The 72,089-nt window shown below is 36.3% G+C and overlaps 2 protein-coding genes across 14 annotated transcripts in view; one reads left to right on the forward strand and one right to left on the reverse strand.

Annotated features, from left to right (window-relative positions):
* Nucleotides 1-21,073: 21,073 nt before the first annotated feature.
* ARL5B (ARF like GTPase 5B) lies at nt 21,074-45,280 on the reverse strand. The gene is made up of 8 exons (XM_081053378.1): nt 44,999-45,280; nt 30,312-30,372; nt 28,495-28,642; nt 26,690-26,773; nt 25,264-25,415; nt 24,271-24,304; nt 23,841-23,895; nt 21,074-22,618 (listed from the first exon to the last, which is right to left on the reverse strand). The coding sequence occupies exons 1-7, from the start codon at nt 45,045-45,047 to the stop codon at nt 23,857-23,859; spliced, it is 567 nt and encodes a 188-aa protein (XP_080909504.1). The 5' UTR covers nt 45,048-45,280; the 3' UTR covers nt 21,074-22,618; nt 23,841-23,856.
* A 6,105-nt stretch (nt 45,281-51,385) lies between these two features.
* Nucleotides 51,386-72,089, forward strand: part of NSUN6 (NOP2/Sun RNA methyltransferase 6) — a 61,196-nt gene continuing 40,492 nt past the window's right edge. For 2 of the 13 annotated variants that reach the window (XM_081053500.1, XM_081053509.1), the window contains exons 1-4: nt 51,405-51,929; nt 54,231-54,386; nt 58,103-58,182; nt 71,231-71,340. In XM_081053500.1, coding sequence (XP_080909626.1) covers nt 51,846-51,929; nt 54,231-54,386; nt 58,103-58,182; nt 71,231-71,340 — 430 coding nt within the window. In that variant the 5' untranslated portion in view covers nt 51,405-51,845. Of the gene's footprint in view, nt 51,930-54,230; nt 54,387-58,102; nt 58,183-71,230; nt 71,341-72,089 lie in introns of all 13 variants that reach the window. The other 11 variants (XM_081053507.1, XM_081053508.1, XM_081053511.1 and 8 more) reach the window with 11 other exon arrangements.

The raw sequence follows: 72,089 nt of genomic DNA on the forward strand, positions 1-72,089 counted from the left end.
CCTTAAACTCTATCCAGGACAATATCAAGTATACCAACATTTGCATTATAGGGGTATCAGAAGGAGAAGAGAGAGAGCAAGGAATTGAAAACCTATTTGAAGAAATAATGACAGAAAACTTCCCTAACCTGGTGAAGGAAATGGACGTACAAGACCAGGAAGCACAGAGAGTCATAAATAAGAAAAACCAAAGAGGCCCACATAAAGACACATCATAATTAAAATGCCAAAAGGTTAAATACAAAGAGAGAATCTTAAAAGCAGCAAGAGAAAAGCAGTTAGTTACCTACAAGGGAGCCCCTATAAGACTGCCAGCTGATTTCTCAACAGGAACTTTGCAGGCAAGAAGGAAATGGCAGGAAATATTCCAAGTGATGAAAAGCAACTTCATGCAAACAAGACTGCTCTACCCAGCAAGGCTGTCATTTAGAATTGAAGGACAGATAAGGAGTTTCCCAGATAAGAAAAAGCTGAAGGAGTTCATCACCACCAAACCAGTATTACAAGGAATCTTAGAGGGACTTCTTTAAGATGGGAGGGGGGTGAAAGGAGAAGAAATTAAGAACAAATTGGGCGTTACACAGTAGTCATGGGGATGTAGGTTATATGGCATAAGGAATATAGTCAACAATACTGTAATAACTAGGTATGGTACCAGATAGGTACTAGATCTATCAGGGTGATAGATGGGAATGGGGTTGGGGGCAGGGTGAAAAAGGTGAAGTTATTAAGAAATACAAATTGGTAGTTAATACGGTATGGAGAATATAATCAACAATGTGGTAAAGATAATGTAAAATGCCAGATGGGCACTGGACGTATCAGGGGGATCACGTCATAGACTGTGTAAATGCCTGACCAATGTGCTAGACATCTGAAGCTAAAGTAGAATAATATTGAATGTCAACTATAACTAAATATATAGGTATATATAGTCATGCGATGTGGAGTACAACATAGGGAAGATAGTCGATGATATTGTAACAACTATATAAGATGGCAGAAGGGTAGTAGCTTGAGGGATGGGTTATCACTTTATGAGGGGTTTAAATGTCTAACTATTACATTGTTTTGTACACCTGAAACTAAAAAAGAAAAAAAAAATCACAGTTGATAGTAAATAACAGCAGAAGACCCAGTACTTCCTGTCCAGGGGGTGTTACACCAGGTCTAATGTAAGGCAAAAGGAAAGTCTTGTAGGGTTGACCAACTGTCTTAATTAAAAGCAACTCTTTAATCATTGGTAAAGATAAAGAGGGAACAGAACAAAAGAAAAAAATGACTGATTTTGCCCCGCCCGTTTTGTTCTTAACTTTGATGACATCTCATTAAATAAAATAAATTCCAAAGTCCTTAGCATGTCTTGCTAGTTCTCTAGGAATCACTGATTCCTCGATTGCATTGCCAGGCAAGATTCCCTAGGTTCCAATTTCACAAAATTACTCAAATTCTCCAGACTCATTTTTTGCTTTCAAGCCTCAGTGCCTTTGCTCATGTTATTCCCACATTTTAAAATGTCATCCCTTCAAGATCTAATGCATCAGACAGTGTGGCTGGAAAGCTTTCCCAGATCATATTCCATTCTTCAATTGAAATGTATCTTTTTTTGTGCCTCCTGTATTACCAATGCATTTTATACATACATAAGAGCACTTATCACGTTCTGCCTAAAGTGGCAATTAGCTGAGACTGTCCTATCTGCTTTGTAGGGCTGTAATCTGAGAGCAATGAGCACATCTTATTCACCTGTATGCTCCAGAACGCCTATTGCAATGCCTACCACGTAAAAGAATCCTAGAAATTTAAGCTCAGAGTTGGAAGGAAACTTAAAGATCAAATAATAATTGTCATCAAGTGTCAAGAAATATTTGATGCAAGAATGATGGAGGAAATATTGATGGGAAAAGAACATTAGATAGGGCAATAATAATAATAAATAGTAAGAATTTATGTGCCACACAATTCCAAGCCCGTTGTCTTGTTTAATTTTCACAACACTTCAACAAGGTAGGTATTGGTGTTATTCTAACTCTAACGGAGAAGCAAACTGAGACAGAGAGGGTAGCTTGCCCGAAGTTGAGCAGTTAAGGAATGGTGAAACTCGAATTCAAACCCAGGCAGTTTGGCTCTAATGTCCATACTTGTCAGTAAAATACGGTTCTGCAAAGGAACACTTCACACATACCACAAGGAGTAAGAATCTTCAGGAATTGGTGAACGCAATGTACTTTCCATCTTTGCTAACCTTTTGTGCCCGCACTAAGTACACTGGGTGTAATTATCTTGAAGTTAAAATCCTTGTCCCAAATGGTCAATGTTCACATAATGATATAAAACATCCATATAACATGACATTTTCAGAAAGCGCCTTTCTGTGATTTTAACGCACACGAAATTTAAATCTCCATGAAAGCAACACATTTGGTAACCAGCCCAAGCATTGAAGTCACAATAGAGAAAACCCAGTGAATTTAATCAAAAGCATGTACCCAGCTCTCAGGGCCACTTTGGGAATGCTTACTAGAAAAAAACACATGTAGCTTTCATTTTCTATCATCTGGCCCTCACGTGGCCCTTGTTTTTTCTGCTTCATAATAATTCAAGTCACATTGCCTGTAAGAACAATTTTTTAAAGACTACTTTTTTTTTATAACTTCCATGCTAGGCAAATATTTTAAATTTTCCCATTCCAATGAATGCTCCATAAAATATCTTTAGACTATTGAATCTGATAGCTTATTATTTTTCATTTTTAACCAAAATGGAATAACACTGAATATTGATGTCAAGTACATTCTCTGTGATCATAATAGGGACAAGCTGTTCAGTCTGTTTGACTTTAGAGAATGTATGGGTCACTTCAGCTTTCAGAAACCTCCTTAAAATCAGCCCAGCATAAGAAATATTTGAGGGCTTGCCCGGTGGCACAGGCGGTTGGAGTGCATCCTCTCAACCACAAGGTTGCTGGTTCGACTCCCACAAGGGATGGTGGGCTACGCCCCCTGCAACTAACAACGGCAACGGGACCTGGAGCTGAGCTGCGCCCTCCACAACTACAATTGAAAAGGATAACATCTTGACTTGGAAAAAATCCTGGAAGTACACACTGTTCCCCAATAAAAGTCCTGTTCCCCTTCCTCCAATAAAAAAATTCTGAAAAAGAAAAAAGAAATATTTGACAAGGAAACAAAACATGTCCTCCATTCGTATGCACTTTACCCTGACTCCCTGCCTACCCTTCACTGTGTTGGGCCCTAGTCTGGAGCTCCTTTCACATTATAATCTAAGAAAATGTTCCTACCTGTGTTCCCCCTTCTATTTCTTGCTTATCATCTCTTCATCAAGCGGACTTACAGTGCCTCCATTTCCTGGGAAAAACAGATTTCTCCTTTCAATCATATTACGAATACCATGACTGATTTAGAGCTTAAAGAGCTACCCTTCCTGCATTTTAACAGGAGGAGGGAAAAAAAGAAATACTCTGACAGGATTAGACCCAAATACTTAAGGCTCTGGAATTTCAGGCATCAGCTAGCAGATAGCAGAAAATATCTGGGGACATCCAAGCATCTCATTCTTAATAATATATCTTACAGATGAGCACCTAGCCCGCTTAGATAGGCCAGCGCTACTACCTATTTTTCATGACCCTTCAGGGTTCTTCCTGTTTCTGTTGGGGAACTGGAAATGTGGTGTAGCCTAAAGAGGCCAGAGTGGAGAACCTCAAGTCCAGTGTCATTGCTTATCAGTAGCTCCAGCCTCAGTTTCCCCATTCTTGGGCAATGTATGGGTGGTTATTTCATTCATTCAACCCATGTTTATAAAACTCCAACTGTAAAACGAGAATAATAATACCATCTCATAGGGCTGCGGTGAGTTTTCAGAGTTTGCACATGTAAAAACATTCAGCACGAGACCTGTGGCACTCAGTAAATGCTAAAGTATTGTTAAATATCTATAAAGTCATGTGGAATTCGATCGCTAAAGAAATTGCCCCACAACTTACTTCTTGTTTACACAGGCTTGCTTTTACTCTTCTCGGGTTTTCATTAGTCTCTCCCACTAAGATGACAGGGCTCCAGATGTTGTTTCTCCTTTCTCAAATTACATAACACCTTTGACGTCTCACTTTCAATCAGGACTAATAGGCTCTAATTGCAGACATTATCGATGCGAATGCAGCTACTTCTTGATAAATGATAAATGAGCTGCCGGCACAGGGTGCCCTGCCACAAAATATAGATGAGCACAGGGAAAGCACTGTCACTCCCCAAATTACTTTTGGCACCCAGGACTCAGCTGATGGCAACTGGCAGTCTCCTTGTTTGAGGACACATGGCTTTTCCAGCCACTGATGGTCATCAAACAGTACACTCTAATGTTATTCTATGGTTTGCTTTTGCAAAGAGATCCTTTCTAAAATAGTCTGATAGATTCATTTCCAAGACACTGGCAAACATAATCACACAGTGTAGACAGAATAATAGAACATTTTGGTAGCTCTCACATTTTCTGGGATGAAATTAGGAGAAAACAAAAGACTGTATTTTGAGTAAAGCTTGAGAATGAAAGTTTCCAGGGTCAGAGGGCAGACACACACATAACTTCCTAGTGAGATTGTTTTTTTTTTTTTGCACAAGAATTTTGAGTGACTCCTTTGATTAACATTTACACTAAAACTTAAACATCATCATTATCACAGAATTTATTCTACAGCTGTTTAAAAATTAAGCATTTAACCTCTCAACTTCCCCATCATGTTAGTATGTCACAGAGGATTCTAAATAAATAGAATGGCCAGGAATGTACTTGGTTTGAACCAAGTACAACAAGCTCAACCATCACTGAACTTGGCGGGGGAGGGCGGGAAGAGAAAGTAATGCATTTGATCAAGTTCACTTTAGAGAATGTGGACAGCATTGAGGAGAGCAGTCAGAATCAGAAAAGGAAAAGCTCTTGCATTTTCCCTGCTGAATTTGGAAATTTCTAGTCAGGGAAGCCAACTTTTCTGCAAAGCCTCTCCGATCATGAGAAGGTGATTTCCACCTGCCTCCAGGCATACTACTCTTATTTCAATTCCTCCAACTCATTCAGTTTTTTCTCACTTCAGAACCTTCCCATTTGCCATTCTCTCAATCTAGAACGTTCTCCACACCCTCCCCCACCAAGCTAACTCCTGCTATCCTTCAATTTCAACTGAAATGTCACTCCCTCATAGTAATCATCTCAGACACAGTGTTCCCCAAACCCTGGTTTCCTTCCTTCACAATCTTAAACTATCACTAGTGCCCCGTCTTGCCCACCTCCTTTGTAAGGCTCTTCACACTTGTCATGATTTTGTAGCATGGCTCTTTCCCATGGCTTAATATAGTCCATATGACTGAGACCAGGTGTAATGCGGGAACTCAGCTCCCATGCCCCGCACAAGAATGCAGAATATGGTGAGGCCGAAAAGGAACACCAATGGAACCATAGATAGGGGAGTCCTACCTCTATATTCTCACTGGCGGCTGAGTTGGAGATACAGGAAGCAGGATACACACGATCCTCAATCATCCGGCCGCTTCTCTGCCAACCACAATTGCTAGCCATAATCCGCGCTTGCTACGGTAGCCACAGCAGTTATATCAGTGGCTAATGGCTCACCGGTTACAGCTGACGGCCAACTAGCCACAGCTGACGGCCATCTACTACCCGAGCCAGCACCTTTCCACGTGAGGCTGACAGCCTGGAAACTGCTCTCTAGGACTCTGTCCCTACACCAGGTCTTCTTTTTCTTTGTGTCCATAACACTTAACATGGGGCCCTTTAACATTTTAGGCACTCGATAAATATTTGTTGAAGTAGTTGATTAACATATGAATTAACAATTTCAGGCATTTTGATGTACTTTTACAGAATGAACTTACATTGGCACCAGAAGAGAGTTGCTTTTGGAAACATGACATCATAGAGCTTTCATAGTCTCTCCCATGGAGTATTCCATGTCCAGACACCCAAGTGAATAAATGTGGCCTAAAAGATAAAAATGACATCAAAAGGCCCACTTTTTGTACTGGGCTGTTTCTGCACCCATTGTCAAAACTAAGAAGTAAGTTGTTCTTCATTTAGAGAATAGTTTACTAAAGCAGATACACTGTCCATTTGTCCCTTTCTAAATAGCTGACGGAATACAAGAATCTATACCTTAAAAGAAAAACAGATGAGACTACAAAATAACAGTAAAAATACAGAAGTTTCACATACAAGGAAACTTGTCATCAAGGTTAAATGGAAAATTAGCAGAATATACAAGGGTCACTAATTTTCATAGTACAGATTGCATCTATCTAGGTCCCCTCTAGACTGTGTAACGAGACCACTGTGTAAGAAAGTCTTCTCCTTACTGGGTGGTGGGAGTGGGCGGGGGGAGTGAAAATACAGAAAGAACTTGCCCTAAAAATCGGACTAGTGATATTGTCTCCCTCTATATAGACCAGTCAGAATATTTAGAAACTTTTGTTCCAATGAACATCCTGTCTTTTGCATTGTGGGTGTTACTGGATGTGACAGGCTACACTACGATGACAAATAAAACCCCAGATCTTAGTGGCTTAATACAAGTTCTTTTCTCCCTCTTGTCCCATGCCTCTTCCATCTTGGGGTCTCACCTTCTACTGACTTAAAGTTTAGCCAGAATTTTAGGGGAAGAAATCAACCCAGAAGTAAAACAGTTTACTTCTACTTACATTCCATTGACAGAATTAGTCATCTGGTGAACCTAAGTGTGAGAGAAGGTGAGAAATGAAGAGGAACACGTGGATATGGGAATTAACTGTTACTACCACAGTCTAGTTTGGTCCTATCAAGCAGTTTTGAGTTTTGACACATCCTCTTGATGATTTAGCTAAAAGGACTGTTTCCTTTATGATAATTGGGTTTAGGCCAGACATTTAAAAAATATACACTCAGAAACACAAAGCTTTGCTTTCATATTCTTTGTTACTGTACTCCACACTATTTTTAAGGGATTGTGTCACTTATTTATTTCTACATAACCAAGTACCTCAAAACTTAGTAGCTTGAGACAGCAAACATTATCTCCCAGTTTCTGTGGATGAGGAATTTGGATGTGGCTTAGCTATGTTCCTTTGGCTTAAGGTTTTCATGAGGTTTCAATGACACCATTGGCTGGGGTAAGGACACATGTGAAGGTTTGATTAGAGAAGGACGTGCTTCTCTGTGCACTCCCGTGGTTACTGGTAGGATTCAGATCCTCACAGGTGGTCACACTGAAGGCATATTTTCCTCCCTGTCTGTGGGCTGGAAGCCTCTGTCAGTTCCTAGCTTTAAGGGTGTCTCCATAGGGCAGCTTACAACATAATACTGGTTTCCCTCCAAGCAAGTGAGCAAGAGAGTTCAGCCAAAGATGGAAAACACCGTCTTTTGTAACCTCACCTCAGAAGTGGCAGTCATATGTGTCATATACTATTCATTAGAAGTAAATCACTAGGTCCCATCCACGTTCAAGGGGAGGAGATTACATGTGAGGCAGGGATCACATGGGGCCATCTTGGAGCCTGCTGGCCCCTGATGTTCTTCCAGCATTCTGATTTTTGGTTACCCTATTTCAACTCTTTTATTTTGTTTCTTATTTTCTTTTCAAGTTTAGGCCAATTGGGTCACTTTGATGCTGTGATTCAAGTAACTTTTAGAATCTTGGGTTTAACATTCTTGTCAGGCCATAAATTTGAACATGGCCTGTACCTAATGGAAATAGTGAAGACTCAATCTACGAACAGTGTAGTACAGTTGTACAGTCATCTAAAACATAAGTACAGCTGTTCTTCTAAAACATAAGTACAGCTATCTAGTACTGTGTTATGTTATGTGCACTTTTCCAATTAATATATTAACTAATTGATATCTAGTTAATATGTTATATTAACTAATCTTGCTGATTTTTTAAAAATTCCTTCTGATTCTGCTCTGTCAATTAAAGTATCCTTGGATAATTGAAATAGCCTATTAGCAAAATTTAATGGAAGCATGACAGTTCATCAACAATGACATTTCAATAATATGTCCACTCATAGAAAATATTGTTACCTGTATGAGAAGGTAGATTATATGGAGTAACAAATAACCTCAAATTTTAAGTGGCATAAAACTACCAAGTTTCATTTCCTGCGCCTACCAGGTCCTTTAGAGCTGGGATACAGGGAATGGGAGGGGGAGGGCATTTGCTCACTGTTATTGCTATGAGACTCAGGCTGATTGGGGAACACCACCCCGGATGTCGATCATCATGCCAGAGAAAGCAGAGAGTTCTGGAAAGGTTTGACCCAGAAGTGACAGGCATCATTTCCACTTTCAATTCAGGGGCCAGAATTACGGACATGGCTTCCCAACCACAAGGAGTCAGGAAGTCCAGTGTTTTTCATGTGCCCAGAATGGGGCAGAACCAGAAATATTTGCAAACAATGTTAAGGACAGCCCTCACGCTAAACCTCATCAAATATCACTATGAGAAAGTATTTTGTCTTCATTTCCAATTTGAAAATCAAATAATCCTGTTGCTATATTCAAATTTGGGTTTATGTAATAATAACAGTTCATATTGTTTCTTAACACCCTATATGTTCTTGGAACTGCCATCCAAACTGCTTGGACCTTCCGGTCCCAGGTGTAGGTTTGATGAAGTCTAGACATATTTGCTTCTGCCACCAGTAATTTCAAATTGAGTATCATCAGTGTAGTCTGGTACATGGGGCCAGGGTGTTTCTTTTATGTTTCTTAATATCTAAATTAAGAAATCACTGGTTTTTATATGTTCTCTGAATTCTAAAATCTCATATGATGTATAGATTTTGAGTTATATCAACCAACACAAGAGCTAACTAGCTTAGAATTTATTTTAAAGTGCATAAAGTTGCAATCCCTGAGAATTTTGATAATAATATACAGTTGTGCGTAAAGTATAAAAATATACTTCTCTTTTTGGAAGGGGATCAATTGTGTGGTGTTGGATAGTAACTAGATATTTGGTGGTAAAGAATTTTATATAACTTTTATTACAGTATATTTTTATAATTGTTTCATTTTATTACTAGTTACTGTTACTCTCTTACTGTGCTATTTATAAATTAAACTTTATCATAGGTATGTATGTATAGGAGAAAAACATAGTGTATATACAGCTGGGTACCATCTGTGGTTTCAGGCATCCTCTGGGGGACTTGGAATGTATCCCCCACCGATAAGGGAGAACTATTATAATAGTCAGTCTTGGGAAAAATTATCAGAGACTGAGAAAGCTCAAATTATTATTTTTCTCTGCTACCTAAAACAAAAGGTATAGAACTCAGACCTCAATATAAGCAAACCTGAAATCCGGAAGTTAGTGTTTATTACTTTACTTCCATATTCATGGGTAAAGAGTTTCGGGAAACAAGAGACCCAAGGTTTTTGTAGGGGAAAGATAATCCCTTTTTGTAAAAAAGATCAAGCTTTAACTCTTGAGTATATCTCCTTAGATATTTCAGATCAAAGCTGAGAATATGATCTTTATTCAAGTCCATTCAAATTCATAAGGATTTCTTGGATGCCTGTTATATGGAAAATGTATGGGCTGGTACCGTGTTTCCCTGAAAATAAGACCTAGCCAGACCATCAGCTCTAATGCATCTTTTGGAGAAAAAATTAGTATAAGACCTGGTATTATATTATATTATGTTATATTATATTATATTATATTATACCTGGTGTTAGTTTTATTATATATTATATTACAGTATATTACAGTATATTATATTATACCTGGTGTTAGTTTTATTATATATTATCTTACAGTATAGTTTTATTACATATTATATTACAGTATAGTTTTATTATATATTATATTAAGTATATTATATTATATCATATAATAAGTCCTGGTCTTATATTAAAATAAGACTGAGTCTTATATTAATTTTTGCTCCAAAAGACACATTAGAGCTGATGGTCCGGCTAGGTCTTATTTTCCGGTAAACACGGTAGGAGTAGGTTATTAGAAGATGGAAGAAAGCTAATAGATCCACAATGGCAACAGTATTTAGAGATGACATATCACAATATCATAAACTCTTATAAATTATGATTGCCTAAGTAACCTGATATAAACCCCATCTTTCAAATGTGAGCAATCCGAAATTCCTAATAACCAAGCCAGATCTATTCTAACGTTTATTTTTAAAATTTCTTTGGGGGAAAAATATGTCAGTAAGCAATTTGTAACATAAAGTCAAATGTAACAGCATTTTTAACCTACATAAGAGAAGAATTTTCAAGGACTCCAGCAACATTTATTAAGTAGCAACCATAAATGTCAATTAACAACAAGTCTTATCTCTCTATTAAAGCTGGTCCAGCAGGATCTACATTTTGGTAAGATAATTAGCAATTTATTCAAACTAACAAGTGGAGAGCATCAGACATTTTGAATTTTTAAAAAAATTCATAGTTTAGATTTTTCTTCTAATGCACCTTGTCTCTCCTTTCTGTGACTTTGGATTGGTGAGGTGTTATCGGTACAAAAGAAATTTTTAAATATATATTGAGTCTTTCAGTTACCAATTCACCAAGAACTTCTGCAATAGGAAACCTTCAATTAAATAGCCAAGTCGAGTGCAAAATGAAATCCTGTTCTGCCATCTAGAGGACACACACTAACTGCCTAGAAAATAGTCTAACTCTTAATGGCTCTTGAAGCTTAAAATAAACAGAAATATTCTGTTAAAAGGGTGTGTGTGGGGGGAGATTGTGAGAGAGATTCTTTATTTTTTTCTATGACACTATCAGATTTCACCATACAGAGAGAAGAAAATAACTTACTTTTAAAAGCACTTTTATTGTATCTATATGAGATGGATGTTAGCTGACCCTATCGTAATCATTTCACAATGTATGTAAATCAAACCGTCGTGCTGTACACCTTAAACTTCCACAGTGGTGTATGTCAATTAAAATTGGAGGGAAACTCTACTTTATTAACTAGTAGGAAAGTAGTAAATCTATTGAATCTAGCGCATGAAATTAGCATAATAATTAAACTCTGATCTTATGTAGGTCACGGAAATTGTTTAATCTCTTGACTCATCTGTGCATACTGAGCAAGTGGCCTGTGGAGATATTAGTAAGCTGGGATCTATCAAAGAAAGCACGTTATGTTCAAAGAACAGAGTTAATTATGCTTTCAGTTTATCACTTTTGATGCTGTAAACATTAAATGACATGGATTGTTTTTCCTTTTCAAAAAGCTTACATGTGAGAGAACCAAAACTTACATAAAAGTTCCTATTTGAAAGATTAAAAATGATAATCAATTAAAAGCACTTTTTAAAAAACTGTGGATTTTACATATATATACAAAGTTGGAGTTTTGCCCCCTCGACAAATTTGCTTGGCCCCATCCAGCTTCCATGGCCTTGGTCCCTTGCAAGGCTGAGCCCTGCCGTGACGACACCCCTAAGAACGCTGCCCTGACCTGCCATGGGGTGATCATAGTTATTTTGGGAACTCAGGGTTGACCTCACCGGACTCAATCTGTCAATCTTTCAAATATGTCCGATGATATTCTAACTTGACATTCCCCTAATGACTAACCTCAGAATTCCTCAGCTTTCCTTGTGTTCGTCTTCCAATGCTCTGCCCACATTTCAACTCCTCTGGAGTTACGTGTTAAATGGCAAATGACAGGAAAAGGAGGGGGAAGAAGAGGAGGAGGAGGAGGAGGAGAAAAAAAGAACAAGAAGAAACAAGAATAAGAAGAATAAGGAACACAAAAAGAAATAAATTCTTCAGCTTATTCTGTGACTTGGGTTTACTGACTCAGTTCTTCCTAGCACATAGCAAGAAGAAGAGGGCAGGAGAGAGAAAGAGAAAGAAAGGAAGAGAGAGAAGCAGAAGGAAGAAGGGAACGAAGAGAAAAGACAAGAATGAGAAAGAAGCAAAGAAAACAAAAAGAAATCCTAGAGCCTCTCTCATTTGCTGACTAGATGTTTTACTGTTAATGTTTCAGCCTAAACTATCCTTTTTGTGATTGTTTTCACTGAAATTTTCAGTTCCACACTTTAAGATTTTCTAAATGACCTGAGCTAATATATGCCTCCTGTTAAGCTGCATTATATATTGCAATGTGGCGTTATGCATGTACAAAGTAGTACTTGCTTTTCAAAGTATATTAAAACATAATATATATAATATATATATATATATGTATATATATATATATATATATAAAGAAATCAGGAATCACGTGGCCATCCCTATAATCAAACAACTTTATAACTGAAAGGGACAGTCAAAACAGTCTACTTACACGTCCTCATCTTCAGTAGAAGAAACCGAGGCTCAAGGTCACACTTCAGTTACTGGTGTTTCAACTACAATCCACATTGCCTACTCTTAAGCACAATTTGTTCTTCACTTCATTTATCCATTTATTCAATAAGCATCTAACGAGTGCCTACTGTCATGCGGGGCGTCTGGCGGGGTCTCTGCTCCCACTCCCCACATAAGAACGCAGGACACGGTGAGGCCAAACAGGAACACCCACGGAGCCATAAGTAGGGGAGTCAAACCAATATATTCTCGCCGGCGGCATCCGCCTCTCTGCAATCCACTCTTGCTAGCCCCCATCTTTCTGCTAGCGTAGCCACAGCCGTTATATTAGTGGCCAATGGCTTACGGGTTACAGCTGACGGCCAACTAGCCACAGCTGCTGGCCATCTGATCACAGTTGATGGCCATTTACTACCCGAGCCAGCACCTTTCTATGTGAGGCCAAGAGCCTGGAAACTGCTTTTTGGGGCTTTGTCCCCACACCTACTATGGGCTAAGCATTGTGATATGCAATAAGGGGGGAAATGCCACATGAAAAAGGCACAGTCCCTGCTCTCTAAGAGGTAGAATTCTGCTGGGGATGAAACATTAATCAGAGTCACATAAAATTATGAAAGTCCAGGGGCCTAAGAAAGAATTTAATGGGAGTAGGGCTTGGTCTGATCTAGGAGATCAGGTACAACTTCTCTAAAGAAGTTATTTTCAAACAGAGATCCAAAGCAGAAGTAAGTGTTACCTAAGCAAAGCAGAAGGAAAGAACATTCCTGGGAGTGTAAACAGCACTTGCAAAGGCCTTGAGAAGGGACGAAGCATGAGGCTCTTGTGGAACTAAAAGATCAGTGAGACAGGGTATGAGGTAGATTTGCATAGGCTTCCTGGGGTCTACTCTTTGGGAGACTAGGAGACCACGTGATAGACAGTGCGCAAGCCTTGAAGAGTTTCTAGATGATGAGTTAATCAGATTTACATTTTTGAGGGATTGCTCTGATCCAGCGACGGAAAGGAGGCAAGAATGCACTGTGCACAAGACCAATTAACAGGCCATATGACAATAGCTTGTACTACAGCAGTGCCCTGGCAATAGAGAAGTCTCATTGGATGGTGGCCCATGTTAACAATGTCTCCTGGAGTCGCGCAGCACACTGCCTGCCCTGTCATACTTGGCTGTCCTGGAGGGAACATACTGGAAGCCTAGAGGAGGAAAATCACATGGTGTTATAGACTGAATGTTTGTGCCCTCACAAAACTCATATGTGATGATATTAGAAGGTGAGGTCTTTGGGATATAATTAGGTCATGAATGGAGAGCCCTCGTGAATGGGATTAGTGCCCTTATGAAAGGGACCCCTGAGAGCTCCATCACCCCTTCTGCCATAAGAAGACACTATTTGTGATGTAGGAAGCGGGCATCACCAGACGCCAAATCTACCAGGGCCTTGATGATGGACATCCAGCCTCCAGAACTGTGAAAAGCGAATGTTTGTTGTTTGGACCAGCCAGTCTATGGCCTCCTGTTATACCAACTTAAAGGGGTTCTGTGTTGGGGTCAAAATGGTGGATACATGGCATTATGCATTTGCCAAAACCCATAGAACAGTGCAACACAAAGACTGAACCTTAATGTAAACTACGGACTTCGGTTAACTACAATGTACCAGTATTGGTTACTCAATGGTAACACATGTACCACATTAATGCAAGAAGTATAGGGGAAATTGTGGGGCAGGGGGTGGGGAAAGGGAGTAGTCAGGAACTCTCTATACTTTCTGCTCAGTTTTTTAAACCTAAATCTGATTTTAAAAATAAAGTTGATTAACTTAAAATGTTCTTGGGAAGCATCAGGGTAGCTCTCTAATTGGCAATAAATAAATAAGAAAGCAAACATTATTTTCTGTAGAAGTAGATGAAAAGAGAACAGGTCTTTTTTTTATGATTTATAAAAAATTCATGAAAAAACTATGGTACAGATATCCCACAAGAAATTTTCCTTGCAGGTTTGTGGTTTTAGTAAATAGTCCAATATCTGATTGTACAAGCCTTTGTACAACTAAAGGTTATTTTGATACCAACACAGAACCCCCCCTTTTTATAATTAATTAATTAATTAATTAATTTTTATTAGATTCAGGTGCACAAGACAAAGTAATACTTAGACGTTTATCATTTATATCCCACACAGTGTGGACCCCTCTCCCCCATCCACTATCCCTCTGACATCGCACAGAGCCATTACATTTCCACTGTCTCTATTCCTAATGCTGTACTCCGCTTCTTGTAAGTATATACATACATATATATACATATATATATATATATATAAAATTATAGTTGGCATTTATTATTGCAGAACCCCCCTCTTATATCCAATTGATCAACAAGTCCCTATCTGTCTTGGTCCTTTCAGGCCGGTATAACAGAATGGCATAGACTTCGGTGGAATAGAGATTTTTACGCCAGTAAAACTATTCTGTCTGATCCTAAAATGGTGGATACATGTCATAATACAGTACTTTTCTCCAAACTCATAGAATGCATAACACCGAGAGTGAGCCCTACTGTAAAGTATTGGCATTGAGTGACAATGAGTCAATATAAGTTCATCGATTGTAGCGAATGTACCCCTCTGGAACTATCAATAGATAATGGGGAAGGCTGAGCTTAGGTGGGGCGGAGAGGTCATGGGAAATCTCTGTACTTTCCACTCAATGCTATGAATTTAAAACTACTCTTTAAAAAATCTATTGGAAAAAAACAAACAAAAAGGAAGACAGTACCCCTGGCAATCGTCTGGTTTTCCCCTCCATCATACCTGCTTGCTAAGAATACTAAGGCTTGTTTAACCCACTCTCAAGGTATTCCCTCCCGGTCACTCCACTTATTGGGTAGGGTTTGTCTCACTCACTCTCACCACTAGCCTGGAGCTAGTCACCTCCAAGCCTAGCCATTGTCATTTTCCAGCCTCTCAGATTGGGGTTTGCCAGCCTATTTCCTATCCTGACCTCAGTAAGCTTGAATTGTGGTGGCTACTGTTCATGCTTTCTACAGGAATTCCTGCTAAGGAACATTTCCTTTCCTTTTCCAGAGTTCTTCCCTATCCCTGATAAGATGCATTCCACCTCCCCGCCACCAGCTGCCTGCCTACAGTGAGTGTGGTCCTTCTGCCAACCTTTCCTGCAGTTCTAATGAGTCTGACTTTTTTGAGGAAAGGGCCATCAGTCACTACCCGAGTTGGATTTGTAAACCAGTTATTCTCAAACTTCAGCATGTCTCAGAACCCCCGGGAGGGCTTGGTGAAACATAGGTGCTAGGTCCTCACTTCGTTTCTGTTTCAGTAGGTCTGCGATGGAGCCTGAGAATGGCATCAAGTTCCTAGGCCATGCCGATACCGTATGTTGAGATCCACTGTTGTAAGGGTTAGTCTCTATGAACAAAGCAAGAGATGATCTTATACATAGTTTTGGGTGGGATTCAGAAATTGGGAGAATTTCAGATTCCTTCTTGAATGTCTCCAAAGTGGAAGACATGTAGTCACTGACTGTATTATTGATTGGCTGACTTTCCAAAGCATCTAGCCATCACTAACTGGCAAAGGGGCATATGCACTGATGTGAGGCTGTCATTGATTAATTTGGGATTGTTTTCAGTTTTGTGCTTATCTGTGGGGATCATAACAAAATGGCAGTCTTCTTGAATCTGGAGCAAATAACTTTTTATTCTCACCTACACGGGCACATACTCAGACTGTTTCCCTCCAAAAGCAGGGGTATCGAGTTTCTGCCCTAAGCAAACGAATCAAAACTTTCTTAGTGGAAGATATCATGTAGGGAGTCTCCTGGAAATGCAGGGGCATTGAAGTTATAGCTCATTGGCATTAACATCCACTGCTACTGAGGATTTCACCATTCAGTACAATTTATCAGTGCTGAATTGTTTAGATTCTCTTTGTTTTCCCTTATTAGCTCAGATTTGAGCAATCGCTACTCACAGGATCCAGGACATCAAGGGGATGGATGGGAGATGGAAGCCTTTCTTCGTTAGATTTCTCCCAATCACAATCCTGTGCGACCCGTCAGTGGGGAGTCCTGTGGGTTCTTTGGGGACCAGCTGCAGCTCTAACCCCACCCTGGGAAACCTTTGGAGGTGAAAGATGTCTTATGTAGGCTGCCCTATTCATGGCTTGCTTAATAAAGCCAATTAGATCTTCAAATTTACTCAGCTAAATTTTAACAACTTCAAACATGTACAGTTTAATGTGTTAATGTGTTATGTGCATAAAGCTGTTAAAACACAGGCAGGAGGAAACCTTATTGAATTTGGGTGTTTATCAGAAGATATCAGTATGTTCAGCTGCTGTAGTCCTGTAGTGTAGAACTCAATTTGAGATGATGAAAATTCCTAACACTCTATACGAAATTTGTAAGTTTGCACACGTGTGATTTTTCAGGGTAATCTTCCATTTTACTCTCAGGGGGATGACAGGGTGTCCTACAATAGGACTCAGTCTGACGCCGTCTACTTAGAGACAGCATCAGGTCCCACAAGGTAAAGGCTCAGTCCACATAACTGCACCTCCTCCCCACTTACGATACCAATTGAAAATCTTCATTTGTGCTTTTCTGACTGGCGACACATCGGAGGTTTCCACAACCCCCTTCTTGGGTTTGATTACTTGGCTAGAGTGGCTCACAGAACTCAGAGAAACATTTATGAGTTTATTTGAAAGAATATTAGAAAGGATACAAAAGAACAGCCAGATGAAGAGGTACACAGGGCGAAGTCCAAAAGAGTCTCCAGGGAACTGGAGTGACCACCCTACCAGCTTATGGGTGTTTACCAACACGGCATCCAATCTCGTTCAAGAGTTTTCATGGAGCTTAATCAGCAACACCCCACCCCCTACTTTCCCCTTCCCAGGGGTTGGTGGGTAGGCAAAAAGTCCCAATTCTCTAATAACTTGGTCTTTCCGGTGACCAGGGGACAAAGACCAAACATAGTCCCCCTTATACTCACTTGGACTGCTTTCCTACTGCGCAGGGATTCCCCTTTCCTGGTAAATGTACCTTCTGCTAGGCCCATTTGTTTGGACCAGAGAGAGTAACTGACCCAATAACAGGCAAATAAACAATTTCCCTGCGGAATATGGAACTGTAACTAAGAACTTAATGATAATCTGACTTCTCCCTGTACAAAGACAAAACTGTAAGAGCTATTCGATTTGGGCATTATCTTCCATGTAGACTAGAAAACAGAAAAATCCAGTGCAAAGACTGAGAAAGAGAAGATGTGTAGGAGAGTGATAACTTCCTTGTTCCCCTCAGACTTCCTGGATGGCGGCCCCGCCTACTCCAGAAATCCAGCGAATCCTGACCTTGGGTTCCATGTGCACCCACCACCTCATCCTTACAATAAAATTCGCTCTCTTTGTTAAATGGGATGGGTTTCTATCACTTGCAACTGTTAAAACAGACTTTATCTTGAAAAAGAAACACTGGGTTCATATTATATTGTAAAAGTAATTATTTATTATGACAAAAATAAAACTGTTGACTGAAAACAAATGAATGTTACACTGTATTGCACCATGATTGCAAATGAGTCAAAACCTGTCTAAAAGATGAACATTCCAGAGCAAACAGCAACCTTTTACTCGGCTTTGGAGACATGCAAGCAACCCATTATAACATATTTGCAGAAATAAAAAGTCCTAAGTAGCAGCAACCTAAACATAACATATAAAAGAAGCATTTTATGACAGTAATGAACCTATTAAGTATTTAAAACATGTTAAACAACCCCACCATCAGAAAAACATGCTTTGAACCATTTTCAAGAAGTGATGATGTGAATATATTAAGTAATTTGTTTGATTTAAAAAAAAATGCTTACACATTGGACCAATAGCACACATTTCCGTTGCTTGGTTGGGGTTAAAAAGCATAGTGTGTGGCATTTTTTTTTTTTTTCTGTACAACCAGGGGGACCACACAGAGATCCCATGAATAATTCTGGCCTTCTTGCTGATTAGTTAAGATATTGTTACAGCTTTTGCAGAAAGCCTGAAGGTTCAAGAACAACAACAGTTTGTACTTAAATCTTAAGAAATGAACATAAATATAAATACAGACACTTTAGTTTTACATTCTGAAGCAACAAGTATGTTATAAGAGTCTGCTGTTTCCTCTTTAATGCTCTCAAGCACCAATTTACATTAAGATGGCAATGTGTGATTATATATTCATTATATTATGATTAGAATAAATGCAAGAGCAAGGCTGTAACTGCTTTTAGTTTTTGTTTTATTAAACCACGCTCTGTGCAATAGATGAATAGGGTAAAATTTATAACTATTACATAATTGGAAAAAAATTATAACCACCATTTTATTTCCCACTCTTTTTTTTTAATTTATTGGGGTGACAATTGTTAGCTAAATAACATAGATTTCTGGTGTACAATTCTGTATTACATCATCTATAATTATTTCCCACTCTTAATGAAATAACAGCTAAGCTTTATAACCAAAAGTAAAAGTTTTTATAACTACGCTGAACAGTTTACTCCAAGAGAACAAAATAGGGGTTGTGGAGTCCCTGAATTTCCTGAGGTAAAATGTAAGATGAAAATGATTATAGTCTCTTGTGAATAGGGCCGAAATATGCAAGCAAATTATACAGAACCAAGATCAACTGACAGTCATTTGATATTTTACCAAGACTGATGGAAATATATTCATAGTATAATATAATCAATCTAATTTTAGGGCTTTCCTTCTCCTTATTTGATATTAATTAAACTAATTAAAAACTGAACAAGCACGTATCTGTTGCTCTAATGAAGACAATGAGTGGATCTACTACACTGGGTTAGACCCACTGGTGGTAAAGAAGAGTAAAACAAAACAAAATCTCCAAGGAATCCTACCTTTTTAGTTATGAATTTTACGTCTTTCCAATTTTAGTTTGGGTGAACAGGGTATTATGGGAGTGTGCACCATCCCACAAACTTGAGCAAAGCACCTTATGGATTGAAAAATGAGATACATTTTAAATTAAAATTTTACAAGTTTGTGCAAGAGAACATTTCCATTCCTTTAGAACTTTGTTTTCTATTTCAAAAGACATATATGGCATTTATTATTTCTCCATTTCTAGGTGAAAATGTATATTACTGGCTGTAAAAAAACAAAAACATGCCTCCCAAATTCTAGAAACTTGATCAGTCTTCAGTCCTTTGGCCACATTAAAAATAATATAGGCCCATCCAGGTCTACAGTAAAAGATTGTGTTTTCTATACTTTTAAGTAACCTAAATGGGGGAAATTCACTGTTTTTATTTACATTTTCTATTAATATTCTTTTGAAAATTTTTCTACCCCATGTTTATCTTTATTATCAAGTGTTTTGACTTGTTTCTCTCTACTTCTCCAAATTAGTATTTCTCAAACATTTTACCAAACCGTATACATTTAAAGCTGATTTTAGGTCTGTTGACAACAATATTTAAGTAATTCAAAATTAAGAAGTTGAAAATACATTTTTTTTATTGGCCACCTGGAACTCTTAAAAACTACTTATTGGGAATCTGATTTTTAGATGTTAGTCTTTACAGTAAAGCTAATTAAATAAGGATGAGCCATTACTGAAAAACCTAACCTTGAATATAAACTATACTCAGATTTATACAGACATTTGTAAAATATTGACATTCTGGCTGTATTATCCTTTCAATGCTGCAAAGTCAAACAGAACTGCAGTCTGGGATGACATCTAATAAAGCCAATAAATTCTGAACTAACCAACCACTTCGAATTAGTAAAAACTAGGAAAATAAGCATGATAATTCTTTAGAGGAGGGTATTTCCAACAGAGGCTGTTTTATAAGCAGCTTAATATCATTTTCTTAGCAACATGGCTTATCTTCTCTTTTCCATTGTCATTAGATATTAGCTCAATTTAAGTTAAGTTACTAATCGATACTTTTCTTGATTATATTCATATACTAAATGAAATGATAATGAGGTGGGAATCAAATATTAGATAAAAATGAATTTAATTTCCCATCACATGTATTTTTTTTGTTTTTCAATTGAAATATAAAGTATGAAGATTAAGGATTTCAAAACCAAATGCCATCTTGGAGTTCCAGCTTGCTTAAATTCCTCAGTATGTGAAAAAAACAGGAAGGCCACGAACAGTAAGTGTCTAAGGTCAACTAGACACATAATTGTCAAATTAAGTTTCAAATCCATTTCTTTAGATAGCCAGCACAATATTCTACTAGATACAAGTTCCCATGCTGTATCTTGAAATGACTTTACCCTGACAAAATATCAAAGATCATTTAGAATTGAACAGAGTATGAAATGTTTTGGATCCAAAGCCATAGATGAAAAGTTAGACTCATGAAGTTGGTCTTCAAAGATAAATGTCAATGGAATTTATCCATCTATAGGCATAATAATAGTATACATTTTTTTCAACTGATAAGGTTTCACATTATTTAGAATTAAGTGAGTGGTAGTCAGAAACAATTCTGTTTCTAATTTATCCTAAGATACAACATTGAAAAGATTTTTTTAATTAAAGCTTTTATTATTATTTTTTTTAATTTTCTTTGCTTTTTGACTCTCCCCAACTCTTCAGAGAATATTCTTTACATTGCTGCCTATATCATTCACTGTTTCCATAGGAAAATAATTATTTTTTTCTTTGTGTTATAATGAAAGTTAATTTATGCTTCATCAAAATGACTACGGCTATAGGGGCGGTATACATTTACAATTATTTTTAACAATGAAACTTGAATTTATTATCTTTCCTCTAATGGATATAGAATAAAAATATAATACCTTTAAGCATAATACAGAACGTAAAAACAAAAATTATGCAATCATTAATTTTTCAATAGAATATATACATGTATATATTATTTCAGATTTTAAGAAATTATATTACACTTACAATATAAAATGTGCAGTATATTCTCATATAAAAGGGGCTGTTAATTCTAAAAGAGTTATCAAATGGGCTTCAGTAAGAATGATGGGTTTAAGTATGAAGAACACGTGTTCGAAATTAAGAAAAATGCTGTATTTGAACTTACAAGGGTAGCAATTACATTTTAGTTATAACATACTGAGAAAATAAAATTTAGTTTCTGTATTCTAAAATTAAAAATAAAATGAAGAATAATCTCCTGAAAGTAATGTGGGTGGGTGCTTTGCTTTCCACTACTTACTAGAAACTTTGCTAAGCAATTAAGGGGTTGAAGAGTAGAGTAAAACTCAGATTATATCACTGTTAAATTAATTAGCTGTTAATTGACTTCCGAAAAACAGCTATAGTACAAAACAGAGAACTCATCTCAAAATATGAATAAAGGCACTAATCACAAATTTACACTTTTTAATCAGATAGTATCTTATAGTTGGTTGATTTACAACAAATGTCAGAATCGATGCTTTAGCATTAGATCCATGCTTGGGTCAAAACATTCTCTTGGAGTAAAGGATAACCAGTTTTCATATTACCATAACAGGAAATATCTAATGAGAACTTATAAAATACTTTTTAAAGTCTCACATGAATTTCCTAACTGAACTTTTCCCAATTGTTGGCACAAAATCTAATTGAATGCCAATTTCAAACAGAGAGCTGACATAAATTCATTTCTAATCCAAAACAAAACGTTTTTGGAAAAGAATTCAGAAAATAAAATAAATTGTATTTTAACAATTAAATAGCAAACTTGAATCTATACTAGTAGTTTGAGAAAATATAATCAACTATTAAAAACACTTTCAATATAATGCTGATGTGGTAATATAAAAAATAACCATATAATTTGATAGAAGAAAATTGAGCCAGTCAATCTTATTAGATACAAGACAAATTTCAAAGTAAGAATGCATACAGGAGTATTAATATGTTTTTTCTCAGGACAGAGTTGAGAATTCTTATCCTCAGTATTTGTGGCTAACTTACATAACTAAGGTAAAAATTCTGGCAAAGTGTGCTTTGGATAAATGGTATTTCCATAATTACTCCTACTTTCCCCCACAGCATACACACCAAGGGTACCCATAATGATTTTCTCTCATGTTCTTGACTATGGGTTATATTAAAAATAAAATTTATCCTCTATCTCCTATAGAATCACTAAGAAAAAGGTTCAAAACAAAGTTAACAAACAACTAGTTCCCCAAATCCAAAAAAGCTTTCTTCTGGCCATGTTTCAGTTCTAGAGTGTGCAACCACTACACAGAAATCAGAAAAAAATGTTACTACATTCAACTAAATTAATTAGACTAAATAGAATAAATCAAATATACCTGAAAACAATGCAAAATTTTAACCAATTTACAATAAAAAATATTAAAATTAAAATACCATTTTTGAACAGGTATTTTGATATTCTTGTGAACACTGAATCCTATTTTTGACCCAAATGAAAAAAAACAAACTGCAAAGATGAAGTATTATTCTGTAAGTATGCATCTTATCCCTTTCGTTATAGCAAAATCATACATTTTAAATAAAGAGGATTAAAATTACAATACCTGTCCTCCCTCTTAAGATATGCACTATTTAGATTACTGTTCATCAGACAACGCCTTGAAAACTTTATAATGTTATCCAATAAACTTTTGATAGATGACATTTTCTTCCCAATTTTTAATTTATAAATTGTTAGTATTAACTTTGAGTCTCATAGTAATATTCTAAAACCTAGTTCAGTTGTTAAGCTCAGCTGTTTCCTATTCTCCAGTAAAAGATGTTAGAACACGAGGCATAGCTATAAAGATGGCAATTGTTTCAAGTCTATTACATACAACCTCAAACAGACTTAAGGAAAGCCTTGTTTTTTAAGTAACACTGCTGATGGTAGACATACTATTAAACGCAATTTCAAATTTTAAGAAATAAAATGAAATGTTCATACTTTTACTTTAGCTATTGCCCAACACAGATGGGATGTCCCTTGAAAATGGAACAGTTGAACTTTATGCTGATAATAAGGTTGTTTATAATTGATAGTAAAATATATTCCAAGTGTCTGGTTTTAGTATTAGTGCTGGTATGCTTTAATAACTTCCAATAGTTATGTATGCATTGAATAATATGACATACTTAAATTCCTTAAAATATATTTATATTTACCATCAAAGTTGGACTTTCAAATAAATATTTTACTTTGATTAGTTTTTAACCAAAACTAATCCCGTGTTATATGCAGAGAAGTGAACTTAATTCTTTTAGATAAATAGTCTACTTAATTTCCATGCTAATAGTCACTTATTCCACGACTTGCAATAATGTAGGGGAAGTTAACTCATTTAAAGGCAGTTCTTACGATGTTTAATCTTCTTTATATATATATCCTCTAGGCAGATTTCTTTCTCTGTAAGTTCTGTCCAAGAGATAAGTGGTTTATAGAGGGAGCAAATTGTTAGTGCTCGTTAAGTTTGCAAGCAGTACCTGATAATTTCCACTTTTACTTTGTCAAACCAGTAATTTTCACGTGGGAGTAGGGCTGGCCAAGAAATGAAAGAAATTGGTCACTAAAGTTATTACAGTATTTCAGAAAACATGAAACATATGACAAACATTTCTTACAAGGCAGTCATTGAATAACTAGATAAGCATCCAGAAAAATTCTGTTGCTAAAAACATAGTTACATGTTAGTGTTCATCCAACTGAAGATTAGTGCATTAAAAAAAAGTTAAGAAAAAAATCTTTCATGTTCCAGTTCAGCTGCACTTGATTCAAGTGTTGCTCATAGAGGTTTGTGTTGTTATAAATTAAACATGCTGCTGCCTTAGCAGCCAAAAGTACTGGAAAAAAATGTTCATGTCACAGAATAAATAGAGCAGTCTCTTTCGAGCAAAAAAGTTATCTCACACCAACCCGGGAGGTCATCCACTCTAGACCTTGGCATAACCTGAAACAAGAGAAATATTTTCAAAATGAAAAACTTGATTCTTAAAAATTGAAAGCATCGTATTATTTTTAAGTCTTACCCAAAGGTTGGTACTACAATTATTTATACACTTAAGTGACAATATTCAGGTAACACTAAAATAAATGAAAGATTCACTTAAACGAATGATTTCAGTTGAGTAACATAGGAAATTGCTTCAGTCTCATCTTGGTACAGCTTTGGCAGTTTTGCTAGCAAGATTGCAAATACTCCTCACCTCCTCTCACCCCTTTAGATGAACTAAAACAGAAACCACTGCAGAAAGACAACAGGAACTTCACCTTACCTCCTAAATTCTAAAGAATGGAATGCTTATGGTCCAGTCTTAAAAATATAGGTCAACATGTCCTCATGTGTCCATTATATTACAAGCTATTTCTAGTATGAGAAAAACTAAGGTCAAGATGATTTCAGCATAAGGAAGTTCCTGGAAATAAACTGGGTAATAATCAATACATAGCACACCGGGTTCTCCTCAGCCTGTTTATCCAAACCCAAGTTCTTAGAAAGTAAGAATATATTATAATGGCATTTGTTTCAAATGTTTATTGCCTAGAAGTAAGCATTCCAAAAGGACTCCTGGTGATAAAGGAGATGAATTCTAATGAAAAGCTGGGAACTCAGGCTTAAGCAAGCCTTTGCAGAAAGTGTGAAATTTCTAGGAAAAGAACAACTGAAAATAGCGATTGTGAAAACTTAATTCAAAAGTGTATTACCTTTTTTGGGTAAAATATTCTGTTTATATTAAGTTACCAAAAAATTCCAATAACTTTGTTAAATTGTAATTTAACAGTAATAGATTAAAGCTTCTTCAATCTTGTAACCCTAAATACCATCTTTAATTAAAAACCAAAGAGGAGCAGGAGCAAAGAAGACACGGAATTTGAAAGAACTCACACCTCATACTGATTAGCACTCACCCTTCTCCAGTGAGAGCACAGCAGGACTGAATGTGCCATGGATGGTCCTTAATGGAACTCAGGGTGAGGTATTTGGAGATTTCAGCTGCTGTCATACACCCTTTCATATCCTGTTTATTTGCAAAGATAAGGACCGCAGCCTTCCGTAAATCCTGCAATTAATATGAAATATTTCATATATGTGAAATGTCACAATTCAAATTAAATTAATGAAGCAGAAGGGTGAAATGTATCCTCCTGGACAGTTATAATGAAACCCCCTACTTTAAAATGATTAGGCGCTAATGTTAAACATTTTACAGCAACAAAAATATTATCTCAAATAACCATGATTTAATAATTCACTCTAACAAAGATTAATTAACATAAGCTAGATAATAAACAGTTATTTTGCTACTGTTGGGGCAAAGGGATCAGTAAAATAAACCTGAACCTTAAATAATACTTAAAACAATATGAGCAATATTCTAATAGTCAAATATGTAATATGTTACCAAATACTAGTTTCTCCAAAATTTAAAGGAGAGTACTGAGAGTGATGTAATGGGTAATACTTATTATTTACTAGTCTTTGTGTAGCTTAAGCTCATTCGTTAATGTTCACTGCAGTATTATTTATATTATCAAAATAAATTGTTTATATTGGAAATAACCTAAATGTTCATTAATAGAAGAACAGAGATCAACTGTGATAGATTCAAAACAGTGGAATACTATATGGTTGTTAAAGCTAATGAACTAAAGCTGTATGTACTTACATAAATAAATCACAGCGTGGTGCAAAAATAACCCCAACAAACCAAGTTACAGAAAGATATAGTATATAACTATTATGTAAACTTTTATGAACATGAGATGTAATATTCTGTACAACTGACAGGTACATAAAAATGCAGTGAAAGTATAAAAAATATTCATAAGACTGACATTCATTACTTTTAGGATAGTGGAATTCCTGGATTTCTTGAGAGAGAAAAGGAAGGAAATCAGATTGGAGAGATCTCATAAGATATTTAATATGAATGGTGGGTGCATGAATGTGTTTTATTACCCAAGTTTTTTGTATATCTGAAATGTTTAGAATTAAGTGATCTCAACTTATTCACTAAAGAATTTTCAATTATAAACTCTTGGGGAAAAAGCACTTAAGTTTTCTCCTTTCCTGCCTCAATCCATCAGACCCCATAAGCATAAACAAATAGTTTTAACTTAAAAAAAATCTTTTCAATAATAGTTGTCTACAAATTAACATGTTGTATTATTTTAAGTTTGAAAAAGTAATAAAAATTTTTGACTTCCAGACTTTCATCAATTTAATATATAAAACTTTGTTAGTGATGAAATAACCAACAGCAGAGAACACTAATCTTCGTAAAAAAACAAAACCAGCATACAGATACCTTACTCCACTGTTTATCAAAATTACCTCATGAGCCAACATTCTGTATAATTCTTCTTTCGTAATAGCTAGTCGTTCCCTGTCAATGCTATCAACAACAAGAATGATGAACTGGAAGACAATTAAAGAGAAAGAAAGAAAACTGAATGGGAGGTTGAAGTTTTCTGCACTACTACTCTTATGTGATAGAAGTACTTTCTTCACATGGCATCATCATTACTACAAAACAGTCTACTCCTTTTTCATCATAAAGAGTTTATATTATATGGAACCATGTCAAGCAGTGAAATCCAAATGTTAGTAAGAAAATAACTTGTAACTTCAACAAATAAAAAAACCCTGCCCAATTTTATTTAAGTGATGTTTGAATACATAATACTCTATAATACTAATATTTATTTTTAAATGCAAGTAATAAAAACTAATTTTTAAAAAGAAAGTCACAATAAGTAAACTCTTTTGCTAAACCTTAAGAGTACTATAATTACTCATTTAGGCAATCAATAATTATGTTTAATAAAGTCCCCTGCTTATTAGAAGTATGCAAGCTAGTGAGAACCACATTAACAAAAAAAACTTAATGAGTAAGGCATTTTTACATAACAATATCAACAATAAAAGTGCAAGAAAAATGTGCTAAACAGAAACATATACTTAGGTGGCAACATGCTAAAGATGATGCAGGTGAAATTAAGAGAGCAAAGAGAACTGGAAAAAGCTGTTGGTAACTGTGTATGAAAAAAGGTGAGTGTCACACGGAAAAGCATTTTTGATAAGAAAAATAAGATGTAGTGAGAAATGGCTCCGAAATTGAACATCTATGTAGAAGGAAAAATTAAATGAGACTAAATGGTGTTAAGGATTATAGTGGAGGAACTGATGCAAAATAAATCCAGACAGAAAAGGATAGCATCAGATTTTTCAGATGGCATTAAAATTAGAGAGAGACAACTAGAGTAATCTGAATATAAACTGAGAAAGGCTTAGAAGGGAATAAAAGGAAAGAAAACAGAAGAGATAAATATAAGAAACAAGGCAAAGTTAGAATAGTCAGAATATGTGGAATTCTGTAAATTCATGAGGTGCCAGGAATTAGTTAGCAATTGTAACTCCTTATATTATAGTGGAAACATTTCAGATTTTGGATGGCCCCTTAGCATAAAGAATTTAAGATGCGAGATGGTAAGGATGAACAAATCCATCAGGCGGACACCACATAGATTAGATCTGTACCAATCTAAGATTGCAAATGCTATGAACTATACCGGTGTGCTGCAATAAAGGCCAACGGTTCTTTGCAGTACCGTGTTTCCCCCAAAATAAGACCGGTTCTTATATTAATTTTTGTTCCAAAAGCTGCATTAGGGCTTATGCTCAGGGGATGTCATCCTGAAAAATCATGCTAGGGCTCATTTTCCAGTTAGGTCTTATTTTTGGGGAAACACGGTAATTGTGTTATTCTTGTAGAAATAGTTTATTAAAAGAACATTTTGTGCAAATGGCATCAGTAATAATGCATCTCTTTCTGGACCCTTGCTAAGTCTAGTTTCAGCAATTTCAATAACTACCGTGTTTCCCCGAAAATAAGACCTAGCCGACAATCAGCTCTAATGCGTGTTTTGGAGCAAAAATTAATATAAGACCCAGTCTTGTTGTATTATAATATTAGACCGGATATGATATGATATATGGTACTGGGTCTTATATTAATTTTTGCTCCAAAAGACAAATTAGAGCTGATTGTCCGGCTAGGTCTTATTTTCGGGGAAACATGGTACCATTTTGTAATGCTATAAATATACATGGATCAGCAAGAACCAACTTGAGCATACCTCTGTGTTTGAGTAATACGTGTTCCAGGATGACCGCAGTGACTCTTGACCACCAATATCCCACATAAGAAAATGAGTGTTCTTCACAAATATTTCTTCAACATTACTTCCTATGGTTGGAGATGTATGAACCACTTCATTCATCAAGCTGTTGGAAGACAGACATCATAAAAACTCTTGCAAATCTTGAGAACTTGAAGCACGTTTTAATCTCTGTATTTTTTAATAGGAGTCAATCTTCCTTATTTGCATAATGATGGTAATCATTAGCATCAAAAATAGAACCTATATTGTACAAACAATTATCTAGACAGAGACAACTCCTAAAGGAAGACTTTTTTTTTTTTTTTTTTTTTTGCTCTTTTCATGTAATGAATTATAGGCTTGATCTAGATGGAATGGAACTTTATGGTGTGAGTTTGCATTTCTGGCACCAAAATTCCAATACCACCACGTCCTATTTATCAGTTATAGCAGAACCAATGCTGCATCCTGAAAGAGCAAGTTTCTGGGTGACTGTGACATCAATACTTGCAAAGTAGCAACTACGGAATAGTAGTCTACCTATAATTCTGAAGACTATCTATATGAGAAAATTGAGACGAGGCTAAGCTATAAAAATTATTTCAGGCCTATTAACCTAGACTACAGTCTTAAAGAGATAAGGTCTTGGGTAAATGAAAATATTAATTAAAATTACTTCTAAATATATTTAGAACATTGATGCTCAATCACACGTATTTCAACAACAGTGACAGATTTTTCATTTATTTATTTTTTAAATAAAGTTTATTGGGGTGACTGAAAAGTTTCTATTTGATGTTTAAAGCCTAAGTCATATCAAAACACATAATGGCCAATGAATGTTTTCAAGAAAAACAAGGAGCTATTCAACTCTGAAAAAACAAGCTATAAGTTAGTAGCTTTTTACCAAAGTACGGTGTTTCCCCCAAAATAAGACCAGGTCTTATATTAATTTTTGCTCCAAAAGACGCATTAGGGCTTATGTTCAGGGGATGTCAACCTGAAAAATCATGCTAGGGCTTATTTTCCGGTTAGGTCTTATTTTCAGGGAAACACGGTCGCTGAAAGAAAAATATGTTAAGAAGGTGAGTTATTTCTGGAGAGCTGTTAGCTAATACACTTAAGATGAGGTGGGAAGAGATAAGAGCCACACATACCAAGGTACACTACATTTTTTAGAACTACCTGATAAAATGCCGAGGACATTGATCCACTTTCATTGCTTGACAAGAATCATTTCAGTGGCACTAAAAGGATAATGGGAAGTACTCTGACAAGAGGACTGATGGGCTGTTAAAATCTCCTTCAAGTATTAATTTATTTCTCTGAAAGTCTCAAGCCTCTCCCTGTTGCAAGCTACTAAAGCAATAGTTTCACGGGCGATCTTAATTTCTTTTGATTTGACAAGTATGACTATATTACACAATTCCAGAGCTACTTCAGGAAAATAGCTTCCTAGAGATAACAACCTTGTTACATGGACCTCAGAGTGGGAATAACTAAGTAGAATGGTACTATTACTTCACTCCAGCATATAATATGTGCCTTCTTTATTTTACTTTAATATTAATTCTTCGTTTCAAGGCCAGGAAAAGAGGAGTGTTTGTAAAGGCTTTAGCAAACAGAACAGTTTATCTTATTTACTTTTTCATAAATTGTGTTTGGTAAAATACAAAGCCATATGTTTAAGTTTTTCCGTTACAGTATAATATTAATAGCATCTTATCAATTACACAAAATTAGTCCTAGTAACTAAAATAACAAAAATTGTTTAAATGAACACCCATACTTACAATTGATAAAGAATGGTGGTTTTCCCTGCATTATCCAGTCCTACTATAATCACTTTGTGTTCTATAAAAAAAAGCAAACCATAAACATTTAACACTGCTGCACATTACAATTACATGCTTTAAACAGTTATTATTACTTAGCTCTCTAGTAAGAATCATTCACTGGGTATTTGTTATGGGATTGTTAAAACACAGAAAGAAAGAGAAGTTTACAATGTCATGACTACCTGCCTCAAGTTATGCAATCAATTATGATATTATCTAGCTCTCTTAAACAAGAATGTGGGAGATAGGGAAGAGGAAGGAATAAGAGAATTGGTCACTTATACTGAGTTTGGGAGGAAAAACTCAAATACTAGACTTGACAAGAAATTATGACTTGAAGTGTAAGTTTTTTTTTTAAAAAAAAGGTGTTTTAGCTTGCCATCTCTACTAATCAAATTAGCTTTTTTCCAAGTTGTTTTTGCACCTGGAAATTTTCCCACCTACATATACCAAGGTTTTTTCCCTTTCACTTAAAAACCCACTTTGAAACATAAAACTGAAGTTTTCCCAGTTGCTAATGAGACACATACATTCTCAACTAGTTTTTTATTCTTTCCATTAATTTACAGATAAATAGGCAATTACTTAATCTGTCATGCTTTCTCAATCTGGATTTTACAACTCTTGAGCAGATACTGCTTCTACAATGTGTACAAAAACCTCTTCAGTCCCCTTCTCTGGTGCCACGAACCAAATAGTCACTTCTTTCCTAAGTAGTTTTTAAGGTCTGTCTTGTTCTTTAGTGATAGATATTCTGAAACCTCCCTTGAAAACAGAAAACACTCCAGCTATTGTCTTTTCTAGATTTTAACCTATAGAGAATATATTAAAGATTGTTTTTCCCCAGGGCAGAATGTTTAAAAAGCTACCAGTGAACTTCAATAGGGTACGTAAGGAAGTTGCCACGAGAACAACACAATCAATTGATTTGCTGCCAATGAATGATCTGACACATTTCCTATCAAACCCCTGCTCCTCTTGTTAACCTCTCATGATGAACGTCAAAATTCTCATTGCACATCTAAGCAAGTATCAGATCATATTCCTACTCTAAAATGTTAACATTGCATCAAAGAGAGGGGCCCTAATTCACAGACAAGTTCTTAGATGACAAACCATCAGTATCTTCTAGTGACCTGAATGCCTTTGGTACTTACTGTCTGTATTACAGGACAAATAACATGGTCCTCTGCAGGGGCTGTTTTCACTATGGCAGAAGTTGCTTTGTAAAACCAAACAAAACTTGTTTGCTTATGCACTCTAACTGTCCTTTTCTGACTCTTTTGGTTTGTAATTTTTTTTGTGTGTGTGGAAAAGGGGTTTTTATTTTTTCCAAAAACTGCACCAAGATAAAGCAGAGCTCTAACTGATGCGAGTGAGGTGTTTAGGAGTTAGCAATACTGTCTTCCCTTCTCATTCATTGGACAGTAGCGCAACCCCAAGAAAAGGATGGTTGGTTTGTAATTTCTAATGGAGCCAGTCTTTGTAAGTGTTGCCCTGTTTTTCTCCCTTCCAGTATATGAAAAAGAGCACTCTTATCAGTGGAGGAACAGTCAGACAGCCTGGCACAAAGCATTCTACATTTGGAAATCATCTGCCCAGCATGTGGAGACCAGAAGGTCCCTGAAGATGTGAGAAGGAAGCCTAAACTATAGGTAAGTTAAACGTGGATGCAGATACTCCTACTGGGAGAAGGGAATGGAGGAATAGTAAGTAGTAGTAGGTGGTTCACTGTTGAGGCAACTCAGCGAAAACCCAAAGGCCATTTGCAAACAGTCCTGCCCCTTGCTACACATCTTCTAATATAACAATGATCACAGCATTGAAGACCTGTTATGGTAAAACCCATAAATAATACATCATTTTAAAAGACTGGTTCCCAATTTGAACTAAGGCAGGGGTGACAAACCCTGAAGGTGGACAGAGTATGAGTATCATTAACGTTTCAAATCTTTGATTAACTTAAGGTCTTTTTCAGATTCCTTTTTCCCCTCAGTGGTAAGGAATTCTAGCAATTAAGAGAAAACACAATTTCAATTCTGTCTTATGTTGAAGGTATGTACATCTATCTATGCTTCAGGTAAACTGAGGCCTATCTTCTGATGTTAAAATTTTCATCAACAACCTGACTGTATAAAACAAAACATCATCAACATAAAAGGAATAGCTAAATACTTTTTAAATGTATGAAATAACCACAGATTTATTTTAAATCTTTTCTTTTAAAAAATCTCTTTAACATCCTCTGTACAGTAAGAGTGAAATCAAGTTCAACGGGCATTTACTAAAAAACCAAGTACAAAATAAAAGCTGTTTGGACTCTGTTGCATAACTGCAATTCTCTCTTGAAATGCCTCTGTTGTACTCAGGTGCTACTTGAAGGTGTCAATGACCAAAGACGTCAGTTCACAAATGTTAGTAAAGCTTTTACCTATGCAAGAAACCATGAGAAACACACAATTTCAATTCTGTCTTATGTTGAAGACATATGTTGTCTGTCAATAACATATATTCTCCTTATTGCAAGCAGAAACAAAATTAATGCATTGCTTTAAATGCCCACAAGTGGCGTCTAGATTAATAGAGTTACTTGAAGCTGTTATTAAATTACAGTTGTCTATCAAATTTTCACATCAGCACATACCAAAAGCATAACTATGATCATGTAGTGGTGTATCATGTTGCCTGATGTTAAAAGGGGGCTCTCATGCTTGGGACACTTGACCCAGGCTGCCTGCTCTGTACTGCTTTTTTTTGGCTGGGCATTACTGATAGGCCATATACAGATATTATTTCATGTATTGAAATACACAAAAATCAACTAAATTGATAACTGTCTGATTTCCTGTAGAGTAGCCTTGATAAAAATAATTTACTTCACCTGTCACAGTTCACTAAACAAGATATAGAAAGATACGTAGAAATGTGTACTATTTGTATTACCCAGCAATAATTTTTATCTGTTTACCTAATAAGTTTTAAAAAGACTCCCAAAATATATCAGTTATGGTACAAGCCAGTCATAACCAAGGTGAGAAAAGATCTATCCCAAAGGTCAAATTTCAAATTCAGCTGCTAATCAGATGAACATTGGACATTTAACATCATTTTTACTTACACAGCAAAGAGTAGAGATTTCTCATTTCATTAGAACTGAAACATCTAAAGTAGTGAGGAGAAAAACTATATAACTGTATGCTTTTACAACTTCAACTGATCCTTAACATGTACATAAGTGGTGTGACAATTAAGTTCTTGAACTCATCCTAGAAAAGTGCTACATACCTCATTGCTGAATATCACTAAGGTCACCTTCGAAGTCCTCCCCTTGGGAAGCTGTGCACCGATGCCAGTGCCTAGTCCACCCTTTAGAGCAGTTTTGGAACACTTTTTCTAGAATGGCCATTTGATGTCCTGAATGTTATCAAAATGTCTTCCTTTCAATATTCCTTTATCTTTGGGTAAAGAAAGAAGTCACTGGGGGCCAGATCAGGTGAGTAGGGAGGGTGTTCCAATACAGTTGTTTGTTTACTGGCTAAAAACTCCCTCACAGACAGTGCGTGTGAGCTGGTGCATTGTCATGATGCAAGAGCCATGAATTGTTGGTGAAAGTTCAGGTCGTCCAACTTTTTCATGCAACCTTCTCAGCACTTCCAAAATAGTAAACGTGATTAACTGTTTGTCCAGTTGGTACAAATTCATAATAAATAATTCCTCTGATATCAAAAAATGTTAGCAACATCACTGCAACAAGTTTGCAAACTTAATTGTCCAACTGCATATATGTGTACATGTGTATATATATATGTGTATATATAAGTATATATACATATATATGAGCCTTATATTCGTAACTTCTAACTCCTCAAACTACTTGCCAAAAAAACCGAAGTATTTAGTAGAAAGACAAAAAACACGGTCAATTCTTAGTTAACCTTAAATATGGCAAACTGTAACATGGATAATGTGAAATTAGTTAGAATGGATTTTGTACAAAGAATTATAAGAAATTTTACTTTTCCCAATAACATTAAAATCAACATGTTGCCACAGAGAATAAGCTGCCCATGCTTAGGGGCCGGCATGTGTGTGTGTGAAGGATAGGGTGTATACACTTTAAAAGTTTTTGTGCATAGCCAAATAACTTTAGAATTAGACATTCCCATTAGACATTCCCATAAGTATCAAGTTATAATGAATGTAATTTTTTCCCCTCGATGTATGTTTTCTTATTTTTATTTTTAATTAAAAATGTTTTTTTCTATTACAGATGACATTCAATATTAGTTTCAGGCGTATAGCACAGTGATTAGACATTTATATAACTTATGAAGTGATCACCCCAATAACTCTAGTACCCACCTGGCAGCACACACAGTTATTACATTATTGACTACATTCCTTATGCTGTAACTTTATATCCCTGTGACTATTTTGTAACTACCAATTTGTACTTCTTAATCCCTTCACTTTTTCACCCAGCCCCCTAACACCTCTCCTATCTGGCAACCATTAATCTGTTCTTTGTATCTCTGAGTTTATTTCTGTTTTGTTCTTTCGTTTGTTTTTTAGCTTCCACATATAAGTGAGATCATATGGTATTTGTCTTTTTTTATCTGACTTATTTCACTTAGCACAATATCTTCTAAGTCCATCCATGTTCTCACAAATGTAAGATTTCATTCTTTTTTATGGTCGAGTAATATTCTATTGTATGTATGTACCACATCTTCTTTATCCAATTGTCTATCAATGGACACTTAGGTTACTTCCATATCTTGGCTATTGTAAATACTGCTGCAATGAACACAAGGTGCATATATCTTTTTGAATTTGTGCTTTGGATTTCTTTGGATAAATACTCAAGAGGTAGGATTGCTGGGTTACATGAGTTCTATTTTTAATTTTTTTTTGAGGAACCTCTATACCGTTTTCCACAGTGGCTGTACCAATTTGCAATCCCACCAACGGTGTACAAAGGTTTCCTTTTCCACACATCTTCACCAACAATAGTTGTTTGTTGATTTATTAATGATAGCCATTCTGACAGGTGTAAGGTAATCTCATGGTGGTTTTAATCTGCATTTCTCTGATGATTAATGGTGCTGAGCATTTTTTTTTTTTTTTGTATCTATTGGCCACGTGCATGTCCTCTTATGAGAAATGTCTATTCAGGTCCACTGCCCATTTTTTAATTAGACATTTTTTTTTGTCTAATTAAAGTTGTAAGTTGTATGAGTTCTTTGCATATTTTAGTTGTTAACCCCTTATCAGATGTATCATTGGTGAATATCGTCTCACATTCAGTAGGCTGTCTTTTCATTTTGTTGATGGTTTCCTTTGCTGTACAAAAACTTTAGTTTGATGTAGTACCATTTGTTTACTTTTTTCTTTTGTTTCCCCTGCCTGAGGAGACATATCCAAAAAATATTACTAAGAGTACTGCCAGAAGTTACTATATTATCTTATAGGAGTTTCATCTTACATTTAAGTCTTTAATCCACATGAATTTACTATTGTGTATGGTATAAGAAAGTGGTCTTTCATTTTTTGCATGTATCTCTTCAAGTTTCCTCACACAACTTATTGAAGAGACTGTCTTTACCCCATTGTATATTCTTGCCTCCTTTGTTACAGATTAATTGACCATATAGATGTGGGTTTATTTCTAGGTTCTCTATTCTGCTCTATCGATCTATTTGTCTATTTTTATGCCAATAGTACCAAGCTTCTTTGGATTACTCTTTTTGTATAGTTTAATAGCAAGTAGTGTGATACTTCCAACTTTGTTCTTTCTCAAGATTGCTTTGGCTTTTTGAGGGTCTTCTGTAGTTCCATACAAATTTTAGGATTATTTGCTGTAGTTCTGTGAAAAATGCCATTGGTATTTCGATAGGGATAGTACTGAATTGATACATTGCTTTGCATAGTATGGACATTTAAATGATGTTCATTCTTCCTATCCATGAGCACAGTAAATGCTTCCATTTATTTGTTATCTTCTTCAATGTCTGTCTTCAATGACTTATAGTTTACTGAGTACAGGTCTTTTAACTCCTTGATTAAATTTATTCCCAGGTATTTTATTTTTTTGATGCAACTGTAAATGGGACTGTTTTCTTAATTTCCCTTTCTGATAGTTCGTTATTGGTATATAAAAATGCAACTGATTTCTGAATAATAATTTTGTATCCTGCTACTTTACTGAATTCATTAATCACCTATGAAGCCATCAGAGCCAGAATTTTTGTTTGTTGTGAGTTTTTATAATTACTGATTTGATTTCATTAACAGTTATCAATCTGTTCAGATTTTCTGTTTCTTCTTGATAATGAATCCAAATGTTTAAAAAATGTGTCGGCACACCATGAGATAATCACCTTGGCCATCATATTTCACTAGCAATCTCTTCCAGGAGACCAAGCTGCACCTCTTCCAGCAAAAAAGGTTTGAGAGAGAAGTGCATTTCCAGTGTTACTAATCTATGTATTTCCAGAGCCAGACACAAAGCATGTTTATTTATACCAAGTGAAAGAAAAGGTCCAATTGCAGAGCTTTTGTTAATTTTGATCAAGTGCTTACACAGAGGTTTCTCTGCAGTCTTGGCTATAGTATTTGTTCTTTTGGATCTCCTAAAAAGCTGGCTCATATATTTTTGTAAGCAAGGCATAAAGACTATACAGGATGAGGCTGCAAAAGAAAATTAGTAAGAGCACTTGCTTTTAGACAAATACAGGTAAAATATGGCTAACAAGAAAAATAATTGAAAGTAAAGAAGTTCAAAAAAATAAGTGGAAGAAAAATCAAAGAAAAAAGTTTCTCTTTTAACTCAATTTTTAAAATATTTTACTAAACTCAATTTGTAGCTTTAGTAGATACCAAATTAAAAAAAATACTAGTTTTAGTATGAAATAACAAACTATGCCAATAGACTAACACAAGAGGAAAAAATTATTATAGAAGCACTAAATGTATTGTTAAAGTGACCAGCTTTGAAAATATAAAAGTATCATGAAATAGGGATTGCTACCTTCTAGATATACAATATCTGCATAAACACTGTCATGTAATGAGAGCAAGCCTTATATAGAACACAGAGTGTTTTTTTGTGAACTATATCAGAGGAGGTGACGTCACAATCTGAGATCTGATGCCTGGACAGCAATGATGAGCACACCCAGGAAGTCTGGTCCTTGGAACAAAAAAAAGCCATAGAAAACTAACTGTACCTTACACATCTTATGTTACACTGATTATAGAATCATAAAATATTATAGCTTGGAACCCAGACTGCAGATCTTGAGATCGATTCCTTCCCTCCCACCTCTTCACCAACAAATGTGTCACCTGTAAGGCACTTCTGATGAACCCAGCTCTCTAACAACATACAAAAGTACTGACCTGGACCACCTTCCTTATTTTATAGGAAAGGAAGTGAGGTCCTATGAAGTTAAGTAATTTGTTCTAGTAAATACAGCATTTGTTTTCCTGCTCTTTTTAGTATAAAATATTAATTTCCCTTGGGGAATTGTTCAGTTTCCCCCTATTCCCACCACAGTACCCATATTCCTGGATGCCTAAATTTTGTTAAAAGGAGCTATGTAAATACAATAATTCATAGTTCAACATTTATTGAGTTCATTATATGTATTAGTGTAATATTTGTGATTAAGATGAATAAGGTAATGTCTCTACCCTTAAAAATCCTAAAGTTGGGTATATAAACAAGCACTTACAATATAGCATCACTAAAGCAACAGAAGTACCATATAGTAATGTTCTTAAGGATAAGTGAGATCCACAATTAAACTCTCAGTTAAGAAAACAAAATGTTAATAATAAAAAGGAATATTCTAGAGTGTCAGTCTAAGTGTTTGACATACATTATATGAGTTAATCCTTGTAATCGTACTATGAGAAAGTGATATTGTTCCTCACATCACTGATGAGGAAACCTGAGTCTTAGGTTAAATAACTTCACAATCTGATGACTTAGCAAATTTGGGATATCGCATATAATGAAAATAAGTCTGAATTATTGCAAGGGGTAATACCATACCTTAACATCTAACCATATCATAAATCCAACAGTATCAACAAACTGGACTAAAGATTCCAATTAAAAGGAAATTTCACACTAGATAAAAAATAAAAAAAACAGATCCCGTTAAACACTCACCAGAAGACACACACACTAGATACATATATCTGAACAAGACTAATAATCACCTTAACTTAATAAACATTTATAGAATACTGCACACAACTGAGAAATACATTCTTTTCAAGAGCAAATGCCATGTGTACTAAAACAGACTATACAGATGGAATATAAAATCTTAACAGATTTGAAAAAAATGGAAATCTTAGAGTATGTTTCTGACCATAATGGAATTAAATTAGGAACCAACAATAAGTTATTCAGAAAAATAAATATTTGGAAACTAAACACCCATAAATGTTCCATAGGTCAAAGAAGAAATCACAAACAAAAAATTTTTTAAACTATTTCAAATTCAATAATGAAATATAGCATATTAAAATTTATGGAATGAAGCTAAAGCAGTACTTAAGAGGGTCACTGACACCTTTAGAATTATATACATGAAAGGAAAAAGGGACAAAAACAATGACACACCTCACCCTTAAGAACTCAGGGTGGAGCGAAAAGTATACCCAACATTAAGCAGATGGAAGAAAATACACATCAGAAATTAGTAAAATAGAAAACAGAGAAACAACAGCAAAAATTGAAATCTTTTTTTTTGAAAAGAGTAACAAAAAAAATATGGAGGACTGACACTACCGGACTTCAAAATTTATTATGAAATAGTACAGTAATCAAGATGGTGTAGTATGGCATAGGGACACACATACAGATCAATGCCAAAGTAAAGTCCAGAGATAAGACTTCTATTTATACGATCATTTCAGGTTTGACAAGGCTCCAAAGTAAGTCTTCATTAAATTAATTAACATTAAATCCATGTTAAGAAAAAACACAAATGAACCCCAAGCCCTACTCACATCACAGCCCTCAAATAATTTGAGATGACTCAGACATAAGCATAGAAACTAAAGCTTCTAGATGAAAGGAATAGGATACAGAAAGCAACAGCCATTTAAAATAAAATTGAGAAATTAGTCTATGCTGAAATTAGAAATTTCCATTGAGCAGAAATCCCCTTTAAGAAAATTAATATAGGGAAGCCACAGACTGGGGTAAATATTAACAAAGCATTTAGCTGATAATGGACTCAATTTCAGAACATATAAATAATTATATATAATAACTTCATAAATAATTTTTTAAATGGGTGAAGGATGGAAATATTTCTCAAAGGAAGATATACAAACGGCCAATAAGCAAGTGAAAAAGTGATTAACACCCAATAATCATCAGAAAAATGCAAATTAAAACCAAAATCAGATACCACTACACACCTAACAAGAAGAACTAAAGTTAAAAAGACTGACAACATCAAATGCTGATAAGTATGTGCAACATGTAGAAGTCTCAAACATTGCTGGTGAGAATATAAAAATGGTATAACAACTTAGGAAAACAAGCAAACAGTATCTTATAAAACTAACCACATATCTATCTTATGACCTAAAAATTGTACTCTTAGACAATCACCTAAGATAAATGAAAACATGGCTACCAAAAGTCTTAAGAATACTCATAGTATTACAACCCATCATGATACAAATGAATAAATAAACTGGTATATTTATGCAATGGAATTACAATAGATCTATGGGGAAAGCTTCCAATGTGAAAGACTAATATGAAAATAAATAGAAATAGAAAATTAGGGAACAGAAGAAAACTTCAAAGAAATGTATTAAGAAGATACAGCATTACGAAACAATGCCATAAGAACAATTAAAAAAAAAATTTAGCAGGGTGACCATTCAGCTCAGTTGGTTAGAGCGTGGTGCTCTTACAAGGTTGCTGGTTCAAGTCCCATATGGGCCACTATGAGCTGCGTCCTCCACAACTAGACAACTGCTTGACTTGGAGCTGATGGGTCCTGGAAAAACACACTTAAAAAAAAAAAAATAAAAAATTACAAAAGCAAAATATTCAATAGGAGGATGGGAAGGCAAAGTAAATATCCCAGAAAGGGCTTTAAAAAAACAACAACAGTAAATGGAAATGTTCAATAATCAGTTTAGCACAATATGACCTAGATTTCCAGAAAGGTATATGCGTGACTCTCAGGGGGTGTGGGGAGGAAAGGATTTTCCAGAACCAAGAAAGGTGCCATTTTACATTAAAAATGAACCAAAAAAGACACATATTTAGGCGCACCTCTTTCAAATTTAAAAATACCCAGGGTAAACAGAAAATTCTAAAATTTACTAGAAAGAGAAAAAAAACATCAGCGTTAACATTGGTCTTCTCAATAAAACTGGAAGCTGGAGGACAATGACAATACCTTCAAAATTCTGAAAGAAATGTTTTCCAACTCAAAATTTTATATCCAGCCCCATTATAAATCAAGTGAGAACAGATCAATACATTTTCAGGCATTTGGAATCAAACAAAAAAAGAAAAATCGCTTTGGACAACTTTACACAAAATTTCTGAAGAATATGCTTCATCAATGTAAGAGTAAAGCATGAAGGACATAAGTTCTAATAAAATTAAAAAGCATAGGAAATTCCTAGAATGACAGCAAAGACAAGTACCAGGCAGAGAGGGAAACAAGCCCAGTTTGGAGCAGGGTGGAATACTGAGGGTGTGGGGAGAAAGGATAAATCATCTGATAGGTGCAATTTGGGAAACTTGTACAGTGGTTTCGGATTACATGAAATGACTTAGTCAAACGTACAAAGAAACTAAAGTGGGTGGCCTGTTAGCTCAGTTGGTTAGAGCATAGTGCTAATAACACCTAGGTTGAGTTAGATCCCCTCATGGGCCACTGTGAGCTGTGTCCTCCTTAAAAAAAAACAAAAACAAACAAATAAATAACAACAACAAAGAAACTAAAGCAATGAGATGGATTACTCTAGGGGAAAAAAAATGGAAACATAATTATAGTGCACTCTAGCTCACCAGTAACAAAACTTTGCAGTCACAACAATGAAAAGACCGAGTGTGTATGATATGGAAAAACTATATTGGGATGATGAGGGGAAAGGTCATAAAAGTACTAATGCCTCTTACAGCATAATAAGACAAATGATTTATACACTTGAAACTAATATAATGTTATATGTCAATTATATCTCAATTTAAAAAACACAAATGTTGAAAATTTTCATTCATGTATGTGCATATTATTAAAAAATATGGAAGAATATACTGGGGAAAAAGTCAGGTTAAAGAGATTTGACTAACATATGTAATTTTAACTTTTTAAAAAGAATGTATATGTGTTACTTTGATATAAACTTTCGTTTAAAGAAAACAGAAAATTCAAAGTTTTTTTGGATTGGAGATACAATAGTAAGACAAAATTCTTGCCTTTATTTCTATTGAGAGAAACAGACAATGAAAAAGTAAGCAAATAAACTTATGATTACAGATAAGAGAAAAATGTTACTTAAAAAAACAACAACAACAGAATGAGTGTTGGGGGTGAGAAGAGCGGTCAGGGATGGCCTCTCTGAGGAGTGACATTTAATGAGAAATTTGAACCATGTGAAGTAATGGATAGAGTGTTCCAAAAAACAGGGAGCATAAGTTTAGGTGGTAAGTTTAAGTGTGTTAAGTCCAGAATTAAGAGCAGAATAAGGTAAAGACAGAAATGTAAGACATCAATCAGATGCGAGCAGTCTGAGTAAAGAACAGTAAAGAACAGTAACAAAAGCTGGCTATCAGTGCTCAAAATGATAACATAAAATTCAAAGAAATGATTAGATAATTAAAATGACATTGTTATTTGGTTCTGAAAATTAACTACCATTAAAACCACACTCCATTCGTCCTTAATTCTGGGTAAAACAAGAAATAACTAGTGACCACATGTACAGTGGCAACACAGAGAGAGAAAAGACCAGTCTATGCAAGTTAAAAAAGAAATGCTAAACTTCTGAAGCGAGTTTAAAGATATCACAGACACATATGTATATAGTTTATACAAACACATACACGATCATATAGATACATAAAATAAAGTTTGTAAAGATATTCAGATTTTGAAATTATTTCCTTCATTGATAAGTGTTAATCAGTCTTGTAGCTTAAAATTAAACAATACAAAATTGCAGAGACTAATTATATACTTGGTAATAGCTTTACTTAGACAATACATACTTCAGTATACTTAGTCCTAGAAAGGTAACAAATTTATGAGAAGATGCTTGTTGTCTAAAATACTACAGAAGAAAAAAAAAGATAGGAGTGAGGTAAATATTGGAAGAAAGATAAAGGAAAAGCGCATTTAAGGTAAGATAAGTAGTTCTCAACTCTGGCAGCACATTTGAATCATCACAACACTGATACCTAGGGCATCCCACCCCATTCTGATTTAATTGGTCTGAGGTGGAGCCCTGGGCATATTATTCTAATATGCAACCAAGACTGAGTGACTTGAGTATCTCTGTATTAGATGTGTTATAGGAATGAAAATGGAAGATGCTGAGACTGTCAGCATTAATTTTGTTGATATAGAAAGTAAAAATACAGAACTAAAGTATCAATACTTTACTTTAAAAATAACATAGTGACCAAACTCTTCAAGGAGCGCTCCCAGGGCTTATTCTGCAGTTTAAAGTCTTAGCCAACATACAAGGCCCTCTGTGATCTGGTTCCCCTGGCTACCTCGCCAACCTCAACTCCTCTACCTCCTCCACTGGCAAACTAAAATACAGCCAAACTAAACTATTTTCAGCTTCCTGCAATGTAGCAGACTATTTCATTTCTCTCCTATTTGCATATTATTAGTCCTTCTGCCTAGAATAACAAGACCCTTCTACTCAGTCTGCCTAGCTAGCATGCCTGGTAAACTCCTATTTATCATTAAAGTCCAAGGATACTTTTTTCTGTAAAGTCTTCCAGGAACCACATGAGAAAAATTAGTCATTTTCTTTTTGGTGCCATCACCACACATTGATACATATCTGTTAAATAATTAACCACATTGCATTTTTTTCCCCTACGACTTTCTTTCGTTTACTGATCTTTGAGCACTTTAAGAGCAAGTAACTTTGCATCTTTCATTTGTTTTTAAATCTTTGTATCTTCTATGCCTTTCTCTGAAGACTAGTTTATGGCCTATGAGTAAATGTTAGTTGCATGAATAAGTGAGAATAAAATGACAGAATAACTACTAGTTCTAAATTTTTGACAGTAAAGTGAAAGGCAAAGAAAATCTAAATAGTCACGAGGACTTAGAACTGAGCAAGCAATTGCATGACTTTACAGTCATATCAAAGCAGCCATGAACGTCTTTCCTCATCTCCTGAATTTTCCCTTTATATCCTCCATTCCCTTCTAGTCTGATTCAGGAAGACTCAAAAAACATGATAAAGAGCAGTAATAAAACAGAGAGGGTTGGAGAAAGGGGAATTGGGCAGGTTACACTGGGAGAACCAAAGACTCTGGTAATGTTTGATGTCTTAAACTACGGGAAGAAACTACTTTTTTTATTTCTTAAACTACGTGATGACTGTATTGATTATTATACTTTTTAGCAGGTCTTAACATGTGTATGCATATACCTGTATTTATAACCTTGAAGCCTATTTTAGCGTTCTCATCAGCCTACGGAACGAGTGAACTAAAACCACTTCATTCCCTTCACTTTTTACATCCAGAAAAGATACATTAGCAGCAGCAAACGGGTATCATAAACACTGTTTTTTTTTTTTTATTACGTTCAGGTAGTAAATGCAAAAATGAATTTAAGAAGGGGTCTCCATTACTCCGCAAACAATCTGTTATAATAAGAATGTCTACAACTTTTACCTATTGTCGCAGCCCCCGCCCCCCTTTCATTTTGTCTGGGTGTTTTCAGAACACATTACATCTTATTCTGACTCAGAACAGGTTTTACAACCTCCGGGTCCTTAGGACTTAGGACTTTAGATGTCTCATCACCAGTTCTACACTGATTAGGGACACGCAAGCTCCTACACGGGACCAGAAGTCTTTAGACGTCTAACAACTAAGAAAGGAATAAAGGGTGGAGGATGAAGATTTCCACACACCCACGCGTTTCAATGGGAGGACTCGGTCCCGAGTCCCAGAGAGCAGGCGAAATCCGAGGGAACGCGAAGGCGCAGGGGCTTCAAGACCAGGTCGGAAAACAAAGCAGCACTAGTTTAAAAAAAAAAAAAAAAAGTTGATAGCTTTCAGGGCGGACTCTTATCCTGGGGCAAGACTTAAGATGTTCGATTAGAAACGTGCAAGGCCCCCAAAAATGCCTCCAGGTGCGCTCAGGTGCTTCCGGCTTAGCTTCGCGGGAACCCGGGCGTCGTTAGGCAGGACCCCGGGACTCCCCACGTCTCCCACCGCGGGTCTCTCCTGCAGCCTCTCCCGGCCTCACACTCGGAGTTTCCACCCGCCCCCTGGACTAAGTCCCTTCTCGGCGGCTCAGAACGTCTGCGTCCACCGCGAGCCCTGCCTCCGGCGGTCCCCGGACCCTTCGCCCCGGATCCGAGCCGTTCCGCAGCTCCATCCTCCTCACCTTGGTTAGAGAAGAGGCTCCACAGTTTAGCGAAGATCAGCCCCATCATGAGCACCTGGCGGGCCGCGGAGTCCCTCAGCAGCAGGTGCCGCGGCGCCGGGGCCCCCGCCGCGCCGCGGGCTGCGGGGAACCGCGGAGAAGCCGACTGAGCCTGCGCGGCGAGGGCACTGGTTGGCCGAGAAGCCTCGATGGGCCGCTCAGCCACCGGGCGGAAAGCGCCGCGCCGAGCCTCTCCCGGGCAGTCCTTTGTTTCGAGCCCACTGAGCCCAACGCCGACCCGTAGTCCCCTCGGTCTGCACCCACCTTCCCACCCGCGCCGCCGCCGGCCCAAAGCCCCGCCTCCGCCCCGCCTCCCCGACCGACCCCTGCACCACCCATCGCCGGAAAGGCGGCGCGTGACGTACGCGCGCTACGTCAACACACGCCTGCGACGTGGCGCTTCCTCCGGTTGCGCTTCCGGTGTGCGATTTCCAATTGGCCGGTGGTGGTGGCGGCGGGCCGAGTGTGCGTGGGAGTCGGGGACTTTCCCTCGGTGAACGCATCTTCTGTTTCTGTTTAGGAGCGTTTGCCAAGTTGTCCTTCGTGAGCGTCTCTCGTTGGGAGGTGCGTCCCTGGCCTGTAATCGTGCGGACAGACTGCAGTCGCTCGTTACCGGCAGCTTTTGCTGCACAGAAGTGAGGGGCGTTGCTCTCACCCCGACCTCTTCCTGTCACCCTGGCAGGCAGGCTTGGGGTGCCGCCGTGATGCCTATTAGTCATTCTGACTGGAAGGGGTTCAGAGACGACGCATGGTCTTCCTATACACAGAGTTCAGTGCTGGGATTAACTTGAGGGTGTCCACCTCTGCCACGCACCCAGTCTTTTCGTGGATCACAATCTACAAAATAAGAAAATAACTTACTTTCTGAAGTGTTCATTGGAAATAACTTCCTCTAATTGAAATGGAATCCCAGGGATACAACAAAATAGGAAAAGAAACCTACAAATGGTGTGCTTGGAGCAAAACAAACGGGAATCGCAAGGGAAAAAATGTCGAACTAGAGAATTAAATGTATATCTAGATAATGTAATCCAGAAGGGACTGTATCAGGAGCCAACCAGACAATCACGGAAGAACTGGCTGCAGCTGACATGCAAGTCAATTTGTTACTCAGTTCCTTAAGAAGTCTGCCTGTATTTAAGCCCATTTGCTTAAATGGAACTGTTTCAATTCCTTTTTCTTTTTCATGTTTAGGTTCTAACACATTTAGCTTCACAGCCTGGGATGACACGGAACTAATCCCCCTGAAACCAGTTGAAGGAGCGAACTTAACAGAAAATGACGACCATGTTTCCCCGAAAATAAGACCCAGCCGGACCATCAGCTGTAATGCGTCTTTTGGAGCAAAAATTAATATAAGACTCGGTCTTATAAAAGACCCAGTATAATATATTTATATAAGACCCAGTCTTATTTTCATGTAAGATAGGGTATAATATAATAAGACCGGGTCTTATATTAATTTTTGCTCCAAAAGACACATTAGAGCTGATGGTCCGGCTGGGTCATATTTTCGGGGAAACATGGTATGAACTTTAGTCAGGTCGTAGATTTTAACCCAGGCAGTGTTCTTTTGATGCACCAAACTCTAAGTATACCTTTTTTAAAATTGTGCTTTGCTTCACCGCTCTCTGCAATTATTGCGGTGTTTTATAAGACCCTCCAGCAGCAAAAAGATTGACTTGAATGATTAGCATTTTTTAGCAGTGAACTATTTTTTAATTAAGGTATGTCCATTGCTTTTTAGGACAATGCTATTGCACACTTACTAGACTACAGTATAGTGTAAACATAACTTACACCACTTGTAAAACAAAAAATTCATGACTTGCTTTATTGCGATACTAATTTTATTGCAGTGGCTGCACCCAAACCTGAAATACATCTGAGATATATTTTGTTACCTGTACAGAGAGCAGTATATGACTTATGATGTCCTCCCAGTATTATGATTCAAAGACCTTCTAAGCCCTAAATATGAGGGATAATGTGCTCCAACTTTCTGTTATTAAAGGCAACTTTTAACCTTCCATATAGAGGAAGAGGTTTGTACTGAGCCTATACAAATTAGCGTAACTTTCATGACAGTGAATTGACCTACAAACGTAAATGATTTTGTGATTGTGTAAATAGAGGCTTAAAGGGACATTTCTAGTCCCAGTTTTATTATTAAACAACAAACTTCAGATTCTGTAACTTGGCTTCATTATTACACATGGATGTAAACTACATTCTTCTTTTTTCTGACTTCCAGAAATTTAAGAAAAAGTACCTGAAAACATTTTTTGCAGAGCTTTGAAGCAAAAACCTATTTCTTAAACATTTTTATGGTAGCCTAATGATACTTTAGAGGCAGTGCATTTGAATGATTCTTTCACTTGAAGTAAAATGAATACATTTGAGCAGCGCTGTTGATATTTTCATTGGTTCTACCCTTGAAATGTCTGAAACTTTTATGTTGAGCAACTGTTCTAATTTACTTTTATCTACAAACAATATACCTGACGACGAGTCTGCTGTAATATTTTTAAAATATTTTTTCACATTAAGATTTTTTATTTGTAGATTTGGAAATTTGTAGGTTTTACTTATGGGATGGAAAAAACTAGTCATAACTGAAAAATGACTATGATTGATAACAGGATATCATTGTGGATTATCTAAACAGAAATTATGCTGATGTACCATAAGTATCAATCTGTTAGAAAAAATACAATTTACTTCATATTATACATTTGTATTATACATAAATTATAGTAGGAATACCTGTCAAGAATTTAATCAAACTGCAGAATTTTGAGTAAATATACCTTTTTTAAATGTAGCACTTATAACAATTTTGTAATTTCTTTTCTTAAAATATTACTTTAAAAACTTCTGAAAACTAATTTCAGTGTAAACTTTGATCCAGAGAAGGCAACGCTGTTCTATGAAATGTTACTATTTGAATATAAATATATCTTGAATTCATGAAAAAGAAAAATGTCATGAAAACAGGAGCATGACAATGCAATCATTAGGATTATAACTTATTTTCTGAAGTGTTAATTGGAAGTAAGTAACTTTCTGTAATTAAAATGAAATGCCAATAATATTTCTCTCCAGTTCAACACTTTGTAAGAAAAAGATACAAATGTTATATTTAGAGCAAAACAAATAAATTGAAATTTCAAGGAAACAAATTTTGAACAACTAGAGTACCTAAAGTACCTGAAAACATTTAAAAAAAAAACATTTAAAAAAATCTGATATTCTATCTACTATTCCTAAGAAGGAAATATTATAAATTAACTTCAGCTATTACTTGGAATAACTGGCTATAGCTGGGATTGACTGCAATTTATTACTCAGTTAAATAAGATAAATTGCGAGCATGGCTTGAACTCAAAGCCCAGAGACAGCATGTTCTCCAACTAGGAATGAAACTCTTAAAAAAAAAAAAAAATTTCCCCTAAACCTTTAAGATAATGTTCACTGTGATTTTAGCGTAGCTAGTCAGTCTCCAGATCAGTTGAGATTGTTAGATTTCCAGCCTTTCTAGACTTTCTTCCCTAATCCCCTCATGCCTTCCTCATGAAACTAAATATTGAGGAATAATTGTGTTTCTGTTTGTGTTTTTTTGGTGAAGTTAAGATTTAGAGCACTGCAAACAGATTTAAGACTATATAGATTATATCTAAGATTTTCTTACCCTCCCCCCATTGGGGGCCATATAACCCCATTGAGAACACACAGCCTAAATTACCCTTATACTCGTATGGGTGTATTCCTATAGGGGTCTTCCTTCACTTAGACAACATATTCACTATGCCAACTTGAGGTTTGTAATATGCTTTTCTTGGACCCAACCTTAGAACACCAAGAGGTCTCTTCATTAGCATAACTCACCACAATAATGGCTAACCGAGGATAGTCTTGTGTCCTCAACACTGTTCATATAAGCTGAACTAGTGACCTAATTTCTAGCAAGTATATGCTTTATCAGCATTTTCTTTCTCTAGTTCCTACAGATGTCCAGCCATCTAGTTATCTAGTCATTCAGTACTTGACTTCCTATTATGTGTTACGCACTAGGAATGAAGCAGTGAGATAAAAGGCTCTGCGCTCTCTGAATTTACAGTCCATTTGGATTTGTTTCTCCTCCCTATCTCCTAAATACAGACTCCAACCATTTTTGGTACTAAGATCACCACAATGTTGAGACTGCAAAAGCTCCTTTGGAAATGCCTGGTGTAGACATCTTCCTAATCACATTGAGATGATTTAAACATGGAAGAATCCCATGAATTTATGAAGTACGCCATGGTGGAAAGGACAGATATTGGCTTTAAAGCCAGGTGGCTACGGTCTTTAGCCTAACTTTCTCACTAATTGTGAGGACGTGGAGAGTTATTTCAGCTCTGGGAGCCATGTTTTACTCGTGTAATAGGGATAACGATAACCATCTTGCAGAGTTGTGTGGCACAATGGCTATAAATTATTTTCTACAGAACCTATCTGGTGTATCATAGAAAGTAGCTGTTATACTTTTAAAAATTAAAGAGAAAAAGACTTAGGGTGGTCGGTGGCTCAGTTGGTTAGAGCGTGAGCTCTCAACAACAAGGTTGCCGGTTCAATTCCCACATGGGATGGTGGGCTGTGCCCCCTGTAATAGATTGAAAACAGTGACTGGATTTAGAGCTGAGCTGCACCCTCCACAACTAGATTGAAGGACAACTTGGAGCTGATGGGCCCTGGAAAAACACTGTTCCCCAAGATTCCCCAATAAAAAAAATCAACTCATTTAAAAAAAAGACAAGAAAAAACTTTATTCTAAAGTTATGTGTTAATGGCTATGGTGTACTGCAAAAAACACTAAGTCAAAAGTGATGGAAGACTTATTTTTAGTTTCCTATTCACTCATAAAACGGGTCTAACTTTCATTAAGTACTGTCATGCAGGGTATCTTGCGGGGTCTCTGATCCCTCTCCCCACATAAGAATGCAGGATGTGAAGCCGAAAAGGAACACCCACAGAGCCATAGGTAGGGGGTTCATACCACTATAGTCTCTCTGGCAGCTGGGTTGGAGACACAGGAAGCAGGAGCCACATGATCCGCAACCTGCCATCTGCTTCTCTGCCAACCAATCAACCCCTTGCTAACTACACTTTGCTGTGCTAACTGCAATCCGCATTTGCCAACCATCATCTTGCTAAGCCCCATTTGCTGCTAGCGTAGCCACGGCAGTTGTATTAATGGCCAATGGCTCACTGGTTACAGCTGACAGCCAACCCGCCACAGCTGATGGCCATCTGATCACAGTTGATGGCCATTTACTACCTGAGCCAGCACCTTTCCATGTGAGGCCGAGAGCCTGGAAATTGCACACCTGGCTCTTTCCCCACAGGTACTTTCTCCCTTTCAAACTTTTCCCTCTAACACAAAAAGATTATGTCAAAAGTCTCCAGAGCTGTAGTCTAAATCAACTATGTCACAGGTTCGCCTTATTCAACGAATTGTAAATATTATCTGGGTTTTTAAGTTTTACCTGAGCATTCATGCATGTTCACACACCATTAGCCCAGCTGTGGGGACAGTCCCAGAGAGCAGTTTCCAGGCTCTGGGCCTCACGTGGAGGGGTGCTGGCTCAGGTACTAGATAGCCATCGGCTGTGGCTAGTTGGCCATCAGCTGTTACCAGGTAGCCATTAGCCACTGATATAACTGCCATGGCTAAGCTGACAAGCGTGGACCGCAGTTAGCAAACTGGGTCGGTTGACAGAAGTGGATGGCAGTTTGCGGATTGTGTGGCTCCTGCTTCCTGTGTCTCTAACCCAGCCGCCAGTGAGACTACAGTGGTATGACTCCCCTGTCTATGGCTCTGTGGGTGTCCTTTTCGGCCTCACCATGTCCTGCGTTGTAGTGAAGGGAGTGGGACCTGAGACCCCCCCCCCACGCAGATCACTCAGCATGACACCAGCTTTTTGAAAAATTTGAATGTTGATTCAGAACTGAAATCAGATCTGTATGCCTGAGAAAAGTAATTTTATGAAATCAAAGAGTGGTTAATATATCCAAAGAAACTTTAGCTTTATCCTTCTTTTGGAAGTCATTTAGCAGACAACTAATTGGACCCCTCACCTTCTTCAGGCCAGCAGTCTTGACTCAATCCCCACCATTTCCCCACTTCCCGGGGTACCCAGCCCTCCGTGCACGGCGCCCCGTCTGTTTGCTCACCTGGGCAGCCGCCCCTCCCCCCTCAACCCCAGCGCCCCGCACTGGGAGGCGCCACGCGGGGAGGCCGGAGACTCCGGAGGCGTGACGTAGGGCACTCTGCGGCTCTGGATTGGTGGGCGAGGAGGGAGGGCTGAGCCGCGTGGCCGGAATTGACGCTGCCTGGACGCGCTTTCTGCGGAGACATTGGGGGCGCGGTTTTGGAAATTAGATACGAAGGTGGGGTGCGATTGCGCTGGTGCCAGCCAGGTTTGCTGATCTCGGTTGAGTTCGCTCGTAAAGGATTTGCTCGTCTGGCCTTTGTGCTGCTGCTGTTCCGTGTAACGCGTGGTTTTGCCCCGTAGGGACTTCCGTGAGCGCCCTTGAAGGAGGAACGAGGACCGGTGTGCTGGCGGCGAGGAAGCCGCTCTAAACCGGGGAAAACCGGGGAAAACCGGCATGCCCCTTCGCATCTCCGAATTCAACTCGGCGCTGTTTTCCTGGACATCTGATGGTCCCTGCACGTTGCGTGGTTTTCATTGAAAAGACGCTGCTTACTGTAGTTCGTGAAGAGGGTAAACCCCGTGTTCCAGCCTTTCTCTTGGCGAACTGAGCAATGAGAAAAATGTCTGTTTTCCCTAAAATAGCTTTGAGACTTGAGGTTGCAAACTACCTTAAAGAGGGCTTTATGAATGAGGAGGTAGGTCAGATGAACATGTTAGATATTTACAAACTCTCAAATATTTGCGCACCCTAGAGAAATAGAAAAAAGCGTGAAAGGAAACCTAATATTTACAGCCATTGTTTCTGACTCTTCTTTCCAAATGTAAAAAACAAACAAACAAAAAAAAAACTGCCAGTATCTCTCCGCAGGTGTTAATGCTCTCTAAGAGAAGGGGTAAATGAGCAACGGTTTAACACTTAGGATGGGAATAAGGGAGGCCGGGGGAGGTGGTTATGTGCCTGGCACTGAAGGGCTTACAAGGATGAGCAAGAAAAGACTCCTATCCTGGTGAGTTTGTCCTGTATTGACGATACACCTGTACTCCTAGAGCGCTTGCTCTGGCGCTCAGGTGGAAGAGATGCTACAAGTTGTTGAATGCTTCCTAAATGCCACCAGTCGCGCTAGGTGATTTGCAGACCTTTACGTCTTACTCTTAACAATCTTTTGGTAGAGATTGGATCAATCTTTTGGTCCATTTTAATAGGTGAGAGAATTGAAGGTCTAAAGATCACGCAAGTGACACAAACTGATAGCTATTAAGTAACAATACTGAAATCTGAAGCTAAAGAGCTTAGGTGGAATGGAAAAAGGTACAGTTTTGGAATCCCAAGCCCTAACTTTGCATCCCGTTTGAGTAAATTACTTCAAGTCGCTTAACCTTGAGTTCCTTTTCTGTGAAGGTTGAGGATGGTTAAAAATACCAGGTTTTTTGGGGGTGTTAATTAGAAGTGAAAGTAACTGGTATGGTTCTAGCAGTGAGTCCTCAACAAATGTTCCTTCTGTTTGCTGTTGGCAGTGCCTAGTGCAGAAGTCCTCCCGGAATATTGGCTTTAGTTGCCAGGCCTGTGCTCTTTTCTGTTTACCATCCTGCCTCTAGGCAACTTTGCATTTTCCCGATCTTTCGTTTTTCCATTCAAAGTAAAGCCGCTTAAATGTTAATTTTTTAAGATTTTAATTTGTTAATTTGTTAAGATTTTTTAAGATGTTACAGAAGCCATGACCTTTAGATCTGATTTTTACATTTTTATTGCCAAAGATTATGTGAAGGGATTGAACAGTGTGGAAAGAGAACATATCTTCTGATTCCAGAGAACTTAAAAGTTATAAGGAGCATATGAAGAGCAATGGAAGCATGCAGCATTTTTTTCCTAGCCATTTTTAAAATGGTAACATTATAAAAGAAGATCCAAATGTCTTTCTTTGATACCACTTCTGCCTCAAATCTGCTAGCTATGTGATTTTACAAAAAGAAAAACCATTTCTTGTAAAAAGTACCAATGGTAAAGGAGTGTGTGTGTGTGTGTATGTGTGTATATATATATATATATATATATATATATATATATATATATATATATATGAACTTTATTTAAGTATGTTTTTCCAGGACCCATCAGCTCCAAGTCAAGTAATTGTTTCAATCTAGTTGTGGAGGGTGCAGCTCACACTGGCCCATGTGGGGATTGAACTGGCAACTCTGTTGTTAAGAGCACCCCACTCCAACCAATTGAGCTAACTGGCTGCCCCAGGAAAAATTTTTTTTAAAGGAATATTCAGTTAAAAAAAGAAAAAAACCTTAAAGTACTTTTAGACTGGTGGATTAGTAGGCTGGCAAGTGGTTTATGAAGGATCTGTGAGGGGTATAGTTAAAGATCAGAAAAATGGGGATATATATGTCTCAAAAAGCTTCAGATAATTACAAGGGAACTTGGGTGTTTGAGTCTTTATAACTTTATTTCTCACATGTATCTTTGTTATCCATCTTTTTTGAATGATATCCATTTGTTACATTTAATAGTATCATTTAAAAAACTGATGTCCAGGGATCTTTGGATGACAGTATCAATGTTACTTATTCTTCAAATATTGGTGTTTTAGAAGGCTACTTGCTCTAGGATATGAGGTTAGCAAATAAAAAGCTCGACAGTAGTGACATAGCAGTTAATGCATTATAAATAGAATGAAATTAGGAATTTATATGAATAAATGTAGCAGATATTAATATGTTCAGAATATTAATAATGCTTTCAAGTTGAGTTAGTGTTTTCCTAAGCTTTCTGTCAGGCATTTTGTTAGGTGTTTATTACAACTATCCCCATGAACCCTCTGAAGTAGTATTAACATTTCCTTAGTGTTTGAACACAAACAATACAGCAAAATGAAATGAAACCAAACAATTGCTGAAAGATGTTCATAAGTTGGAATAAATGTATATGCATATTCTGCTAACATTTTTATTCATATGATGAAATTAAAACATTGTTCTTTTCTTTTTAGATTGTATCTACCTTAGGTAAACAAGAAGCAGAAAGGAAGTTTGAAACTCTGTTAAATCACTTGTCACACCCTCCGTCATTCACAACTGTTAGAGTGAATACACATCTAGCCTCAGTACAACATGTGAAAAATATGTTATCCGATGAACTTCAGAAGGTTTGTGCAAATGTTTTATGTCATTATGTATATAATTACATTTTTACAATCTGTGTCATGTTGTACCCCATTAAAATCCTGAATGATCTCCGATTTTATAAATGCTGAAATCGAGGCTCATCAAGGTTACATGGTGAATTAGGCGATGTTAAAAATTGAACCTAGCACTTCTGATTTTGAATGTATTGTTTTTAGTGACTGGATAGGCCATTTATCTCCTCTGGGCCTCGTTGCTTCATCATTAAAATACATGTGAAGAGGTCCAGATTAATCCTAATAAAAGTCTGATTTTGTAATAAGCAGTATATAATGATCAGGAGTGCAGATTATATAGCTGAAGTGAGCCCAGGCTTAGGGGAGGTACCCACCGATTACCTATAGAATTATATTTTTATTGGACATAAAAAAAAGTATTGGAGAAGTACCTATTACTTTAATACAAGCAGGAAATTAGAACACTGTAAAGAATACATGTTTTAAAACACAGATTATTTTTTTCTAATCAATAGAATAGTTTTGACATAATACTCATTTTCTGTAAGTGAAAACAATATTATAAAATAGCATTTTATAAGTTCCAAACAGAAAAATATATTTTAATTTTCTTGTTTACATTGTCTCAATTCTTTGCTTTCAAAAGTAGAGCATTTTGTGTTGCATACACTGTGCACTGAAATTTGCCTCTAAAGACATGTAAGAGGGAGGAAAATAGATGCCTAAGGGCGGGGGTACTTCAAATTTCATTTTGTAGTTCTTAAAGCTCTTAGAACAAGTAACTGTCAGGTGTCAGCAGACCTATTTCTACCCAATTACTATCTTAATTAAAAGCAAGAGGCAAGCAGGATTAAAGGGCTTCCATTTGTATACTGGCTGTGTTTTCAATTTACTCTAGCTATAACATTCAGAAACTCTCAGAAAATTATCACTGGTATTGATTCACTTTAAGATTAATTCTATAAATTTCAAGTTTTGAGTAGATAAGTATGCTATAAGAAGAACCAGCTGTGGTATCTGAATATGAGTCCAAAACTGAATAAGACTTGGAGAAAAATTAATCTGACTTTTAATCATTGATAGTGATAATTTCATTGAGAGTAATGACATTAGGCATAAAATATAAACAGTTCCTTTAAGCAACTAAAACTGTTACTTTTATATAGCCATGCATATGTTTTCAGTTAGTAAAAAGGAAACTGTTCTGAGGCCCATCAGCGGTGTTCATAACTCAGGCAGATACAGATTGTTTTCTAGAAAATTATTCCTAGAGCTTAGATATTCTAGTAGTATTCCTGTCTGATGGGTATACAAGATCTCATGGGCTAGTATCTAGGATAAGGCAAAGGGAATCACTCTGAGTCCCTTTCCTTAAAGGTTAAGGTTAGACAGGGAAGGTTGGGTCCTAAGCACTAATTAGGAAGCTGGAGGTAGGGCAATAACTATTTCTAGCTGGAAAGGGGACTTGGAGGTTTTAGACTATAAATTTTCTTTCTCCCTCCGTGTTCCAAAGCTCACATGTCCTAAAGAAATGTCCCAAATGGGATGATATACAAGTAGGTGATTTGTCCCCAAATTTCTGTGAGCCACATAGGGAGATTTAATAATTTATACATTCATTTGGTTGGTGAGGATGTGGAGAAACTGGAACTTTCATACTTTGCAAGTGGGAATGTCAGGAATGTCAACTGGTTGGCCTCTTTGGAAAAGGTTTGGTAGTCTCTTAAAAAGTTTCACATAAACTTGCTGTACAACCCAAGAGTACAATGAAAACATGTCCATAGAAATGCTTGCACATGAATATTCATAGCAGCATTGTTCATAATATCCAAAAGGGAGAAACTATCCAAATGTCCATCATTCAATGAGTAAAAAAAAAAACCAAAATGTGGCATATTCATATAGTAGAATACTATTTAGCAGTGAGGGTAATGAACTGATATGTGCTACCTCGGTGAACCTCAAAAACATTATTTTAGTAAGTGAAAGAAGCCAGACACAAGACATTATATATGTCGTATTATTTCATTTATGTAAAATGTCTATAAAAGGCAAATTTACAGTGAAAGAAAGTAGCTTAGTGGTTACCTGTGGTGGGAGTTAGGAACGGGGATTGACTACAGATGGACATAAGGAATCTGTGTGTGTTGATGGAAATAATCTAAAACTGAATTATGGTAATGGTTGCACAATTCTTTAAATGTACTAAAAATCATTGAATTATACATTTAAAATGGGTACATTTTACTGTATGTAAATTAAACCTCAGTAAGGCTGTTTTTTAAGGGCATGAGGCAGAAACAAACAGAAGAGGAAGCAGATAATATGCTTGGTATAAAAAAAATTTGTTTTATGAAAGTTTTGCACGTGTGTGGTTTAATGAAAGTATTTCTGTATCATTTTAGCATCTGATAGAAAGGGAGAGAAGAAAAACACAAACCTTGGTTTGAGAAAGATTGATCAATATAAAATATTTCTGTAGTGTAAAACAAATAGGACTTCTAAAACGAAAGAAAAACAATTGACAAACTTCATCTTCTTGGAAAGATCAGTTTTTCATAGTCTGGATACTGTATGGCCATCAAACAATGAGAGGGAACAAAAGGCAGAAGGAATTGATCAAATGAGAAGGAGCTTACCTTCAGATTCTTAGCAGCTGTCTGTTAGATAAGGTTAGTCTGAAATGTCGTTTGCCTGAAAGAAGCAGAAGTCAGGAGAACTTTTGACTTGAGAGAAATGTCAGATTTCTAAAATACTTTTTTTTTTCTCTTATCAACTTAGAAATAAGTTGATTTTAGAAGTTTTTTTCTAGGTAGTGTATGTATGCTACAGGGCAATACAAATATCTTATTATTACTGCTCTGTCAGGTAGTATGTAAAAATTTAGTTGATAATCCCTAGCCTACATGGCAGAGACTTGTTTTCAAATATTTGCACATTGCCCTCTGGTAGAGTATAATACACAGTCCTCGCTATCTAGTCCACTATTCTGCTCTTCATTCTGCAATGTGGAGTGCCCAGTTGTCTTTTGTCTGCAATAGTGGTGTGCTGGTACATATTGAACAGCTCACTTTCTGGGAAAAATAACCCTTTGTGGTGTTTTGCTGATTTAAGTGGTATAGATACTTCCACTGTGGTCAGTTTCAAGCTCCCAGCGTGACCATGGAGTTGGGAAGAGATGTACACAGTTGGCTGTGATGAAACCGTGTGAGCTGGCCCCAGCACCTGTTTCCAGTCTGAAGGCCAAATATGATAGAAGATACTGAAAGTCCTAAACCTTTGCCAGAAAGCATTCATTTCCCCCATCAAAACTGGCATCCAGTGTTGAAAGTGTATAATAAATATTTGTTAATCTCAATCTTCGATACCCTACTCAGAAGCTTTTCTTAAGAGTACTGCATGCAGCTCTGTGTCGGATATATGTTTGTAAAGTAAGTCACTGAAGGTAAACATGCATCGTATTTATAAAGCCAAACAGTAAGCAAAATTGAGCCTTATAAAGAATTCGGGATACTTCAGAATCATTATAGAGATCAATTATAGAGACCACGAAGTGGGTTTGAAGTCTTTTTTTTTTTTTTATCCCATTGAATACAGTGAAAATATTCCAAACCAGATTTCATGCTTTGCTAGGTAATGATACGAAAAAGCTCCATAAATTGAAATTTATCACTTATAGTCCATTATATTGCTGTATAATTCTGTGTGTTTATTTTTAACAGCAGCTTAATGGATTAAGTGTTCCCATTCTTCAACATCCAGACCTTCAGGATGTCTTACTTATTCCTGTTATCGGACCTAGGTTTGTAACCATTTCATTTTCAAATTACATTATTCTCAGTAAAGTTCTGTCAGAGGTTTTTTTTTTCTGTTTGGTGATAACACTTTCTCCATTATTAGTAATTTTATCTACATAGACAGGGATTCACAAATTCATAAATGTTGACTTCATACTCTATCTAGTAGGAAAAAAAATATTACAAAGGGAGACTAGGAATGGGCCCCAATACATTGAGAGTAATTGATTTTTTTCCCTCTATACTTTCTAAGAAACTACTATTTGTTTACTTGTATCTCTTGAGAGATTCCACTGCTAAATTGAAACTTTTTTAAAGCTACAACAAAATACAATGCAACGTATTTCCTACTTTCATAGCTGATGTGGTTGTAAATTTTATTCACCATTATATTAAATTACTACATATGTTCTATTATGAGTAGAACAGGCACTGTTCTACTTATTTATGTATTTGAAAGGCATATAAGTATGTTTGAAAACTGAAAAAAAATAGGCTTTCATGTTATAATGGGAGTTCTTTTCACAGGAACATTGTAAAATCCCTGATTATGGTTTAATTCTTTTATATCTGTACAAATTATAAACATAAAGATGCTTGTCTTATTAAAGTTTTGAAGTAATTTAGTGGTCAATAGTAAAGCCATGGTTCAATAAATTGTGGTTTATCCATGCAGTAGAATGGGATATTTTTCTTTCTTTTTTGCAATTAAAAAAATATTACACCTTTATAGTTGTAGAAAAGAGTCTGGAGGGTATAACATACCCAACTATTAACAGGGATTAACTGAGGAGGTTGGATTGGGAGAAAGGGGGTAAGAGGAGATTTTCACTTGTAATATTTCTGTTTTATTTTTTACTATAAGCATGTATTACTTTTTCAACTAAAAAATTGATTTTTTTAGTTTCTTATTCTATTTATGTTTAAGGTGAAATTTGTATGCAGTGAAATGGAGATATCTTAAGTGTACTGTTCCCTGAGTTTGGCCAAATTTATACAACCATGTAGCCAAGACCTGCCCCAATCAAGATCTAGACCATTTCCCTCACCCGATAATATTCTCTTGCATTCTGCTCCCCAACCAGGAAACCACTCTTCTGATTTCTGTTATCTCCTGTTTAGTTTTAAATCAGTTACTGCAGTCAATCACAATCACAGGTCTTTTAAGATTATGCTTGATTCATTTCAGAACATGTTGTGTACGACTTTCCATGATTCATATAATCCTTTTTCATTCTTTTTAATAGCTATGTCAATAGTGTATTTTATCATTGAACTCAATTTTATTTTTCTGGCTCTTCATTGATAGACATTTAATTTTTTCCTTTTTTTTTTTATTACCGACAGTAAATATTCTTAGGATATTTCTTTGTGTATTCGCATAAGCATGTCTACAGGATAAGTTGGCACAACATACGAGAATCACTGGTTCAGTGGTCTGTGCATATTTTAGTACTGATCTCTGAAAAGTTTTAACAACAGTATGTGAGAAATTCTGATTCTTCCATTCTTGTTAATTGGCCATTTTAGTTCTTTTAAATTATTTTGATGATTTAACTTTATTTTTTGTACTTATTACTTTTACCTGACCTTAATAATCCTTTCATCCTATTTGTAGTGGTCTAGGCTCGCCATCAGCATATTAGTGAACTATATAAAACACAAATAGTGAGTTACTACAGGAAAGTATTAAAAAATTATTTAGGATAGTAGATTCACACACTTACCATACATTTCTAAAAGGATCACGTCGATTCTTCTGTTTTTTAAACTTACCACGTTATCTTTTGCCTTTCCACTATGAAAAATGAGGACATTCTTACACTTTTTTCCCTATAACTCCCACCAACCAATTTTTACTTTCTCTGTTAGTTTTTTAACTTTGTAAAGGTTTATCACAATTTTATTCATTATGCACAGTTCAAATGGATCCAGTACTTGCTTTTAGTCCTAATGGCGTAGTTTATTTTTGAGTTCTTTATCTTGATTCATCTTTTGGTTGGTGACAATAGTCATTTATCCGATCTGCAGCACCTGCTTCCCATCTCCAAATTATGTCTCTCATGTGCTCTGTTTACTTCCTTGCTTGAGAATTGCCTGTTGCCTTTATATTTAAACAACAACTTGGCTGATGGTACTAGTAGTTTCAGGTCACATGTTATTTCCCTTAGCACTTTGTAGACATTACTTTTATCATCTTACGGTATTAAGTATAGCAATGCAGAAATCTGAGACCAAAAAAATAATTATCTCCTTTGTAACACAATCTTGGTTTTTGCTTGGAGACCTATGGAATTCTTAGTCATTGAATTTTAGAAAGTTGTCTAGGCTAGGCTATCATTTGATTTTTACTGTTCTTTCTTAGTTTTGAATGAAACAGTGTGACTTTTTAAATATAAGTCTGCCGGTAGTGCTTTGAATATTTTTCTGTCACACTTTTCTCTTTTTCTATCATAAGGAGACTAGGACTCTGTATGTTGGAGTTCAGTGCAGGCCCTTCTTGTGTGGGGACATCCCAAGACAGCCCTCAGATTTTGTAATTGGCTGGCAGGACTCAGCGTATAGTCATGCTCATGGCGAAGATTTGTTACACGAAAGGATGCAAAAGCAAAATCAGCAAAGGGAAAAGGTGCGTGGGGTAAAAGCTGGAGGAAGCTGGGCACAAGCTTCTAAGAGTCTCCTCCCCATGGAGTTACCAGGACATGCTTAATTCCTCCAGCCCCCAGTTGGGACACGTGTAAGATGGTTGTCTAGTAGGGAAGCTCTTTAGAGACTTAGTGCTCAAGGTTTTTATTGGGTGCTAGTCATATAGGCACCCTCTGCCTAGCACGTACCACAATTCCAGGCTCCCCAAAAGAAAGCAGGTATTCAGAATAAACCACATTGCTTCTACAAACAGTTTAGGAACAATAATCTATTATCATTAGGGAAGGTTTTATATCAGTGTTGAGAACTGTTTCCCAGTCAGGTTTCCAGTTGACAACCAAGGGCCAACCTTGTAAGCAGACCCTTCTAAGAGTAGTTTGTTGTGTTAACTCTTATTTCAGAGGATTTGCTTATTTCAGAGGATATTCTTTATTTCCTGAGCTCTGCAACTTCACTTTTCTCCTGTTTTGTTTTGTTTTCTTTTTCTTATCTTGTTTTTACATCCCTTTTTTGAGGTTTCTTTCAGCATCTTTGAAAATATAGAGAAGTATTTGAAAATTTTCCTTTTTTGTTGTACATTTTAACCTGTCTTTTACTTATCTTTTTGTACTAGCTGTGCATAGGTCCTATGAAGGAATCCTTTCTGCTTCTCGCTCATTAAGTGGAAACAGTTACAGTCACGTAGATACACTTAGTTGGCAGTTTGCTCCAGCATGATACAGAATGGGGTGAAGTGTGTGTCTAGACAACTAATCAGGTGTTTTTCAGAAATACCTTTACCATGTCTTCCTTAGTGACTCATTTCTATTCCTGGTGAGCAATGCTGATGAAGACCGAGGCTCATGAAGGCTTCCAGCTCACAGCTTTTTTATTTGGGAATTACCTTTTGTTTATGCTTAGGGAACTCAGGTCTTAAGCAACAAAGCTGGTTGCTACTTATTTCCCTTCTCCTCCCGTAGCTACTTCTACTCAGTTTTTCCAGGTTTGTTAGAGAAAACACAGATAGTTTGTGCTCATTCTGACAGTCCAGTTTCTCTTTCAGCTTTTTATCTGATGAACAATGCCTGGCAAGGCATTCCCAGAGTCTCCTTTTTTTCTCCCTGAACCTCCAGGCCTGGTTCTAAGTAATAAAGACCTTTCCTTGTCAGAAACATTCATGCCCTGTTGAAGAACCAGATTTGATCCAAATTTCACTGTGTCAGGCAATCATTCTTTATCGTTGGGAGTATGATTGTTTCATAGTGTTATTTCAAATGGAACTTCTCAGAGTTCGTTTTTTCTCCATTTCTATGGGCTTCAGAAAAAAATATACATCCTTACTCTTTTACTAATTTTTACTAGAAGCTCAATATCCTACAGTTGTTTAAAATATCAAAATATAGGTCAAACTTAGACAGTAAAAAAATTTTAAAGGTAATTTCCCACCATAAATTCAGGTTCCCTCCATTTATTTAACATGGTATTTAATATACTGATCAAATATATTTTAATGTTGGGAAGGTTTTATCATTAGTAATTTAATGAACTTGAACATAACAGTTGTAATGCTGCATTTGATGTTATCAATATCAACTTTATTGAAAAACTTAAAGAAAATCGAATGCCAGGCCTCTCTTGATATAAGGGTGTTTTTAACATCATATTCCAACCAGCATTTTCTAAAGAACGCATTTAGATCAGTTGAATGTTTTAGGCCAATATTCAGTTATTTTTAAGGATCTCTACATTTTCTCTATTAGTGCTCTTCCCTTTTTGATAAAGACGTCAACAAAACATTTCTAGCAAGTCAGAAAATTAATTTTCTTCCTTTTCTTCACATTTGAGTACGTAATTCAATAGGATAAATCTCTTGAGATCCAAATGAGGCTGGATTTGCCCTTCTGTTTCAATCTGCTTGACTTCCATCTTTCATAATATCAGTAGTTTAGGCTTTGAATTACTGTTTGTATGTATGAAATAATAGGGTAAATGCAATAGACTATCAAGTATTATTAATAATTGCACAAAGACTGCTGATTAAATATAGATGGTAATGCTGCTGAAAAATATTTGGTTGACATGCCACTATCGTGATATCTTAAAATTATCATTATCTCCCGTTTGGTGGAGGGTTGCTAATATGTGCATTTAAAGAAATGCCAAATAAATAAAAGTCTATATTTTTATATACTCTTTATTGAAACATTCCCATAATTTTAGTTTTCCCATAATTTTAATTCCTAGTCACCTCATTTTTAGATGTTTCTTTTTTCATGATTTTTTAAAAAAGTTTATTGGGGTGACAATGGTTAGTAAAGTTAGTTTTCAAGTGTACAATTATGTAATACATCATCTATATATCACATTGTGTGTTCACTACCCAGAGTCAGTTCTCCTTCCATCACCATATATATTTTTTTTGATTTTTTTTTTTATTAAATTTATTGGGGTGACAATTGTTAGTAAATTTACATAGATTTCAGGTGTACAATTCTGTATTACATCATCTATAAATCCCATTGTGTGTTCACCACCCAGAGTCAATTCTCCTTCCATCACCATATATTTGATCCCCCTTACCCTCATCACCTACCCTCCACCCCCTTACCCTCTGGTAACCACTAAATTATTGTCTGTGTCTATGAGTTTTTCTTTCTCATTTGTTTGTCTTGTTCCTTTGCTGTTTTTGGTTTATATACCACATATCAGTGAAATCACAGGGTTCTCTGCTTTTTCTGTCTGACTAATTTCACTTAGCATTATACTCTCAAGATCCATCCATGTTGTCACAAATGCTCCTATATCATCTTAACGCCGAATAGTATTCCATTGTGTATATATATCACAACTTCTTTATCCATTCATTTATCGAAGGACATTTTAGTTGTTTCCATGTCTTGGCCACCGTAAACAAAGCTGCAATGAACATTGGAGTACACGTGTCTCTATAGAGAAATGCTTTCAGATTTTTTTGGTAGATACCCAGGAGAGGGATTGCTGGGTCATATGGTAATTCTATTCATAATTTCTTGAGGAACCTCCACACTGCCTTCCATAACAGCTGCACCAGTCTGCATTCCCACCTACAGTGTATGAGAGTTCCTTTTTCTCCACAGCCTCTCCAACACTTGTTACTATTTGTCTTGTTGATGAAAGCCATTCTGACTGGGGTGAGGTGATATCTCATTGTGGTTTTCATTTGCATTTCTCTGATTATTAGTGATATTGAGCATTTTTTCATATGTCTATTTGCCATTTGTATGTCCTCTTTGGAGAAATGTCTCTTCAGGTCCTCTGTCCATTTTTCATTTGGGTTGTTTGTTTTTTTGTTGTTGAGTTTCATGAGTTCCTTGTATATTTTGGATATTAGACCCTTATCAGAGGCACTGTTTGCAAAAATCTTCTCCCATTCAGTTGGTGGCCTCTTTATTTTGTCCATGGTTTCTTTTGCTGTGCAGAAGCTTTTCAGTTTCATGTAATCCCATTCGTTTTTTTTTTTTTTTTTTTAGTATTTGTAGCCAATATTTATTATGTGCTAACATTGTGTCAGGCGTGGGGCTCAGTATTTTATATGAAATATTTCAATTAATCCTCACAACAGTCTTATGATAGGAGCCTGTGCTTAACTCCATTTTATAAAAGAGGAAACCTAGACTCGGTCAATGGCACAGTCTGAAAAGGAATATCCTTCAGTCTGACTCCAGAGTCCAGGCTTTTAATCAGTATACTAAGGTGCATCTTTTTTTTTTTTTTTTTTTTTTTAATTAATTTATTTATTAGTTTCAGGTGTACAAAACAAGGTAATACTTAGACGTTCATCATTTATATCCCTCATACTGTGAACCCCCCTCCCCCCATCCACTATCCCTCCGACCTCACACTGAACCATCACATTATATATATAAAATTATAGTTGGCATTCATTAATGTTTAGCTTCTGATGTACAATGCCATGATCAGGTATCCACAGTATCCCTGAGGTGGTCTCCCAAATAGGACGCATGTCCATCGGATACCCAACAAAATCTTTACAACATTATAGAATACCTTCCCCAAATTAATTTTCACAAGAAAAACCCTGAGGCCATCTTGTGGTTACCAGCTGCTTCCAAATCCCTTCACCTTTCCCCTTATCCCCAACCCCCTCCCACACACCCATCTAACCACTCTCGGTTTTTTCTCTGCGTCCCCAAAACTGACTCTGATTAGTTCATTCACATAGTCTTTTCTTTAGATTCCATATATAAGTGAGATCATATGGTACTTGTCTTTCTCTTTCTGACTTATTTCACTTAACATAATGTTCTCTAGATCCATCCATGTTGCTGCAAATGATAAGATTTCTTTCTTCTTTATGGCTGCGTAATACTCCATTGTATAAATGTACCACAGCTTCTTAATCCAGTCATCTACCGATGGGCATTTCGGTTGTTTCCATATCTTGGCTATTGTGTAAAGTGCTGCAATAAACATAGGAGTGCATACAGATTTTTGAATTGGAGTTTTGGATTTCTCCGGGTAGATGCCTAGGAGTGGAATTACTGGATCATAGGGTAGTTCCATTTTCAGATTCCTGAGATACCTCCATACTGTTTTCCATAGTGGCTGCACTAATCTGCAGTCCCACCAACAGTGCACTAGCGTTCCCTTTTCTCCACATCCGCGCCAGCATTTGTTGTTTGTTGATTTATTGATAATAGCCATTTTGACTGGAGTGAGGTGGTATCTCATTGTGGTTTTTATTTGCATTTCTCTGATGGTTAGTGAGGTTGAGCATTTCTTCATATGTCTTCTTGCCTTCTGTATGTCCTTCTTAGAGAAATGTCTCCCCAAGTCCTCTGCCCATTTTTTAATTGGGTTGTTTGTTTTTTTGGAGTTGAGTTGAGTAAGTTTTTTATAGATTTGTGATATTAATCCCTTATCAGATATATCATTGGCAAATATCTTTTCCCATACAGTAGGATCCCTTTTTGTTTTATTGATGGTTTCCTTTGCTGTGAAAAAACTTTTTAGTTTGATGTAATCCCACATGTTTATTTTTTCTCTTACTTCGCTCGCGCGAGGGGATATATCAGTGAAAATCTTACTCCGGGTAATGTCCATGAAGTTTCTTCCTATATTTTCTTCTAGATATTTTATGGTTTCAGATCTTACATTTAAGTCTTTAAGCCATTTTGAATTTGTTTTTGTATATGGTGTAAGGAGGTGGTCCAGCTTCATTTTCTTGCATGTGTCCGTCCAGGTTTCCCAACACCACTTATTGAACAGACTATCTTTACCCCATCGTACATTCTTGCTTCCATTGTCGTAGATTAGATGGGCATATAGGCATGGATTTATGTCTGGACTCTCTATTCTGTTCCATTGATCTATGTATCTATTTTTATGCCAGTACCATGTTGTTTTGATTACTGTAGCCTTGTAGTATAGTTTGAAATCAGGTATCGTTATACCTCCCACTTTGTTCTTATTTCTCAAGATTGCTGAGGCTATCCGGGGTCTTTTATGGTCCCATATAAATTTTAGGATTATATGTTCTATTTCTGTGAAAAACGTCGTTGGTAGTTTGATAGGAATTGCGTTGAATATGTATATTGCCTTAGGCAGTATGGACATTTTAATTATATTAATTCTTCCTATCCATGAACATGGAATGTGTTTCCATCTATTTATGTCTTCTTTCATTTCTTTCTTCAGTGTTGTATAATTTTCTGAGTACAGATCCTTTACATCTTTGGTTAGATTTATTCCCAGATATTTTATAGTCTTTGGAGCAATTGTAAATGGAATTGTTTTTTTTAATTTCTCCTTCTGCTATTTTATCATTGGTATATACAAATGCAACTGATTTCCGAATATTAATTTTATATCCTGCTACTTTACTAAATTCATCTATCAGTTCTAATAGTTTCTTGGTGGAGTCTTTAGGGTTCTCTATATATAGTATCATATCATCTGCATATAATGATAATTTTACTTCCTCCTTACCAATTTGGATGCCTTTTATTTCTTTCTCTTGTCTGATTGCTGTGGCTAGAACTTCCAGCACTATGTTGAATAGAAGTGGAGAAAGTGCCAGCACCATTTATTGAAGAGGCTGTCTTTCCTCCATTGTATGCTTTTAGCTTCTTTGTCAAAAATTATCTGTCCATATTTATGTGGTTTTATTTCTGGGTTCTCAATTCTATGCCATTGGTCTATGTGTCTGTTTTTCCGCCAATACCAAGCTGTTTTGATTATTGTAGCCCTGTAGTACAAGGAAAAATCAGGGAGTGTGATACCTCCAGTATTGTTCTTTTTTTTTTAGTATTGCTTTGGCTATTCAGGGTCTTTTGTGGTTCATCACCATATATTTGATCCCTTTTATCCTCGTCTACCACCCCTTACCTCCTTACCCTCTGTAACCACTAAACTATTGTCTATGTCTGTCAGTTTTTGTTTCTTTCTTTGTCTTGTTTCCTTGTTGCTTTCAGTTTTATATCCCACATATCACTGAAGTCATATGGTTCCCGACTTTTTCTGTCTGACTTATTTCGCTCAGCATAATAGTCTTAGAACCCATCCATGTTGTCACAAATGGCACTATTTCATCTTTTCTTATGGCAGAATAGATGTTTTAGTAGTTTTCTCTTAATCTTAAGTACCTTCATATTATTTTTTCTTCCAATCTCTATTACTGGACAATTGGAAAATCATTTTTCTTTAATGTTTCACTCCTTTATTTAGAAAATTTTCATTAAAAAAAATCACTTTTTTTTTTTTGCCCTATATCAACTTTCATATTTACTGGCTAAAATTCTCCTTCAGCAGAGAGGAGTTTCACCTTGATACTTGCATGTGACGTTTTATGTTTTTATAACAATTAGTCCTTGTGTTGAGGGATTCTCAAAACCATACCCTAGTTTAATGATTCTCTAGGAAGACTCAGATTCAGCATAGAGTTGTACTCATAACTATCATTTATTACAGTGAAAGAATCTGGAGCAAAATCAGCAAAATAAAAAGGCACATGGGGCGAAATCTAGGGAAAACCATTTGCAAGCTTCCGGTTATTTTCCAGTGGAGTCATACATGATGCATTTAATTTCCCCAGAATGAGTTTGAAAACGTGTAAGATTTTGCAAATCAGGGAAGTTCATTAGAGACTGCATCCATGATTTTTTTTCATTGCTGGTCACATACGCACCCCTCTGCCAGGTACAGACCAAAATTACAGCCTCCAGAAGGAAAGTCAGTATTCACCATAAACGTTTATTTGTACAAACAATTTAGGCACAGTGAGCGACACTTATCACTTGATAGTGGTAAGTTCCCAGATAGCAGCCAAGGTCCAACCTTATAACCAGGCCTTTAAAGAAAGGATAACAGTTCATCCCTGCTATGTTAACTCTTTTCTCGGTAGTCCTTTATTCTCTCCTCTCCATGAAATGATTATTCTCATAAAAGCTTTCTGATTACACAGGTTCCATTCACAAAACATGGTTTGAATTGGTGCTATGTGTGAGACCCAAAGGTGTTACAGAGATGAATGAAATACAGTTTAATCTAAAAGCAGAGAACTTTGGTACAAGTCAGATTGTGATGAATGTTATAGTAGAGGTATGAATTAAGTACCTCGAGCATAGAATAGGAAGGACTGAGTACAAGGAAATGGGTAAAGATTTTCTCTGGGTAGGTATTATTTCAGTTGACTCTTGAAGGTGGGTAGGAATTAGGCTGATGAGATAAGGTGGGCAAAGGTATGATAGGTAGAGAGAAAGTATTTCCAAAAATACAGAGGCATGAAAATGTATGGAGTTCATCACAAAAGTGATCGGGTTTGAGTACTCAGTTGGTTTCAGAGAAGTTAGTGAAAGATGAGGTTGAAGAAGTTGGGGGAGGTAGACTGAAGTGTAAAGGGGATATATATACTTAAGCAAAGTTTTCTTTTCGGCACAGACTACTGGAGCTATACTCGTAAAAACTTTCAGTTATGACTAGATCTGTATTTTAGGAACATAATACTGCTAGTAACATAAAGCTGTGTTTTCCAAAGTGGTGCAGATCATAACCTATTAGTAGGTTGTGAAATCATTTTTTATGAACATTTTAGAAAATAAGTGGGATATTTTATAGTATATTGCACTGTCTATAGTAAAATTGTTGTTTCTTGAAACGTTAGTGAAAAATGTGTAAGTGTGTGTATAAGATGAACTACAAGATTGCAGATAAGTCGTTTCCAACAACATGGTGAACTAGATAACCTGGAAATGTTTCTGCTACATCTAAGAATACTAATTAAGGAATAGGCTACAAAATGCATAGCTGTGTGATTAAGAATCTAAGTGAAATATTCCGGAATTAGAGTGAAGAGTAACTGAAAACAGAGCAGTAAGTCTGTGAGTTAATATTTGGGGGTTAGGGGATGTGGGAGAGGAGGTGGTTGGTCTCTTAAATTTAGGGGCTTTGGTTTTAGCAACATGGTGTTAACATGTTGAGAAATGTGAGAGGTGAGAAATGTCCAGAAATGTCCAGTCAGTAGTCTAGGAACTGGATCTGTCTTGCCTTAGGGTCTGGGTTGGGGAAACCTGAGAATGCACAACTCTTGTTCCATGCCTCATAAAGGTTTGGAATTCCAAGTCATACTACCCAAGTGGTCTTGAAACCTGTGTCTGGGGAATTAACATAAAAATTTGATCCTAAGCTAGTTCCTGAGCTGCTTGGCAAAACCCGGGCAAAACCACTCTCAAGTGACACATTCATTCCAGGCCACACACATTTCTCATGGTTTAAGGCTACTAGGAATCAAACCACCATGAGTGAGAATCAGCATATACAGCAAATTGAAGGATTAGATTTTCCCAAAAACTAGCAAATGGAACTATCTGGTATAAAATCACTTTTGTTAAAATGATTAAAAACAAAAGTAGGAATCTAAAACAGAAGAGCCTAAGGGGGAAAACGTAGAATAGAAAAAGAATTGCTAGAAGTAAAAATATCATTAAAATTAAAAACTCAGTAATTTAAACTGTAGGTTAGACTCAACTGATGGAGAATTATTAAAGTAGATGACTCAAAGGAAAGGCAACAGAGATAGATAAAGAAATTGAAAATGTGAAGTTGAGTCATGCAAAATAGAATGAAAAGGTACTTCATATTTCAAATGAGTCCTGCATATGTAGAATAGAAAAAATGAAGGTGAGATAATAGCGAAGAATGTAATGACTAAGAATTTTCCAGAATTGATGGACAGACTTAAGAAGTACAAAGAGTCTGAAGCCAAAAGTAAAAATAAATCCATGTCTAAATATTTGAGAATGAAACTGCAGAACAACAAAGACAAGATCTGAAAGCAATCGAAGGTAAAAGGCAGAAAGTTACTCAGTAATCAAGTTAGATGATATATGTTTGATGTCAGGCAATCGGCCCGGAAGACCTGTCAAGAATTGCAGGTGGGGTGATTTGCTAGCTCAGTGAATGTGGAGTTTGGAGGTTTAGGAAGAAGGGATTCAAGTTGATGCTGGTGTTTCTAGTTTGGTTATCCAGGCAGATAATGACACTTTGTTAAAGACTGGAAATATAGGAGGGTGATAAGATTTGGGGCATTGCCATGGATTTGAGGAGTGGATCAGAGAAAAATAACATTGTTTAGGACTTGTTGAGTTTGAAGTAATTATGGGATACCTAGATATAGCTAGCTACCTGTAAGTAATTAGAAAGTCTAGAAATGCTAAATATTGGAATACATGGATTATTTTCGTAAGTGATTATTGAAATCATGAGATTACCAAGGGTTAGGATGCAAAGTGAGAAGAGGATGGTGGTGTGTTTTTATATTATGTTATATTATATTATACCCAGTCTTATAGTAAAATAAGACCAGGTCTTGTTTGCCACACAAGATGAATTAGAGCTGATTGTCTGGCTACGTCTTATTTTCGGAAAAACAAGAACGGTAGATTTTAGTGATCTAAGGAATGAATTGGAGATGAGAAATTGGAAAACATTCAAAAAAAGTTGGTCAAGAGAGGAAGAAAAATATTTTGTCCACCTACCTTACTAATAATTTACTATGCAACAATCCCACTTTAGAAATGTTTTTGAATTCCTTGTATAGTGTCTGTTTTAGGACTTTATTTCTCTCTCAATGCTGTTAATAAAATAGCAATGCTTGTTAAGTGATTGAGCAATTTCAGGTGCCATTTTACTGCCTTCTGCATCTTTCTGTTGTTTCTTTCCTTAAATGCCTATCTCTTTTTTTAAAGAATTATTTTCTCTATATTTATCCTTTCTTTTTCATCTTTCCCTTTCTCGTTTATTCATTAATGGTGTTATCTTGGGGCAATCAGGACTAAAGAGGTTATTTACTTAGGGTTTAGATAGAAACATTGAAAAGGTTGGTACACGTTGGAGATATATTACTGTGTTAAATTACTCTTATGTCCTTAGGAAGAATATAAAACAACAACAATGTGAAGCCATTGTTGGAGCTCAGTGTGGCAATGCAGTGTTAAGAGGAGCCCACGTCTATGTTCCAGGAATTGTGTCAGCTTCAAAATGTAAGTATAAAGGTTGTAAAATAAATAAATAAACAAGTTCAAAGAGAAGTAGGTTAAGAGACTTAAATGTGGATCACAAAGCCTAAAATACTGCGCTTTACAGAAAAAGTCCTAATCTACGAACGAGTATGTGATTTCAACAGTCTTTCTAGCTGTGGCTTATAGGCTACTCACCACTGTTGTCAGGTTAATGGACTGGACAAATTTATAATAGGTTAGACCTTAAAACATTTTTTGGAAGTGGAATACAATTTCCCCTTCTTAATGTCACTGGGATTTGTTACTGAAAATTTAATGAAATAACCACAAAACTAGATTTATCCATATAAATCAACTCGGTACACCATACAGTTTCAAGGTGTTCTAAATATTACTATATACACATATAAATGAATGTATGGGCTTATTAAAATCTTGGCCTTAATTGCTATAGTGAAAACTGAGAAGAAATACCAACAGAGTTGCGGAATTTAGAAATATTCCTTTGAGAAATTTTAGTGTATGTTTTTGAAGAATCCTTTTGAAGGAAACTTTGAGGATTAAGCCAAAGATAACAAGGTTTATATGAAGTCTCTTAGGGAACATTAGATTGGGGGAAAATAATTTAAAGATATTTTTTCTGCTTAGCTAAAGACTTCTAAATTGAAGTAGGATGTTTTGAAGAATGTTTTATTTTCCTAGGGGAAAAAAAAATCTTCAATTAGATTTATTTAGGGAACATTTAAAAGTAAAAGTCATATTTTCTATTA

Source organism: Rhinolophus hipposideros, assembly GCF_964194185.1.
Source record: "Rhinolophus hipposideros genome assembly, chromosome: 1".
In the NCBI taxonomy this organism is placed as follows: Eukaryota; Metazoa; Chordata; class Mammalia; order Chiroptera; family Rhinolophidae; genus Rhinolophus; species Rhinolophus hipposideros.

What these genes read in the sequence shown, in the direction of transcription:
- ARL5B (XM_081053378.1), bottom strand. Translation starts at nt 45,047, where the DNA reads ATGATGGGGCTGATCTTCGCTAAACTGTGGAGCCTCTTCTCTAACCAA. An exon ending in ACCACCATTCTTTATCAATT is followed by an intron (nt 28,643 to 30,311) that starts GTAAGTATGGGT and finishes GTCTTCCAACAG; the next exon opens with CTTGATGAATGAAGTGGTTC. An exon ending in TGTGCTCTCACTGGAGAAGG is followed by an intron (nt 24,305 to 25,263) that starts GTGAGTGCTAAT and finishes CTCTTGTTTCAG; the next exon opens with GTTATGCCAAGGTCTAGAGT.